The sequence below is a fragment of the Microtus pennsylvanicus genome, chromosome 16 (genome assembly GCF_037038515.1).
Source record: "Microtus pennsylvanicus isolate mMicPen1 chromosome 16, mMicPen1.hap1, whole genome shotgun sequence".
Taxonomy (NCBI): Eukaryota; Metazoa; Chordata; class Mammalia; order Rodentia; family Cricetidae; genus Microtus; species Microtus pennsylvanicus.
In genome coordinates, this window is record NC_134594.1 from 6,592,269 (window position 1) to 6,664,357 (window position 72,089).

The 72,089-nt window shown below is 43.2% G+C and overlaps 2 protein-coding genes and 1 long non-coding RNA gene across 3 annotated transcripts; 2 read left to right on the top strand and 1 right to left on the bottom strand.

Moving 5' to 3' along the window:
- Window positions 1-2,349: 2,349 nt before the first annotated feature.
- Window positions 2,350-36,460, bottom strand: LOC142836663 (uncharacterized). The gene is made up of 4 exons (XR_012908135.1): window positions 35,831-36,460; window positions 7,526-7,686; window positions 6,061-6,151; window positions 2,350-2,417 (listed from the first exon to the last, which is right to left on the bottom strand). It is a non-coding gene; the product is annotated as an uncharacterized LOC142836663 (long non-coding RNA).
- A 136-nt stretch (window positions 36,461-36,596) lies between these two features.
- Window positions 36,597-54,868, top strand: Eif5a2 (eukaryotic translation initiation factor 5A2). Its single transcript, XM_075950527.1, has 5 exons — window positions 36,597-36,770; window positions 37,343-37,543; window positions 38,048-38,152; window positions 47,906-48,037; window positions 48,704-54,868. Exons 1-5 carry the CDS (start codon window positions 36,603-36,605, stop codon window positions 48,761-48,763), a joined length of 666 nt encoding a protein of 221 aa, XP_075806642.1. The 5' UTR covers window positions 36,597-36,602; the 3' UTR covers window positions 48,764-54,868.
- Window positions 54,869-67,091: 12,223 nt separating this feature from the next.
- Window positions 67,092-69,131, top strand: Rpl22l1 (ribosomal protein L22 like 1). Its single transcript, XM_075950827.1, has 4 exons — window positions 67,092-67,160; window positions 68,225-68,317; window positions 68,463-68,584; window positions 68,908-69,131. The coding sequence occupies exons 1-4, from the start codon at window positions 67,152-67,154 to the stop codon at window positions 69,050-69,052; spliced, it is 369 nt and encodes a 122-aa protein (XP_075806942.1). The 5' UTR covers window positions 67,092-67,151; the 3' UTR covers window positions 69,053-69,131.
- The last annotated feature ends 2,958 nt before the right edge of the window (window positions 69,132-72,089 follow it).

Consider the following 72,089-nt stretch of genomic DNA (forward strand, 5'->3'; position numbering starts at 1 on the left):
CCTGGAAAGCCATGTGGTCATCTGAAACAGGGTGAAGCCCCTGCCTGGGGGATCAATAACTCGATCGATGTCTGTTCTTGCCCTTCCTCTACGAGAAGGTGGACTTGTTGGATCTGAGCTTTTAACCTATAGTTAATAAATGCTTCATAAGATAAGAAACCAGAACAGGGAGCTGACATTGACCATGAGGCTTGTTTGGGGGAAGAGAGAGGGTGCTGGGGTCACAAAGTCAGGCTGGAAATTGGAGCTCCAATGTTATTCTGAGGACCTGGGCTTGTTTCCTTGATCACAGTTGGGAAAGGCCTCCTGGACGGAGTGTGACCCTTACACATCAGTGACTGACTGAATGCCAGCGCTATTGGAGGATCTGAGGCTGGCACGGAACTGACACAGGGCCCTTGATAGGCAGGCTGTGGTAGGAAGACAGGGACAGGAAGCCTGGGGTGCTTCAGTTCTTTATGAGGGCCACCTAACTCATGCCTTCAAGGTCAGGAAGGGCCACACTGGAAGCATCTGAAGGGGGACTGACCTTTGAAAAGACAGAGTGGAAACAGGAGAAGGAAAGAGGACTCAAGATGGAGTGGGAGGCTGAAGACAAGGATTACAAGGTTTAAGGAAAAACATTCATAGGCCTGGACTTTATCCTGAGGACGATGAACCCCTAAGTTTGCAGGGCTTAGAAAGGAACACAGAACAGCTGATATTTCCCAGGCCGGACGGGCATGAGTGAAATACTGGACAGTAAGCCCTCAGCAAATGCGTCCTTTCTTCTCCAGTGAAATACTGGACAGTACTCCCTCAGCAAACACTTCCTTTCTTCTCCAGTGAGGGCGGGATCACAATGATTGAAGCTGTTAAGAAATCAACCACTCAAAATATAACCTTTCCCTCTTTAGCAAAGCCAGAGGACATATTGCTGGCAACTGCATGGAGTGGTCAACCAGATCTCCCCTTTTCAATGGCACCATAATGGAAGCAGACCAGAGACAGGGCTACAGCGGGAGAGTCTAGGAACACAAGTACTCTAGGACCAATCAACCAGTGCTAAGATCATATCACCCTACAGTGCTGAGATCATATCACCCCAATAGTGCTAAGATCATATCACCCTACAGTGCTGAGATCATATCACCCCTATAGTGCTGAGATCATATCATCACCCCTATAGTGCTGAGATCATATCACCCTACAGTTCTGAGTTCATATCAACCCTACACTGCTAAGATCATATCACCCTACAGTGCTGAGATCATATCATCACCCCTATAGTGCTGAGATCATATCACCCTACAGTGCTGAGATCATATCAACCCTACAGTGCTGAGATCATATCAATCCTACAGTGCTGAGATCATATCAACCCTACAGTGCTAAGATCATATCACCCCTATAGTGCTGAGATCATATCAACCCTACAGTGCTGAGATCATATCACCCCTATAGTGCTGAGATCATATCGCCCATACAGTGCTGAGATCATATCAACCCTACAGTGCTGAGATCATATCAACCCTACAGTGCTGAGATCATATCAACTCTACAGTGCTGAGATCATATCAACTCTACAGTGCTGAGATCATATCAACCCTACAGTGCTGAGATCATATCAACCCTACAGTGCTGAGATCATATCAGTCCTACAGTGCTGAGATCATATCAACCTACAGTGCTGAGATCATATCAACCTACAGTGCTGAGATCATATCACCCTACAGTGCTGAGATCATATCAACCCTACAGTGCTGAGATCATATCAACCCTACAGTGCTGAGATCATATCAACCCTACAGTGCTGAGATCATATCAACCTACAGTGCTGAGATCATATCAACCCTACAGTGCTGAGATCATATCAACCTACAGTGCTGAGATCATATCAACCCTACAGTGCTGAGATCATATCAACCCTATAGTGCTGAGATCATATCAACCTACAGTGCTGAGATCATATCAACCCTACAGTGCTGAGATCATATCAACTCTACAGTGCTGAGATCATATCAACCCTACAGTGCTGAGATCATATCAACCCTACAGTGCTGAGATCATATCGCCCATACAGCATGCTGCACTGCCACACAGCAGTGTCCAAACCAGCACAACCTTGCTGATTCTAAAGTCTATGAGTGAGCAGGCTGCATACAGCTGCCTGAAACGAATGAATGAGTTGGCTCTTTGCAGTCTGAATCAGATATTCTACAGCGCAAACAGGCACAGGCAGCAGGTGAGCATCAAAGTGGGAATCTGCACAATTCAGGAATTGTTGAAAGATTTTTAAGTGGCCTTAACTTAATATGGGATGTCATTCCAACCTGCCCCTTAGTCAACTCTGTTAAGCCTCTACCAGTACCTGAAGGAGGACCACCAACATCCTCTGGTGTCCCCAACCATGTCATCTTCCAGGCTGGAACCGTATTCTGAAAAACAATGATTTCACACTTGGTCTTAGCATCTCTTAGCTAGAAAAACCCTGGACCATTTACCAAATGAACAAGACATACAGGAAGACATGCATATTTGATTAACAAAAACTTGCTCTATACCATCAATGAGTGCTCTAAACACGGATGGCAAAATAAATAAGTGAGCGGCTGGATGAAAATGGGCTCTATTGACATCCCCCAAAAGCATTCAGTCAAGCCTAAATTATGACAGCCACTTAGAAACTCTCTCCCCAAATGTTAGTAAGTGAACAGACAGAAGGACAGTGTGAGGCTTAAAACTATGGTAATCGTGAGCTGAAGGTCTGCTTCTTCGAATGTTTTATGTTATTTTTTTTTTGCTAGATGTCTTCCATCCTTGGAATTCTTGTCTTTGCATGGTCATATCTCCCGCTAATAAGATATTTTCCCTTTGCAACGATTAAGTTACTTCTGACAGACAGCAATGACATTTTAAAGTATGCCCCCCCACCTCAGGTCCAAATCCTCAACTTGAGGTCACAGGAAAGAAGAACTGAGCCTTTCTGAGTTGTAGAGCTTTTAGCTAACTCTCTAGCAGCTTTTTAAAAATGGTCTTAATAAAGGAGATTGTCACTAAGACAAAAAGGCAACCTACTGACTGGGAGAAGATCTTCACCAACCCCGCAACAGACAAAGGTCTGATCTCCAAAATATATAAAGAACTCAAGAAACTAGACTTTAAAATGCTAATTAACCCAACTAAAAATGGGGCACTGAATTGAACAGAGAATTCTCAACAGAAGACGTTCAAATGGCCAAAAGACAATTAAGGTCATGCTCAATATCCTTAGTGATCAGGGAAATGCAAATCAAAACAATTTTGAGATACCATCTTACACCTGTCAGAATGGCTAAAATCAAAAACACCAATGATAGCCTTTGCTGGAGAGGTTGTGGAGTAAGGAGTACACTCATCCATTGCTGGTGGGAATGCAAACTTGTGCAACCACTTTGGAAAGCAGTGTGGCAGTTTCTCAGGAAATTCGGGATCAACCTACCCCAGGACCCAGCAATACCACTCTTGGGAATATACCCAAGAGATGACCTATCATATTACAAAAGCATTTGTTCAACTATGTTCATAGCAGCATTATTTGTAATAGCCAGAAACTGGAAAAAAAACCTAGATGCCCTTCAATGGAAGAATGGATGAAGAAAGTGTGGAATATATACATATTAGAGTACTACTCAGTGGTAAAAAAAAAAAAAAAAAAAAAAAACCAATGACATCTTGAATTTTGCATGCAAATGGATGGAAATAGAAAACATTATCCTGAGTGAGGTAACCCAGACCCAAAAATGAACATGGGATGTACTCACTCATAATTGGTTTCCAGCCATAAATAAAGGACATTGAGCCTATAATTTGTGGTCCTAGAGAAGCTAAATAAAAAAGTGAACCCAAAGAAAAACATATAGTTATCCTCCTGGATATTGGAAATAGACAAGATTGCCGGGCAAAAATTGGGAACTTGGGGGTGGGGTGGGATGGGGGTAAGGGGAGATGGGGAGAGAAAAGTCAGAAGGGGAGGATGGGGAGAACTTGGGGGAATGGAATGGTTGAGATAAAGAAGGGTGGATATGGGAGCAGGGAACTATATATCTTAATTAAGGGAGACATCTTAGGGTTGGCAAGAGACTTGACCCTAGAGGGGCTCCCAGGTGTCCAGGGAGATGTCCCCAGTTAGTTCCTTGGGCAGCTTTGGAGAGGGAATCTGAAATGGCCCTATCCTATAGCCATACTGATGAATATCCTGCATATCACCATAGAACCTCCATCTGGCGATGCATGGAGATAGAAACAGAGACCCACACTGGAGCACCGGACTGAGCTCCCAAGGTCCAAAGGAGGAGCAGAAGGAGGGAGAACATGAGCAAGGAAGTCAGGACCGCGAGGGGTGCACCCACCCACTGAGACAGTGGGGCTGGTCTATTGGGAGCTCACCAAGACCAGCTAAACTGGGACTGAAAAAGCATGGGATAAAACCGGACTCTCTGAACATGGCAGACAATGAGGGCTGACTGAGAAGCCAAGGACAATGGCACTGGGTTTTGATCCTACGGCATGTACTGGCTTTGTGGGAGCCTAGCCTGTTTGGATGTTCACCTTCCTAGACCTGGATAGAGGGGGGAGGACCTTGGACTTCCCACAGGGCAGGGAACCCTGATTGCTCTTCAGACTGGAGAGGGAGGGGAATAGGAGTGGGGGGAGGGGGAGGGAAATGGGAGGCTGGAAGGAGGCAGAAATTTTTTCAATAAAAATGAATAGATAAATAAATAGATAAAATGGTCTTGCTATAAGGCATCAAAATATTTAATCAACACTTGAAAACAGAATATTTTAAAAGCCCGACCCTTCTATTCTATGTGTGAGAACCAGCTACCCAGATACAAAGCCTGTAAGCATCTGATTCCTTCCTCTACTCCAGTACCCGTAATTAGTTACCAAATCCTCCCCTACATTTGCTGCTCTGATTTGTACTCTGGGCCGCCACCTCCCTGCAACCTCAGTGGCACCATAATTACTACACAACTTCTTCATTGCCTCCCTACAGAGCTATTGATCCAATATATGTGTGTGTGTGTGTGTGTGTGTGTGTGTGTGTGTGTGTGTGTGTGTGACTTTCTAAATTTCATCATCCTTTAGCTACTGACTCTAACCTCACCGAGGACAAGAACTGTGCTGTGCATGCCTTTTATGTCCTCGGGGCAGCAGTGGACAGACAGCCATGCCCAGAAACACACTGAGCAGGATGCAGCCGGCACAATTACAGCATCAGAGATGCTCAGTCCTCAGCATCAGCACCGCTAGACGGAGAGCTCTGAAGATGACCGCAGATAAACTGCCACTTTGAGATATGTGTGTCACCTCAGCCGTAGTGGGAGCGACCATCTCGGCTACAGAGATGCTGGAAAGAGAGGCTCGGGTAATGGTTTAGTAGCTGTGGATTTCACACTGTTCCTACCTGGTGGGTTAAACAACATCACATCTAAATTCTATAAGCTTTGCCCACAGAGAGCCATGACCACTGGCCAACATTCCAGGCTGAGTCCAACGACATAAAAACCGGACAAGAACAGACTCTCTTCATTTTTATTTCATGGACTTGAATACATTCAAAGAACTGACATATGAACTAGACTAAAATACAGACTTTGTTTTCACAGACGAAAAAAATAGGTCACACGAAAAATAACATCCAAAAATACAGGATACTTTAGCCAAGCCCTCCCAGCAGATGAACAGAATACTTTTATCAATGTCTTAACAACTCCAGTCTGGAAAAGGGCTTCAGTCTTTCTTCCCGTTCCCCAAAATGTCTTCTACATAGCTCTTAACATCTAGCATAAAGTTGAGTTTGTTTGAAGAAACTTAACATAGAAGGCCAGTCTATTCCTATAGTGCCTATAGTGTCTGCAAGTCTCAGGGAAAAACAAACTGCATCTCCCTTACAGGTGTTGTCAAGTTTGTTCCTGCCGTCTGTTTTTATTGAAGAAGAACAGCCTGACTGACTCACAGTTCATTCAGCGGACAATGAGAACTACAAGGGGCCACAGCCACATGAAGACAGGAAGGCGGTGACCTCCAGCTGTTTACCTTCCTCATAAACCTGTTTGATGGCCCATAGCTCCTCGGGTGTCCTTGAGGCAATAATCTCTGTCAATACTTTTTCACTGGTCCCAGCTCCCTGTTGGAAGATTTGTTTTTAATGGCAAAAACATGTCAATGAGATAAGAATGAAAAGCTATTTCCCTGGATGTTACCCAAATTACATAATTACAGAAATATCCTAAATACATGCATTTCTTTGTATACATGGTCTATTACTACAGAGTTAACAAATTCTACACTAATTTTCTTTCCAGCGGCAATCTAATTCTATCCAATTCTATTTTACTTTTCATTTAGCACAACGAAAACTAAAGTTTACTTTTCTATGTCCATCAAACATAAGGTTAGAGTTAAGATCTTCAATGCTGTCCTCCTTAAAGCCCAAATGTTAAAGTTTGGTCACCAGATAGCAAGCACTAGGGGCTGCTAACCAAACCCTTAAAAAGCTTTTAGGTCCCTGGGGGATGTCTTTAAAGGAGATGATGGGACAACGGCTGTCTCTTCTCTTCACTGGCTTCCTGCCTGAGTACAGGCCCAAAACCTTGGGGCCAGTTATTTGTGGGCATGAGTCAAAATCAACCCTTATTGCTTAAATAGATCATCTCGGGTAGCAGAACAGAAAGATGGCTGACAATGGGGTCTCTTGCAGGAACTCACTTTCAGTTTCTGAAAAATAGTTCTAACTGGTTTCCCTTTCTGTGCTTATAGACGTCATGCCTACCCTGCTACGTCAGAACATATAAGCAACAATGTGGCTAAATTTAGGTTTTCTGTTTAAGATAACATAGTTTCTATTTCTGCTACTTTGAAAAACCTAAGTTCATCTTACGGGAAAATCTGAGTTGTTCACAATGTTTGAGATGTATTCTGTTAAAAGGCCTTTTCTCAAGGTCCTAAGTTCGCATTTACTCCAAAACTGAAATTGCAGAAAGGCACAGACACTCAGCAAAGTCAGCCTCCTGTCTGGGTGATTCCTGTCCTTCCGCTGTGTGGGTGGGATCCCTGAGCTGCTTACTTTGTCTACCAATTCAGAACCCAATTAGGACAAGTCACTCCTGTCAGTGTCTGAGCAAGTGTTTCAACGCAGTCAACTTCCGCCTTTCTATATTCTCATCTGTAAACTTTCCAAAGCCTAAAGATAAAATGGAAGTATAGAACTCCAGCACGCTAAAATTTTAGACAGTATATTTGAGTTTAACTATCCAAGAAGATTAAATGACACGCGCCTTTACTTCTTATTGACTCCCACAGTTTTGTCTCCTGAGCATCCTTTGCTGAAATGAGTCAAATAAAACACAGACCCATAATATCCAGCAGACTTTTCCATAAAGCAGGGAATTTTAAGAACAGTTTTACCTATATTGGCAGTTTGTGAGTCATTTTCTTCTGTGTTCTGCAGAATGTCTGGCAGACTCTTTCATGAAGTAGGAACCCCTAAGGACCATCTTACCTTTAGGCAACTCAGTAGTCATTTCTCTGTGGATACTGCATGTCCAGTTCATACAGCATACCAACAAGCAGTCCAGGCAAAAGCAGTTTCTTGTCCAAGCGGGTAACAAACTCCATGAGGAGTTGCTTCAATGCCCATCTTGCTCTTGAAGTAGATTGGTGCTGCCAGGAGTAGATGTGTCTCAATGTCATGAAAAGTCCTAAGGTCTTGAAACATTTTTAATGCCATGTTCTGAAGGACTTTGAAAGATTTGAAGAATCCCAATCTAACTGAAATATATCTCTATATATCTAGAAAACCTAACTAACATGACTACAAGCATGACTATTATAGATGACTATTAACCTGTATTTCTTAATTATACATTACATTTTTATTTTTATTTTATTTATTTATTTATTTTTGGTTTTTCAAGACAGGGCTTCTCTGCAGCTTTGGAGCCTGTCCTGGAACTAGCTCTAGTAGACCAGGCTGGTCTCGAACTCACAGAGATCTGCCTGCCTCTGCCTCCAGAGTGCTGGGATTAAAGTTGAGTGCCACCACCGCCTAGCTACATTTCATTTTTAAATGAACGGCACAAACACAATACCTTAATCAAGAGCAGAAATACACATATAACAAAACTGATCTTAAATTTGTATCCAAAAAGCAAGATCCATACCAATGCCATGTTCTGAAGGTCTTTGAAAGACTTGAAGAATCCCTATCTAATTGAAATATATCTCTATGCATCTAGAAAACCTAACTAATATGACTACAAGCTTGACTATATTTGAGATGAGAATCTATTAACCAGTATTTCTTAATGATACATTGCATTTGTTTTTTTTGTTTTGTTTTGTTTTGGATTTTTCGAGACAGGGTTTCTCTGTGGCTTTGGAGCCTGTCGTGGAACTAGCTCTGTAGACCAGGCTGGTCTCGAACTCACAGAGATCCGCCTGCCTCTGCCTCCCGAGTGCTGGGATTAAAGGCATGCGCCACCACCGCCCGGCTATACATTGCATTTGTAAATGAGCTGCACAAACACAATACCTTAATCAAGAGCAGAAATATACATATACACATTCAACAAAATTTACCTTAAATTTGTATCAATAAAGCAAGATCCATACCAAACCAAATCTCTATAGCATATCTTCCTTTAAATGTAAGCAAACATTTATAGACAATACTTGGGAATATGGGCATACTTCCCTCCAAACCGCTTTTTGTTTTTGTTGGGCAAAGTATTTTTGGGGGTATTATCAGTGACGTTTTAGAGGGGCTTGGTCCATTAAACCACATCAGTCTTGAATTGATTCACAGACTTTTATCTTTTGTGGAAACAAAAGAAGAACTTCTTTCTTAAAGCAACATATCCTTAAACTCAAGTTTTGGCATTAAGATACCTTCATGCTGGCTTAGCGTAACAATTTATACAATGAAATGTCTCGTTACATAGCTCTTTAACAGTCAAAAGACTTAAAGAAAACACAATAATATACATAATCTAGACTCTTTGTGTATATTTTACCTTTACATGGCTTTTTTTACTTTACTATTTTTAACCAGTTTATACTTAATATTTATTTTATTATCTTTACCACTTTAATCTATGACTGTTCGTACTCTTTATCTAACAGTCTCTCTCTCTCTCTCTCTCTCTCTCTCTCTCTCTCTCTCTCTCTCGGTAAAATGGATAAGATCTCTCGAGTAAAGTGTGAGTGTGTGGTGGGGGAGGAGGGTGGAATTGGAGTGGGGAGGGGAGGAGGGAAGGAGAAGGAGAACTCAGGGTTTGGGAAGGTCCAGTTGGGGGAAGGACGGAGAGGGAGAGCAAGGAAAGGGATATCTTGGTTGAGGGAACTATTATGGGGTTAGCAAGAACTGGCACTAGGGAAATTCCCAGGAATCCACAAGGACGACCCCAGCTAAGAGTCTAAGCAATGGTGGAGAGGGAGCCTGAACTGGCCTTCCCCTGTAAGCAGATTGATGATTACCTTAATTGTCATCATAGAGCCTTCATCCAGTAAGTGATGGAAGCAGATGCAGAGATCCACAGCTAAGCACTCGGCTGAACTCCTGGAGTTCAGTCAAAGAGAGGGGGAAGTGACATTATGAGCAAAGGAGCTGATCTGAGCTAGTGGGAGCTCATTGAGTCTGGACTGACAGAGGGGGAATCTGCATAGGACTGAACCCGGCCCTCTGAATGTGGGTGACAGTTGTGCGGCTTGGGCAGTCTGTGAGGCCACTGGCAGTGGCACCAGTATTTATCCCTAGTGTGTGAACTGACTCTTTGGAGCCCATTCCCTATGGAAGGATATCTTGCTCAGCCTAGATACAGGGAGGAGGGCCTTGGTCCTGCCTCAAGAGATGTGATCAACTTTGCTGACTCCCCATAGGAGGACTCACCCTCTCTGAGGAGTGCATAGGGAGTGGGGTGGGGGAAGCGGGAGGAGAGGGAGAAGGAACTGGAATTGGTATGTAAAATAAAAAAGATTGTTTTAAAATAAAATAAGATAAAATAATAAAAAGGACTCATTTTATCCCAGTGTCTCCCACCCCCTTTTTCAGACCAGCAGTGTTTGGTTTTGCCCTAGGTCACCCAAGCAGTGCTGGGAATGAGTTCTGTCCTGTGCTGTGGCCCTCAGGTCCAATCAGTTTCTGCTTGGGTTCTCTCACACACTTTGTGTCACTGCTGCTCTAACATACCGTGCAGGCAGGAGAGATTGTAGGTCAAAGGTTGTGTGGCTGGGTTGGTGTTTCTATTACTTTTCTTGATAGCATGCTGAGTGCCTTCCTGTACCAAAGATGCTGGGACATAGGGCTGAAGGCTCGAAGTAGACGCCAGCTCCATATCTCCATTCTGGTTAGGTGTTGTCTTTAGCCAACACCTTTGGTATCAGTTTGTGGAGAGCAACCTACTGTTTGAGCCACTTCCTGAGTTGTTTGGGAATTCCCACAGATCCCTTTAGCCAACATGTCAATTAGATGTAACCCAATCCTGGTACTGGATGAAGTTAACATCTTATTTATATTTTTAAGGGATTTATTTGGTTCCTCGTTATGTACCTCTATCATATGCACAAGAGATGTTTTAAGGTCTTTTTTAGTATTCTTTTTAAAATTAATTTACTAATTTATTTAACTGGACTTGGGGTTTTCATTTCCCTGATGACTGACACATTTTCTTTTTGCATCATTATTCACCATTTGCTTATCCTCTTTAAGAAATGAATTTATTGAAAATTATATGTAAAATAAATGCAAAAGTTTAACAAATAATGTATTTATCTTTTACTATTTAAAAACAATTTGTTTGCTTTTGGTCTTTAGTGTATAGTTATAGAAGATGATAGGGTTCATCATGACATTTTCTCATACGTATGCATCTTGTAAAGTACATTAACCTGCATTTGTCCCCCATCCCATCCCTGCCCCATTCCTGTCTTCTCAAAGAGTCTCTCTTCTCCTTTAAAAAATGTACATTCCATGTAGAAATGTATGGTATTTGTGTTTTTCATTCTGTTTCTTTCTGACCATGATGATCTCTACTTCCACCCTTTTGCCTGCAAATAACATAATTTCATTTATCTTATGGTTGAATGTAATTCCACGGTGTATATATACAACTTTACTTACTCATCTACAGATAGGCATCTAAGCTGGTTCCTAAGTGGCCTGTGTAAATATTGCCATGGATAAATAAAGAAAACATGGATGTGCAGGTGTCTTTGTTGTACATTGTGGTGATTTGAACAATAATGGCCTCCATAGACTCATATGTTTGAATATTGGGTTCCCAGTTGGAGGCACTGCTTGGTTAACAAACTAACCAATCAAACAAACAAATAAAAACTTTATATACTATATAATTACTTAGACCATGTGTCTTAGGGTTTCTATTCTGTGAAGAGACACCATGAGCACAACAATTCTTGTAAAGGAAAACATTTAATTGAGGTGGCAGCTTAGAGTTCACAGGTTCGGTCCATTATCATTATTGCAGGGAGCATGGCAGCAGGCAGGTAGACGTGGTACTGGCTTCATCTTGATCAGAAGACAACAGGAAATGGACTCAGATGCTGGGAAGGATCTTGAGCATTGGAAACTTCAAAGCCCACCTCCACAGTGACACGCTCCCTCCACCAAGGCCACACCTCCTAATAGTGCCACTCCCTGGTGACCAAGCATAACAACGTGAGTCTATGGGAGCCATTCTCATTTAAACCACCTCAATTAGGAAGGAGTTGCACCTCCCCCCTTCTCTCTCTCTCTCTCTCTCTCTCTCTCTCTCTCTCTCTCTCTCTCTCTCTCCCGTTTTAGACAGTAATGAAATGATGATGTAAAAGGCTCAGCAAACATGTAACAGGATTGTTGACAGTAGCTACTGTTATTTCTTCTGTCAAGTGCAAAAACCAGTTACAGACTTAAAAGAATTCTGTGAGTTTGGTACTGAAAAGTGAAAGAAAATGTTTTAATTTTATTAAAGTTCACCCCCACAAGGTGCTAGAAAGATAGACGGTACACTGGTTAAGAATACTGTGTACTGGTCCACAGACCTCACGTTTGAGTATCAAACATGGCAGGTCACAGCTGTGTGGAACTCTGATACCCTCTTCTGGCCTCTGCAGGCACCCGGCACACATGTGGTACACAGACATACATGCAGCCAAATATTCATATACATAAAATAATTCTTTAACCTAATCCCCACATTTATTTACTGGAAAGCAAATTTATTATGCTATTGGTCACATCAATTATTTTAGTTATGACCACAATTTAAGGATCCAATCATTCAGAAGTACAAAAGGGATATCATGACGAATGTTAGAGACGTCTGGGTATCCTTTTAGGGGACTTTTACATTATATTTTAACTTATCTAGTGTTTAATCTGACTTATCTTAAGTAATTTATTGATAAAATTCAGATTTAAAACAATATATTGTTGAAAAAAATAAGATGATGTAATTCAATTTAATACGTGTATTACTCCATAAATATGGTAACTGTAGAGCTAAAGAATTATTATTTCTGAACAGTATAAGTGTCTTTTTTTCTTTGTTTTGGTTGTATTTTATATCTTTTTTAAATAACAAATATATACACAAAAAGAACACATTTTAAATCTTTAAAATGTGGAGGTCAACAATGTTGGTAGCCCCAACACTCTGGAGTCTGAAAGAGGTGCATCATGAGTTCCAGGCCAAGCTGAGTGACTTACAGAGGAAAGAGTGGAGGAGAGAAAAAGGAAGGGAAGAGATGGGAGGGAAGAGAGAGGATGGGAGGGGAACAGGAAGAGAGGGGAGAGGAGGAGAAAAGAGAGAGAAAGGAAAGTTGGAGAGAAGACAGGAAAGAGATTGCGTGCTTGTGTGCAATGTGGGCCTGCATGGTTTACTACACAGGACCCAGACCCTGTCCTACAGTGCAGCCTATGCCAGTTTCCTCACAGCTGGAAACAGCTGGAAGAACATGACATAGTTCAGTACAAAGCCAGATGCCATTTGAATAATAAGAACAGCCATAGCTCTATGGGGGGGGATTTTATCAAGCTTCAGACAGACCTAGGAATACCTAGACCCTAGGGTAAAGTTGGCCACCAGGATAAGTCTTAGTGGGAGCAACAAAGTAAAAACAGTCAGGAAGGTTGGCAGATAAACTGAGAACAACCCGGAAGTAGACTTAGGTCCAAGAGGCAATGGGATCAGGGGGATCTGAGAGCGGTGGCCAGTCCAGGCTGGGAGGTGGAAATAGGATCCCGAACAACACAATCCAATGGGGCTTAGGAAGGGACCACTGATTCAGACCAATGACGTGCTAGGTTTGAATATGAAGTAAGGGCAGAGAATACAGAAATAGACAGAGTATCATCAATGAAATAAGTTCGCATACTAGCTGGACCAAAGCTGAAGGGAAGATCAGGGAATGCACAGTACAAATTCCACCTCTACAGTGAGTGGATGTTTGTGTTCCCCATGAAGGATGGCACCAGGGATCCCAGGCAGGTTCAGCAGGCGGGAGCTCAGCTGTAGCTAGGAGACTTCACCTTGCATGGTCTTGCTTCAGAAAATGAACTCTTTCTACAAGGCCAAGCTGGAGCTAGCAGATGGTTCTCACAATGGTGAGAAAGCAGCGTGCAGGCAGGGGAATCTGCATTTTGAATCCCGAATCTTGGTCTGTTTCTGCCTCGTGATGATGCAGTGTGACCCTCTCTCAGTGGTGGCCAGTGTGGTCAACCAAGGCCCGGGATCATGAGAATAAATGACCACACTGGACAGCATTCTGCTTTGTAACCTACAGCATCTGGTAGGTGTGTCAAATGCATTTCCAATTCACAGTCTTCTGATTTACAGTGAGCTACAAGTTCATCTCTGCCTGAACTGAAAAGATCTGCAGATGCCAAGTAGAAGGGAGCAGTGGGAGGCACCATGCCCTCTCTCTTCCTCCCTCATGGCAGTAGGGAGCGAGTCTCCTTTCCCAGGTCCTGAGGGTCCAGGAATAGTTATTTTTACAGGAATAAACAACAACAAAGTGTTAAAGAAGCTGAAGGAAAGGCAGTTAGGGTGTTGAGAAGATTTGCATGGGAGGAAGAGCGCCAGTGGCCCAGGAACGAGCTACTGGAGAGCAATTTAATAGTTCCATGACCTGAGACTGTAAAGAGAAACCGCTCATTCAACAGCAGAACAACAAAAACATAGCAATAAATCAAGCAATTGATAACAAGAGCAGGCATTTCTCAGAAAGTTATGACCTCTGAAAATGAGAATCCTAAAAAGGAGCTAATTATCTTCACTTGAGCTAGTTAGGAAGTTAGGAAGGAAAAGGAGGCAGGGGAGATGACTGCAACTACTTTAAAAATAACAACTAAAAGCCTCCTTTGTGTTCAGTCCAGGACCCCAGGCCATGGGATGGTGTCCCCCATATAGAGAGCAATGCCTCCACCGTCAGTCACACCTCCCTGAAAGCACTGTCACTGGCATGCCAGAGACTCGGGTCCTAGGTTGCTGTAAATCACACAAGTTCCCAGTGATGACATCACACTTGCTTCTGTTTGCAGAAACACTGTGGAAGACAAGAGCAGGGTCCGTATGTCAGAGCCCCCAGAATGTCTATGTCACCTGGTGTGGAAGGTCAGTTCGCTGTTTTCCTTCCAGTTTGGATTTACATTTCACCTAGAGCATCCCTAGGTGCATTTCATGAACTGTCAAAAGAGATCAGAGACAGAGAGGACTGAGTACCTGTGAAGAGAAATGGCTTACTTAGAGGAATGGTTATCTTAAAGGAATACTACTGTTCAGACCATGAACAACTAGGTGACAGCTCCCGAAGGCTTTTAAGACAGGTCTTGACTGCAAGCTTTCCTCAGAACAGTTACAAGAAACTAGCAATCATACTGACCAGTTCTTCAGGATATAGTCAGTTGATGATGTAATCTCCAAAGCCTTTGCTCAACAAGCAAAGCCTACCTTATGAACAGCTCCTTCATATGGTAAATACCCAGTTAACCAAGCTTAATCACGGAAAACCAGCAACAGCTGCTGCAGGGTCTGGACAATGCCCATCAAGGGAAGGATTGCTATGAAACTGGCTGATCTCCTTCCGTGAAGAGCTTGACTTTAGATGGGATTCCCAGCAGCCTAGGCCCTAAGCCTGGCATCTCTAACTAGCTGTGTGTGCAAGTTAGGAAATTTCTCAAGGTCTTAGATTCATTGTGCATCAAATATTGATTGAGCTGGGCAGCAAAATACCATGAGGATAAAGTGGGAAAGAAAAGACACGGAGGTTAACAGTAACTAACGCAGGTTCAAGTATATCCCAGACATTCGGTGGCCTCATTTTCCTTTGCTGGTTACGGAAGTGTGAACTATCAGAGAAACTAGCTCCAGGAGCTGTGCTGAGAAGCAAGGAGTGCTCCCAGCTGCAGCCAACAACTTCATTAAAGCCCCAAAGACAGAACAGTAGTGGACACTGGGCAAAGCTTGTCCTGGCACCTTGGCTGTCCCCTCAGTTCAGGCACACTGCCTGGCCAGAGAATCTCCCAGTGAACAAGTTTCTGTTACAGAGGAAGCAGAGGAAATGAGTTACGTTATTGGCAGCCATAATAGTTTGACAAATGATAGCCCCTTCCTGGAAGGCTTGGTTTGCTTCTTTTCAAATAAGTATGAGGCGAATATTCTCAAACTTCAGGAGCAAGATGGCCTAATTGACCTCATGTCTACTGGGCAGGGTGCACCCACCAGATTCACCCATATTAAAGTCACAGATTTCTCTTGTGTGTGGATTTAAGGACACAGGAGGAAGGCAGCCATTTCCACAGCAAAAAAGAGATTCAAACCACATGAGAGCAAGAGACACCTTGGTCCTCTCCATTTCTACCTCATCCATAAGAATTTCTTTTTCTTACACAAGGTCTCACTCCGTAGGCCAGGCTCCTGCCTTCCTACAGGCAGGGATTACAGGTGTGCCATAATGCCTAGCTTAAATTTCTATTTTGTAAACCCAGCAGATGGTGGTATTTTGTTATGGCATACACAGGCTGAGTGAATGTTAGTTTAAAAACTCTCTGACATTGTCCAAACCACAGGATTTTCTTTTCTCCTGTGCTAGGTGCACACTGGAGCTCTGGAGGAAGTAAAACAAAAGACGCCTGCTTGCTGCACTCTCAGCAGAGCTGACTGTGCTGTTCATGGCTTTCTCAGTGCATTTCAGAGTTCTCATGTTGTAATGTGGGCCTGCTTGTTGGGGTCTCTGTCCTGCCCGCTTCCCACAGTCATCAGGTCCCAAAGAAACCACACAGATGTCTACATAAACTATAAACTGATTGGCCCATTAGCTCAGGCTTCTTATTAGCTCTTATAACTTATACTAACCCACTATTCTAGTATATGTTAGCCACATGGCTTGGTACCTTTTACAGAAGGGTAGGTAACATCTTCCTTCTTCGGTTTCTGGACAGGACTAGGGAGGAATAGGCTTCTTCCTTCCCAGAATTCTCCTGTTCTCTTTAACCCACCTCTACTTCCTCTCTGGTTGTCCCACCTATACTTGCTGCCTGGCTACTGGCCAATAAATGTTTATTTAAAACATAATTGACAGAATACAGAATTGTCCTGAACCAACTTGCTGCCCAATTATACCTGAAATCGTTCATCATGGATTTCCCCCCCCCCCCAGCAATTCTGCAACTAAGTATCTGTTATTTTGTCTTGTGAAATCACTGGATCTCACAAAGACTTTTCAGACAGTGAAACTAACAAATGTGTACCATACTCTGGGGTAGATCCATGTCATTGCAGTTGTCTAAAACGTCACAACACCAAGAGCAAACCTCGACACCATCCACAGTCTTTGGGTGATGAGAGTCTGTTTATAAATTGGTTTATTGCAGGAAGCACCTCACTCCAGTGGGGGACACTGGGAATGTGAGAGGCATCCTCTCTAGTTTGCTCTGAAACTAAAATTAAATGAATAAGGAATTAACTGAAGAATAAAATCTACTGGTTGGAGGGAAGGTTCAGTAGTTAGAAGAAATTGCTGGTGTAGAAGGTCCTTCTGTATTCGTGTTGCTTTCATTGGTTGAATAAAGAAACTGCCTTGGCCTTTTGATAGGGAAGAGCTTAGGTAGGTGTGGAAAAGAGAACTGAATTCTGGGAGGAAGAAAGCAGAGGGGAGAGCCACTATGGAGCTGCCAGGTCAGACATGCTGAATCTTTCCCGCTAAGCCACGACCTCATGGTGACATACAGATTATTAGAAATGGGTTGAATCAAGATATGAGAGCCAATAAGAGGCTAGAGATAATGGGCCAGGCAGTAATTTAATTAATACAATTTCTCTGTGATTATTTCGGGTATAAGCTGGTGGGCAGCAAAAACAAAAGCAGGCCCTCTCTCCTACAACAAATTACTACTTTTGTAAAGGCCTCAAGCTTGGTTCCTAGCACCAGTATGGCAGCTAACAATCACCTGCAACTCCAGCAAAAAAAAAAAAAAGAAAAAGAAAAACAAAAAAACCTTCTTTAAAAGTTTATTTTAAAAACTACCCCTTCCTCCCTCACAAAAGAGTTCACTTCCTTTAGATAGTTAGCTCTAAATGCTGGAAGCTGCTTCTTTAAATGGAACTGGAACCTGCCTTGCTGAAATCTCCTCCATTGTCAGGTGGGAATACATTCCAGAGAAAATCTGTGAGTGCTCAATTTTAGCCCATCATGGAGTATGTTTGGGATCTCCAGCTCGGGGGCCCCACTCCAGACCCTGCACCCAGCATGCCTAGCAGCAGCTCCCTGGGACTGCCCTCCCCATTCCCCACCCAGAAAGGCCTGCAACCTGTGGATCCACCTCTGGAGGGCATTTCAAGCCCCCTCCATGTAGTTCTCCCTCAGTGGTTTCCTCCTTCTCCTGAGACCACCTGGAAGTTGCAAATGCTTTGCTCATTAAACCTGAACTTTTAATTCAGCCTCATCTGATTTATTACATTGGCAGAGAGATTTAACATCAGGGTACAGACTCCTTTCAGAGTGACTTTCAAGGATTTGATTTTTCTTAAATTGTGTGTATGGGTAAGTGCAGGATATATGCATGTGGATAGAGGTGCCCGGAGGGACTGGAGATGTTGGTGCTAGCTTCCTCTGGACATGAAGGCTGTGAGCTGCCTGACAAGCACCCTGGGAACTGAGTTCAGGTCCTCTGTAAGAGCACCACAGGCTTTTAACCACTAAACCAACCCTTCAGTCCCTAGACTGACTTTCAACAATCCAAATACTTTGTTGCCTTTGAGTCCCCTTTTAAGACAACCACTGCATGAATTAATTGTATACTGTGTCCCAGATATCTTTCTAAATACTTCCATTACATTTATTGGAGGGGCAGCATGTCCTGTCACGTGTGTAGAGGTAGTGGGGGTGGGGGATAGAATCTATCTAGGACCTGGGGATAGAACTCAGATAATCCAGTGTGATGGCAAATGCCCTTAACACTGCGACATCTCACAGGCCCCATAGCAGACAGCTCTTTAAACGCACCTGTATGCATCTATTATGGGCACAGTTAGTGTCCAGCAAGACGGTTGAAACACAAGCTTTCTTGTGGATCAGGCTTTTTCTTTCCTCTCACTGTCCAGCCCAGCAAATGCTTGTCCCATTTCCTCAGTGGACAGCAAGTACAGAGAGCACAATTCTGGAGCCAGGGAAGGAAGTCTGAATGACAGGATCACAGCTCTGGGAATGTAGACCTGCTCTTCTGGCTGCAGGTCTCTCACCCTTAAATGAAATGCTTAAAGAAAAGCTCTTAAAGGAATGTGGACACATTCGTAAACGTTCAGTCATTATTGCAGTTTTCCTTTAAAGAAAGAGGGAGTTGCTGGCTGTGAATACAAATGATTCTGGCCACCACAGAGTAGCCAGAATTCCCACTGTAATAAATTATAGATGATTTGTTAATAAAATGTTATTTTTTCAAAAATAAATTGGATTAATACAAACAATCCATATTTTATAATTGCGTGGGGAAGTTTAGTATCTTTATTTGAGAAGTTAATTTTGAGTTCTACCTACCCAAAAAGATTTCCACTATTCAGAACCTCAACTCATGCTCTAATTCCTTCCTTCTCCACCTCTGCTGAGGCAGAGATAAATCAGAAAGACTGGGAAAGTCAGAACAGACCACAGGCATTTCACAAGGAAGACCTGCAAATGGCCAGCCAGAACGTGTGGAGACAGGTCTGGACGCTAGACTCCAGCGCTTTTGTGTTAGAGGCTAGAACAGAGGGGGCATCTCTCTTCTCTCTCCTCCTCCCCCCCCGTGTGTGTGTGTGTGTGTGTGTGTGTGTGTGTGTGTGTGTGTGTGTGTGTGTGTGATGTAGAAGTCAGAGAGAGGACAACCTTGCATGTGGGTTTCTTCCCTCAGATTCAGGGGTAAAGGTGCTTTAAGCCTCATGATCCAGTCAGTTCCCAGAACCCACGTGATGAACACAGAGAGCACCAAAGCTCAACAGTTTGTCCTCTGACCTCTACACACGACAGCCTGGGGGCTCAGGAGAAGCAGGATTCATGAAAAACATTAACAAGAATTCATGGGAATGGTTATTGTAACCCTAACACCGCAAAAAAAGAAGAAACTACTCCGAGGGAAATCGGGAACTGGTAGAAAAGAAAAACTTCAAGGAAGCTGCTCGACAATAGTGTGAACCTTACTGTCCTCCCGGACAGGGACCACGCTAACAGAAGCCTGGGAATAAGAACAGTCAAAAGGACCCAGTGAAACAGAGAAACTGCAAATCTTCAATTCCTCAAGTTACACAGGAGAAAATAATGCAAACCAGAGTGGAGAGCTGCAAAATCAAAGGCTTATGTTGAACACTGTACTCCGTCCACCCAAATGTTTCCTAAGCGTGGTCAGTCTACTTCAGCTGCTTGCCTGTTCAGCTCTGCTTGAAAGGTGCTAGCACCCCCTGGTGTCAACATCTCAGAACAACCCCAGTAGTCCTGAAGGCTTTTCTCAATTCTTAAGTTTCGAAGATACATAAAATGTGAAAGAATGCTACAATAAATACTATTTTTACATATTCCTCCTGACGTGTTTGTGTTTGCATATGCTAAAAGTTTGCAAGTAGATGACAGACCCTAAAATGGCTTGTGTATTAATTATGGAGTAAGCAATCACTTTCTAATTAGAGTTAAGACAAGCTAAGAAGAAGGAAATGCATGCCTGGTCATCTTAAATCTAAGATAGCTGGGAGTTCATACGCTCCAGGGAGGGACGAAAACACTACTACTGTTTTGCTAATGGACTTAGGATCAAACCACCCTCTAAATATGAACCCTTTTCGTCAGAGAAGCTGTCGTGGGTGTGGATGACGGATAACACAGAAACTCACAATTAGTCAGAACACAGAGAATAAGTGTCTGCGGACTGCTCAGCCACTAACGGACATCTATTAAAAACCGTTTATAATGGGCTGGAGAGATGGCTCAGAGGTTAAGAGCACTGGCTACTCTTCCAGAGGCCCTGAGTTCAATTCCCAGCAACCACATGGTGGCTCACAACCATCTGTACTGACATCTGGTGCACTCCTCTGGCATGCGGGCAGAGGCAGAATGTTGTATACATAATAAATAAATAAATCTTAAAAAAAACCATTTGTAAGTTGCAAACTCAGAATCTAGTAAAATGTTCTCCTTTGTGCTTGCTGGTGTGTCTCAGAGGTCTCTCTCTTAGTCTAGAAAGATCCTCATTACATCATGGAGTTCTGATGGCACGACCATTTTTAAGGTAAGTAACTTTGTAAAATGTCCCATTTTCTGGATTTGTCCAGTCACCACCCAGTAATTAACCGGAAAAGCTTTAGCAAGAACCCTCTATGCGTGATTTTTTAAATTCTTACTGGTGCACTAGGGAAAGTAATGCCAGCCTGTTCTACAGGGGTGCTGCTATTTGGTCATCTGCCTGAGGCGGTGACCTCAAAACTTGTAAACTACTGTCATAAGAAGTGTTCTACTTGAAGAGCTGAACGTTTTCTCTTATAAAACATTTTTACCAAGATTTTAACGTGTGTTGATGCTTCTTACTGAGTCAGTTGTGACACCGGGAATTGCAAGACAATAGTTTTCTGTTACTGGCATTCCTTTAAGATGTATGATTTAACAGAAGAGATCAAACAGAAAAGGCAGCTGTGGTACTGACTTTAGCAGAGTTTAGCAGGGTACTCTAAACATCCTGAGTGAAATCTGTTCTCTTGACAAAAAAAAAAAGTTTTATAACTTAGTATATAGTGTGTAATTGCACCAGCACTATAATCTTGAGACTATTTTATGTGTACTGTAAAGCAAAACAAATAAATACATTCTTCAAAATCACACATAAAATGAGGTAGAGAAAAACATTATGATACTATGTACTTAAAAACAGTGTAGACCACAGTGGCATCAGGAACAGGGAAGTTTATTAAACCTTGTGAGATGCGATTAACTATCAATATGTGTGTGTGAATGATTTTTTTCTCTCTAAAGCCATAGTATTAATATTTTATGTCCTTAATGATGAATGTTTAATTATGATGTGATCAGATTCATCTGTTTTGAGCCAGGTATGATGGCACATGCCTTTAATCCCAGCACTCAGGAGGCAAAGGCAGGTGAATCTCTCTATAAGTTCAAGGCAAGCCTGGTCTACAAAGCAAGTTCCAGGGCAGCCAGGGCAGCCAGGGCTGTTACAGAGAAACCTTGTCTCAAAAAAAAATAGTTGTTTTAATGACAATTACTTTTCCATACACTGCCCAAAAAGTTTTTGCGTGCCCCCAAAGACATTTTAAATATTTTAGACGCTTCATAGGTTTACTTTGTATAAGACTATGGTTGGTCTCAATCTGTGCATATGATGTGAGACAGGTCCCAAGGTTTTTTGTGAGCATTCAGTAATTACAAAACTGTTAGTTGAAAACTGGCCTCTGATTACTTTGGAGAGCTGGGGAAATTGCTCAGTGGATAGGAGCGTACACTGACTTTGCAGAAGATCTAATCAAATTCAGTTTCCTGCTCCCATGTCAGGCAGCTCTGAAGAGCTGGACAGCCTGCTGCTAAGGGGGTCTTTCTCCAAGGAGCAGGAACACCTGGGAGCAATCTCCACCCACAAGCTGGGCTCTGGCTGAGAGAAGGATTGGAGTGGCCAAAAGGCTGTGCCCAGACTTTGATTGGCAGGCTGTAAGCAAATGAGGTTGAAAATAATGATCAATCAGTGGCTCCATGGAGAGCCCACCAAAGCCAAGAGGGCTCTCATCAGGGCTATGCTCCATCTCCTCCCCCCACCCACCTTGCTAATGTGGCAGAGGCAGGGAAATGGAAGCAAGACCAGCAGAACACACCCCATGGGTTTGACTTTGTTCCCTGCTGGTTCTGATCATAGCCAGGATTTCAGTTGTGTTCAAAGTCCCTAACTACTGGCTAAAATCACAGTCAGGGCCTCTGTCATCTTGCTTTGTTAAATATATAAATAAGTTGTTCGATTTAATTTTTTTGATCTTCCTGTCTTTTATTTACACTTTTCGGATTAAACTTTTAGTGGTCATATAGCTACTACAATGTATACCTAATTTACATCTGCTTCTCAATCTATGGAGCTAGTCATCTCCATATTTCCATTAAACACACAAACTTTGATTTTAAGACATGCATATGGCACAGTGGGAGACACCAGCTTCATTCCTTTCAAAAACAAAGTAATTAGACAGTTATCTATAAGAGAAAATAATCACAAAAGGGCTCAAGAGTCCAATTAAGAAGTGCAGCAACAGAGGAGAACAAAAGGCAGGAAAAGGACAGTGAACAAACTGCTGGGACTCCCGTCATCATAGGACATCTGGTGAAGAACAGAGGAAAAGGAGGTATTGGTATCAGCCCACACCACCACACTCCCCAGTGACCTGTTCTACAGCAGAAAATGGCAATTTTCATCCCTGAGATGACCAAAGACCTTGTTACCAAGAGTGCCACAAAGAAGTAGGCACTGACACATACATTGCGGAGAAGCAACACTCACACCCCTGAAACTGACACTTTACCCAGCTCCGTGAGCATCCTACATGCACCCCTGCTGCAGACACAAGAGCTGCTACTGCTACAGGCAAGTCCTCTGTGGGCCATACAACTGTCCCAGCTCTGAGTGTGCACACTCTGTGAACACCCAGGTCTCACACACCAGAGTCACTGCCACAGCAGGGTAGCCTGCGCCTGTGCCTAGGGCCACTGTCTCTGTGCTCCAGACTCTCAGGCCGATGGCCACACTGAATGTTCCAGGAGATCAGACAAGCACCCACTTGAGCACTAGAGCTGGGCTGTGTGCACCTGTGCTTCAGGTACTGGTTCTACCATGTTCCTGTGAGCACATGCTCCTTGCATGGCATTACCAGTTCAGCAGTAAGCGAGCCTGTCTTCCAGACACTAGTACTACCTCCTCCCTCTGCAGCTCAGATATGCATGTCCGTGCTTGGCTCTGTGCCACCACATAAGAACCACTCATCAGACACTGGTACAATCACTGCCAGTAAGCTAGACCCAGCACCAAAAGAGACACCCCCAATCATGACTTCCCCTATTGGAGAAAGAAAAATCAGAAGAATTCCAATGACCTATCAAGGGCCTCCAAAGTCCCTGCTACCATGGACATCCTTGGAGATGTCTTGGGAACTCATGCAACCTTCATCAATCTCAAGGGACAGAGTTGAGTAGAGACTATGGTACTGGTCCTTCACGAGAACCAAAGCTGCCACGTCCCTTCTTGCCAACATCTTCACACTTCTTTCCATGTAGCTATTGGGTTTGAGGTGTCTGCTCAGAACTCTATGTAAAGAAGCGGGACCTTGGTTATAACGGGAATACAAACAAAATATCAAAAATGCAACATATCAGTTGTGTCTCGGTGATAAAATGCCTTTCCTAAAAGAAAGCTGGGAGGAAGGGGTTTGCCTCCCTTACAATTGCAGTCCATCATGAAGGGAGTCAGGCTAAGAATTCAAGGCAGGAACCTGGTGGCAGGAATTGAAGCAAGCCCATGGAAGAATTCTGATTACTGACTTTCTCAGTTTGCTTTCTTATACACCCAGGGATATATACCTGCCCAAGGATGACATTGCCCACAGTGTGTTAGGCCCTTCCATATCAGTCATTAAGAAAATGCCCCACACAGGCTTGCCAACACGCTGACCTGATGGAAGCATTTCCTCAATTGAGATTCCCTCATCTCAGATGACTCCAGTTTGTGCCAAATTGACAAAAAAAACTAACAACAGAATAGGCAAAATAAAACTATTACAAATGCTGATAAGAATGTAGAACCAGAGCTCGTTCATGACTGATATTTGAGACTGCACAGCCACTTTGGAAAACATCTGGACAGTTCCTTCTGAAAACAGGACCCAGAAATCCCAATCCCAGTTATATTTCTGAGAGAAATGAAAATGAAAACTCATAAACCAAGGTCCATACACAAACGCTTGTAGCTTTCTGAATAGTCTCTAAAAACTGAACAGCATCCTTCAGACAAAAGATAAACAAAACACATTCAGAACACAAAATACTATTCAATAAAAAGGAACAGAATTGATATTTATGTCTAGATGGATTAATCTTAAATGCATTTTGATAGACAAAAGAGCCAGACAGGCTGAGGAAACTAGTATGGTTTCTGACTCCATTCATTTGATATCCTGGAAAATATGAGACTACAAAGATGGAAAACAAGTCAGTGGCTGCTGGAGGACTGAGGATGGAAAAGCATCTGATTACTAAGTGACAAGAAAGGGAGCTTTAGGGTGATATGACTGAACTGTGTGGGTTATGCATTTGCAAAAGCCACCAAACTGTGTGACATGGAGGAAAACTTACTATGGGACAGTATTTAGAATTCAATCAGTATTTTGGAGAATTTGAAGATACAACACAGACTATAATGAAAGACTCCAACTGGATTATAGATACATAACTTCACTACAGCAGCCTCAGCAGAAATAGGGTGAACTAAGCAACTGCAGAAAACAGTGTTTTAATGGGAATCTAGAAGGCTAAGACAACAAAAGCAATCGCAAAAAAAAAAAAAATGTACCCTACTTGCTGTTTCTCAGAGGAGTACATGCTGGCAATTTCAAAACTATTTTACATATCTATTAGAGTTAAACAAGTGAATACAGTGTAGGCGACAGGAACACTGTATCTCACTGTCAGAGAAGCAAGCAATGAGAGTGCAGAATAAATCTTGTATTAGCCAGAAATATGAGTATGAACTCCTGTTTAATACATCGATGACCAAATGAAATAAATATGCCTAGATGCATGTGCAATGAAGAATTAGTTTAGGAGGACTATTACTCAAACCTTTCCTATTCAAAAAGACCCATTCCTGGCTGGCCCTTGGTTGGCTCCTGCAGTATTTTGTTGAGACGATGTGTGCAATCAAGATAACCTGTGCCTTTAATCCTAGCACTTGGGAGGCAAAGGCAGGCGGATCTCTGGGAGTTCGAGGCCAGCCTGGTCTACAGAGCTAGTTCCAGGACAGGCTCCAAAACCACAGAGAAACCCTGTCTTGAAAGAAACAAAAAAAAAAAAAGATAATCTGTGCAATCAGTGTGATTTGTGCAAAACGCTTTCCTTTCATAGATGTGGAACTTAAGAAAACACTTTCTCTGGGAGTGAACAAGACTGACTCCCAATCAGAACTCTGAATTTCTAGGCTCAGGCAAACTTCCGCAGTAGACAACACCGTTAATATTACTGGGTAGTCATGGTACATTGCTGGAACAATCAACTCTGCATTCTGTGGCCAACTACTGGGCCAAGTTTCCCACTAAACTCCTCCAGGTTTCATTTCAAGATGATTTTTCTCTTTGCTTATTTTGCTTTCTATTCATGAGAATGGTGATTTTGAATCTAGGTACTCTTGGGAATGCCCAACACACATGAAGTATACACTGTTTACTACATCTACCTTTAGCTCTTTTGCACTGCCCACTAGAAGTCTCTAGAAGCAAGCCTGGTAGCACCAGATCTTTGTTAAGATCATATCATTGTATTTGCAAGTGCAAACTATTTGACCATGGGGCTGGGAAGAGAACATACAAGACGAGTTGGTGTAGTGTATAAACTCAGAAATGAAGGGAAGAAGAGACAAAGGGAGAGACACAAAGGAAGGAAGGGAGGGAGGAGGGAGAAAAGGGGAAACAGAGAGACCAAGACCTTATCCTGTGGCCAAAGTGAACAAGATAAAGTATCATGCTGTTGGCATGCACACCAAAGGATAAAATAAATACCCTGGAGTACATACTGATCCAAATAAATAAAGGTAACTTGTTAGCAAATCTTTAAGAAGAATTTCAAAGGTCAGCAAGATAGCTCAGAAGGTAAAGGCACTTGCCAACAGACCTGAAGCATGAGTTGGATCCTAAGGACCCACATAGCGGAAGGGGAGAAAGGACTCCTTCAAGTTCTCCACTGACCTCCACATGTGTACCTGTGATACACTCTTTACACACCAAAATAAATAAATATAACAATTTTAAAGACTTCCAAGTAAAAAAATGAAGAAAAGACAATAGGAATAGAATACCACTCCTCAAAACCACAATAACAATTCAACAGATGAACAGTTACTAAGAAACAGGACTGGATATATACCTCAACATATTTACTACTAATCTCGGTGTTTCTTCAATATATCCACAAATTATTTGATGCTCATTCCAGTAAGAGGTGGATTTTAATTTCTCTTCCTCAATACCTATTAGACTTTGTGGTTTTGTTTCTAATAAACAAACCATGGAAAGGGAAAATGGCAGAGAATCATGAATGGTATTACATTAACCAAGGCTTCAAGGTTAATATCCCAAACAAATGCCACACTGATGCCATGGGATCCCTGAAATTACAAGAGCATATCACCGCTGTGGTGCTCTTGCTTCCTGACTGGAAACGGCAGTCTTAGGTGTTGCTTCTCAGGCATCGTACACCTGGATTTGTTTTGCTTTCCTTTTCACTTTGTTTGGTTAGTTTTGTTTTTTAACTTTCTCTTTATTTATCCTTTGTGTCTTTCACATCATGCATCTCGATCCCATTCATTTCCACATCCCTTCATATCCACTCTCTGTCCTTGCAACCTCTGTCCCCAAATAAAAAAGAATTTAAAAGAATAAATAAGGAAAAATTTCGCCATGGAAGCTGTAGTGTGACACAGTGAGTCACACAACTCTTTTATCCATATCACGTGCAAGTGTTCATTGCAAAGAGTCGTTGGTCTGGTTCACGGCCTCTGGTTTCTGCTACACCACTGACGCTCGGCCCTCACTGGGACTCCTCTTGGTTACTCTGCTGTTGCCCTGTGTTGTGGAGATCCTGCAGTTTTAGGTCTGCAGAACTGGCTCCTGTAGATCACAGATGGGGTGGATGTTGGGGTGAGCCAACACATAACCCTGGTTCTGAGTCTGGGAAGCTGCAGCGTTGGTCAGTCCACTAGTTAGTTAGTTCTCCCTTGTCCACACCACTGGGGTGAGCTCTCCTGCATTGCCCTGGCGAGTTCACCCCTTGCAGTAATGACCAAGGGGCATGGCCAGTTCTCCTGTTTTCATGTCCTCAGGGTCAACTTTCCCTACCTGTTGCCCTGGTGAGGTACAGGGGTCACTCTTCCCGAGTGCTGCAGCTGGCAAGAGGCAGGAATAGCTTTCCTGTTCTTACAACCTCCGGGCCAGCTCTCCCACCAACCTCAGGCATGCCCATGTTCTTGAGGCCCGGCTCACCTGCACCCCTGTAAACAGGGTCTGTCGTGCTTTGCTGTGCTACCCGGATGAGGTGCAGGGACGACTTTCTCCAGAGTTGCAGTTGGTAAAAAGGAGGGTGAGCTCCCTCCCCAGCTGGGAGTTGTAGGGGAGAAGGGGTAGGACATCTTTCTCTCCATCCCATCACCACACTGGAGACAAGTCATGGTGCTGGGCAGGACCATGCTTTCTCGTCACAAAGGGATCGCAGAAGTGCTGGGAGAGCTCCTTGTTGGTGGGGAGGTGTTGTTGGAGGGGAAGTGTTGTTGGAGTCCTCTCCTGGGCCGGGCATGAAAGCCTGGGCTGCATTAGGTTGAGAGCCTCCAGCCTCAGCTGTGTGGCATGGGGTGGAGCTGTTGTTGCTGTTGTTGTTGGTTGTAAGATAGGGTCTCTTGTAGGTCTGGATCTCTCTGCAAGCAGGCTAGGGCTGACTAATAAGCAAGCCCCAGAGATCTACTTGTCTGTCTTCCCACTACTTGATTACAGGTGTCTAATACACATGGATTTATTTATGTGGGTTCTGGAACTCAAACTGAATCATCTCTCCAGCAAAATTTTTTAAAGCTTTTTTATTAAAAATAATTTTTTCATTGAGCATATTCTGGTCACATTTTCCCTCCCTGGTCTCTTCTTAGATCCTCTCCACCTCCCCACCCATCCAACTCCACACTTTCTCTCTCTCCCTAGAAAACTAGCGGGCCAATAAAAACAAACAAGTCATAAGAAAACAAAGCAAACAAACATAGGATTAAGAAAAGAAAGCACATACACAGACATACACACATGTACAAACATAAAAAATTAAAGTCCAAAAAAGCCACATGAGACAAAACATCTCCAAAAATACCATGGAGTTTGCTTTGTGCTGGCCATTTACTGCTGGGCCTGGGGCCTCCCTCAGAATGGTTCCTACACTCAGCCAGGCTCCCTGCAGAAAACTAAGTTTCCTTTGGGAGTGGTTGACAGAAATAGCTTTGGGGTTGGAGATGGGCGCTTGTGTCCACTTCTTCTCCCAGCACTGGGACCTCATCTGCTTAGCCCCATGCATGCTACAACACTCTCTGAGTTCATATGTGCACCAGCCTTCTTGTGTCTGGAAGGCACTATTTCCCCACTACCAAGTGCAAAATGTCAAACTTTTCAACGGCATGCTTCTCTTACTTCTACCTTTTGTTTAGTATACCTCATTTGCATATACAACACCATGCTCTAGAGCAGTGCTTCTCAGCCTTCAAGATGCTGTGATCCTTTAACGCAGGTTTTCTGGTTGTGGTGATCCCAACCACAAAACTATTTTCTTGCTACCTCACAGATGCAGTTTTGCTACTGTTATGAGTCATACCATAAATGTCTAATATGCAGGATATCTGATACACAGGCTGAGAACCTCTGTTCTACAATATGGTGCAATGTGTTATAATTTTAGCTTTAATCAACCATGTCTTAAAGAAATCAAGGAAAAATAAAATCTTTCCTCTTTACCTATTACTTGTTCTTCCAGAAGTTTCTCATCTTCCCAGGACATTTCAATTTCCATCTGGTTCTGGCATTAGCAATTCATAACTTTTATCATTGTACTCACAAAAATAGCAACTAAAACTGATTTTATGTATAGTTTTAATTGGTTCATGTTTCTGGTTACAAATTCAATTAAATATGCTAAAAATTATAGATTGTACTGAAAAGTACAATACACTCAGCCAGACCTGGTGGCGCACGCCTTTAATCCCAGCACTCTGGAGGCAGAGGCAGGCAGATCTCTGTAAGTTTGAAGCCAGCCTGGTCTACATTCTAAGTGCCTCAGGATAGCTATAGCCAGGTAGTGAGACCCTGTCTCAAAACAAACAAACAAAAACTTTCGTTTGAGCGGGTGTGGTGGTGTACACCTTTGTCCCTGCACTGGGGAAGCAGAGGCAGGCAGACCTCTGTGAGTTCAAGGTCAGCCTGGTTTACAGAGTGAGTTCTAAGACAGTCAGGGCTACACCAAGAAATACTGTCTCAAAAAATCAAAACCAAAACAAACAATAAAAGTTTAATACACTCAGTTTTGGGGAGAATGCATCTGTATGTGTATGGGAAAGAACAACAGTGCAGGTGTGTGCGGGTGTGCCTGTGCATCTGTGCGTGTGTGTGTGTGTGTGTGTGTGTGTGTGTGTGTGTGTGTGTGTTTAGACTACAGGACAATTTTGAGTGTCATTCTTTATCATCCACCTTGTTTTGAAGCAGTCTCTCACTATGCTCACACTTACCAGGTCCCCTGCACTGATTACATGACCTCACATGGTTTCCCATGTGTGCATGTGAGTGCCATAAGTGATGTGGCCCTGAAGGGGCACTCACCAGAGCTGCTGCTTGGAATTTCAGCCTCCAGAACTGCTGAATTCCCTTTCCATTCAAAGTTACCACTGTCGTAATGAAAAGCTGATTACAGCCCCGATAAAGAATTAATCTGACCACCCGAAATTGAACCTGCTGTGACGAGGACCAAGTCTGTTGTTCAGATGTTTGAGTCTGCTTGGCTTCTTTCTGCAGGGTCTTCTCCTTTCCCTCAGCTGCTGCATGCATTTTATACTCCTCTGTTAAACTCCACTTTTTCTATAACTTTAGAAAAAAACAGTTTTGCTTGCAATCAAAGAGTCCCAACTTATCTACCTGAGTTGAAGTCATATATCTTATAAATGTAATTAAGAATTAGACATGCCCATCAAAATTCCAGACAAATTCTTCAAAGACCTTGAAAGAACGGTACTCAACTTCATTTGGAAAAGCCAAAGGATAGCCAAAAATTCCAGGATAGCCAAAGCATCCTGCATAATAAAAAAATTCTGGAGGCTTCACAATCCCTGACTTCAAACTCTGCTACAGAGCTATAGTACTGAAAACAGCCTGGTATTGACATAAGAACAGACAGGAGGACCAATGGAACCGAATAGAAGACCCCGATATCAATCCATACATCTTCAAACACCTGATCTTTGATAAAGAAGCAAAAAATATCAAATGGAAAAAAGAAAGCATAGTTAACAAGTGGTGCTGGCATAACCAGATAAACATGTAGAAGAATGAAAATAGACCCATATCTATCACCATGCACAAAACTTAAGTCCAAATGGATCAAAGACCTCAACATAAAGCCAGCCACACTGAACCTTATAGAAGAGAAAGTGGGAAGTACACTTGAACGCACTGGCACAGGGAACCACTTCCTAAACAGAATCCCAGCAGCACAGACACTGAGAGAAAAAATTAATAAATGGGACCTCCTAAAACTGAAAAGTTTCTGTAAAGCAAATGACACAGTCAACAAGACAAAACAACAGCCTGTGAAATGGGAAAAGATCTTCACTAACCCCACATCAGACCGAGGTCTGATCTTCAAAATATATACAAAGAACTCAAGAAATTGGACACCTAAAGATCACATAAGCCAATAAAAAAAAAAAATGGAGTACAGACCTAAACAGAGATATCTCAACAGAGGAATCTAAAATGGCTGAAAGACACTTAAGGAAATGGTCTACATCTTTAGTTATCAGAGAAATGCAAATCAAAACAACTCTGGAGATTCCATCTTACACCTCTAAGAATGGCCAAGATCAAAAACACTGTTGACAACTTATGTTGGAGAGGTTGTGAGGAAAGAGAACACTTCTGCATTGCTGGTGGGAATGCAAGCTGGTACAACCCTTTTGGATGTCATTGTGGCGATTTCTCAGAAAATTGGGAAACATTTTCTGAGACCTCAAACCTCAAGACCCATGTTTGAGAATATATCCAAAGGATGCTCAGTCGTGCCACAAGGACATGTGCTCAACTATGTTCACAGAAGCTTTGTTTGTCATAGCCAGAACCTGGAAACAACCTAAATGCCCCTCGACTGAAGAATGGATAAGGAAAATGTGGTACATTTACACAATGGAGTACTACACAGCAGAAAAAATAACAACACCTTGAATTTTGCAGGAAAATGGATGGAGCTACAAAACATTATTTTGAGTGAGGTAACCCAGACACAGAAAGACAATTATCACATGTACTCACTCATAGGTGGTTTTTAAAGATAAAGCAAAGAAAGCCACAATTTCAGAGAACTTAGACAACAATGCAGACACTAAGAGAGACTTACATAGATATAATCTTCATGGGTAGTAGAAAGTAGAACAAGACAAGATCTTCTAAGTAAATTGGGAGCATGAGAACCTTGGGGGAGGATTGAAAGGGGAGCGGAAAGACAGGGAGGGGATCAGAGAAAAATATAGAGCTCAATAAATGTCAATAAAATAAAAAAAAGGGAGCCAGAAGATATCCCCAGAACTGGAGTTAACAGACGTTATAAGCCTCCATGTGGGTGTTGGAAACTGACTGTGGGTCCCCAGAAAAACAGCAGAAGGCAGAGCTGGAGAAGTGACCCAGGCCCTTTGAAGCACAGAGGTCATGCATGGCTCCCAGATTAAACACTGAACTTTTTAGAATGCTGATTTTGATTTTGTTTTGATTCTGTCTATATCCTGGGTCTTTCCTCTTGGGGTAAGAACATAATTATTTTGATTTTACAGGAGCCCACAGATGAGAAACTTTGAACTTCTACAGAGACTTAAAGAGTTTTTAGAGAAACAGCAGACATTTTAGAGATATTTGGGACTTGAAAGGGACTTTGGATAAAAAGATTGAATTTTTAAAGCATTTGAAATTTTAGAGACTGTGGGACCCTTTAAAATTACTTATCCTTTATACTGTGGTATTAGCATGCCATCTTGGGACAAGTGAAAGGAAATGATCTAGTAGGATAGTGATGCATCTATGTGTCATGTTGACAAGGGGTTAACTATGCTTGCTAATTTTATGTCAACTTGACAGAAGCTAAAATCATTTTGAAAAAGGGAACTCTCAACTGAGATTGGCCTGTAGGCAAGCAACCCAGTGGTGCATTTTCTTGATTAATGATTGATGTGGGAGGGCCCAGATAAGTGTATATGGTGGCCCCTCCCCCCACAGGCTGGTGGTACTGAGTACCATAAGAAAATAGGTTGATCGAGCCATGACAAGGAAGACAGTAAACAGCACTCCTTCATGACCTCTGCATTAGTCCCTGCGTCCAGGCTCCTGCCCTGACTTCCCAGGATGTCGGTCTACAAGCTGTAGGCTGAAATAAACCCTGTCCTCTCCAAGCTGCTTTGGATCATACTGTTTCACAATAGAAGTACTACGACAACTGAGCCTACTTATTCAAAGATAATGCATCCACTCTCAGAGCTATAACAATAACGCCCTCACACCCATGCTAACGATTCACCAATGGAGATCTCAATTTCAGAGATTCTATCATCCACAGGATTTTCAACCCTCTTGCCCCCAAAGTGAACTCAATTCTCCTTGAAACGTGCTTCTTCTGAATTTTCCATCTCTGTGGATGGTATACTAATGCCATAAAACAATGGGTCTTCATTTAACTCTTTATACCCTGTGCCTCTCCATCTTGACCCTCAACATTCAATTATGACATTCCTTCCATTTTTCCCTTATAGCTCTCTTGATTCTGTCTCTTCACAGTCATAACTTTGTTCACTAAAATAAACTTTATTTGATTTATAATTAATTTCCTACTTCTAATAGTTTTCTCCCCATAAAGGTATCTTTCAAAGTTGTCTTTTTAAATTAAAAACAAAATTATAATTTTATCATCTGTATTATTTTAGTGCTGACTGCCCTTAGAACAAAGTAAAGATTCACCCATCTCTTCACAGTACATACTAAGCCATTTGCAGTGCAAGATAAAACCATGATTTCACCCTTTGGGCTCCTGAACTCCCATTGCATTTGGTTTAATGCATTTTCCAAACCCCTTCTGCATTAACTTTTTATTGTTGTAGCCAAGACAAAAGCAACCTAATGGAAGAAGGTTTTGTCTCATGGTTTGGCCCCATGTGCTTGGTCAGAACATCACGGCCAGGGAGTATGTGTCAAAAGCATCTTCTCTCCATTAAAGACAGGAAGCAGAGAGAAGACAAAAGATGTCAGGGACAAGATAACACCAAAGTCACACCTTTAGCGACCTCCTTCGTCCAGCCAGGTCCCCTCTTCTAAGTTTCCAGAAATCTCCCAAAATTGTGCTCCCAGCTGGGAAATCGGGCCCTCAGTCTATCAGTCTTTTGGGAGGAACTGAATATTCAAACTTTAACAGAGTCTTACTACTAGCTCCTACACAAACTTCAAATCTCAAATTATATTGTCACCTCCACAGAAGCTATGGCTATTCTTTTCGATCTGTGATGTTCCCAGACAAGCCACCAGTCACACACACTTCAAGTGCATCTGAATGTGGCCACTTGAAATTTAGATATTAAGTGAAAATCACACACCAGATTGTAAAGACTCAATAATAATAATAATGAAGAGGAAGAAGAAAAGAAGAGGAGGAGGAGGTGGTACAATCCCTTAGTAATAAGTTTATATTGGTTACATATGAAAGAATATTTGGACACATTTATTAGGTTAAACTAAACATATTAATGCTATGTTAATTCCAGCTTTTTAAAAACCTTTCAACAACCTATCTGTAGGAAACTCAAAATTACTGCAGACTGCCTTATATTCTACCTGGCCAACACCTAGGCTAAACAAGGAGGAACTCCTTTTGCCATGTCCTACAGTTGCTTGTGGTAGTTATTTTTGAGAATTACTACTGGCAGACTACAAGCATCTTATGAACAAGGGGATGCCTCTACCTGGAAATTCCAGAAGGGTGCTAAAATAAGTATTCAATAAGCATGTAAATAATAAATTAATTAAATACTCAATCCTCACTATTTGGGGATTCCACAGTTGTAGATTTGCATATACACACAAAAGAAAACTCACTAGTAACCTCCTAAACAATACATGTGCTTTCTAGGCCATCTGTGAACGCACAGAGATTTAACCTGTCCACATTTTCCTAGCCGAGGTCAAATACAGCAGTATTCTCTTTTATGGTTTCAACTATCAAACTGTACATAAGTCTTCTTTATGCTCTATTTACTACTTATTTTGGAACTTTGTTTCTGTTTTGCATTGTATGACTTCTACTTAAAATGCCCCCCAAAGATCGTGTCGAAAAGTTCTCTAGTGTTCCTATGCTCAAGATTGGGTTGCGCCAAATAGAGGCAGCAGGAGTGTGGATAAAATACCAGGTTTGAATTATAGTGCTCTTAGCCACACACGCAATATTAACCATACATATGAAATCAGATGTCTTCGATAGAAATAAGTGTGACAGAATCTCTCCTTATCAGTGAAAATGTGACTCCAAGAACCGACAAGGAACCAAATGCTCTTAAAGTCTCCTAGAGACAAGGGCTCAGAAGGTGCTACTTCCAAAGAGACTTTGGAAGGCACTGTTTGGGTTAAATTAAACAGTCATTTGATTCTTCATACAAATCTTATGTGGATATGTGAATATGGTGGTAGACAAAGCAATAATTTCAGCTTTAATTCTCTGACTGACTTACAAGCTACATGATTCGGGGCAAACTGCATCATTTTCCCTGCCTTTGTCCATTATTCAAAACGCAGATAATAGGGTAACTGCTAATGGCTGCCAAGGTCTCGGTGGGGGTGGGAGACAGAGCTGAAGACACAAGGCACAGGAAATTTCGGAATGAGGAAAATATTCTCATTATTATGATGGTGATTATATAATTGACTTTCTTTTTCAAAACCCATGGAATTAAAAGTACACTTTATTTTACAAAAATTCTAACTTCAATCTTAGTTTTAAAAAACATTAGTAGTCAAGATTAAGCAACGGAGATGAAACAATACACTCCTATATAACTCTTACTTAAATATTAGCGGCAACAATAATAATAGGGAAAGGTTAGGCAGCCTAAGAAAACGCAGAGGGAACTCAACAGCCTTGGGTTCTGATTTGGTTCTTTCACATATTAACAGGGGGCAGAGTTTACTTTATGGAATTCAAGTGCTTATTCCGTCCAGAAGCACAAGTGAAATACGTTCTGCATATATGTATACAAAAATATAAGACTGGATTTACTTACAAGACAGCAATGCCAAGTCACTGAACGAATGCACTGGGTTCCAGAGTGAGAGGTGATCTGCCTAGATTCTCTTCAAGGTAAGAGAAATGCAGCTACGACGAAACTGAGAGAGAAGCGCCCCTCTGAAGAATGTCTTTAATCCTTAACAACAAACAACAGAAAAAAAAAATCTAGGGCACATCAGTGCCAGGAAGATCATGAGGCAGAACAGACAAGCTCTGGGCTCATGGTTGGTACACATCCTGAGGAATTTTCCACCCCTGGGAACACTGTTGACTCCGGCCACCAGCACCTCACCACAGGGTGTGTGCAGTCCTCTGCCAGCCTACAATGCGGAGTCATGAAATAACACACCACAGCTGGCATTCTTCGAGCTCCAAGCATGGACTCCAACCCCAAGGAGGGTTGGTAAGAGGCTGAATCAAAGTTCCTTCCAGCGCCACTTGGGACACTTGGAAAATCCGTAGGACTTGAGAGTTGTGAAGACCATTGTGTGACAGCATCCAGGCACCTGCGTGCCAGGGCTAATGGCTATCCCCAAGGTCAACTGGGCCCCTAACCGAAGATGAGGATGCAGCTGCGCCTGTCGCACAGCGAAGCTTCAAGCAGTCGACTGCAGCCACCTCTGCACGCCGGAAGTGCACTAATCCGCAGCACGTGGGGTTGCCAGGGCGCGCTTCACGTGACTGGGCGGGGACTCGGGAAGCCTCGAGCCAATGGGCGATCCGGGGGCGGGGCTGAGTCCGCGCCCGGGCCTATCCCGGAAGTGGGGATGGTGGTTGACGGTGGGCCGGGCTGTGGCGGGGTGGGCTGGGGCGGGGAGCCGGGTGTGCGAAGCGTGGCGGCCCCGCCCCGTCTCCTGGACCAGCCGTGGCAGCCAGCGCCGCCGCTGCCGCAGGGACCGGCGGACGCAGCGAAGGCGTACGGTGCGGGCCCGAAGGTGAAGATCTGGGGTTGGGCCGGCTTGGTGGGGGCTTCAGCCAACGATGGTGGGGTCCGGGCGAGGGGAGGAGCCGAGAAGCATGGAAAACTGACTGCGGGCGAGCGCGGGACCGCCGGGCACAGGCCCTTCGCCCCTGGGCCGAGTCCGGGATGCCAGGGCGGCGCCGCTGCGGGTGCTAGGCGCGCCGAGGGCTAGGTGCTGCCAACCCGGTGCTCCTGTCCCAGCCTTCCCTGGACTTGCGGCCTGGCTGACGCCGGGTCAGCGGGGATGGGCTGGAAGGTTGTGGGCACTTCTTGCGGTGGGGTGGTGAGGATTGGACCTACTGGCCCAGGGCTGGCATCGCCTTCACTCCCCGGCGAGCTTCTCTGCAGCTTCCTTCCCCACCTCCCACCAAGGGATGAAAAAGTTTTTAGAGGCCTGAATGGCAAAGTATCCACCACTTAAGAGTGGGTGTCCCATAAATGCAAAATTAACGGGACACTGATGCTCGGCTTGTTACCTGTTCCCAGAATGAGACTTGGCCCTACCTGTATGCCCGTTATTAAAAAGCAAACAAACTTTTTGCATAGTTCCCTCAGAAAAACCACACATCTCCCCAGCCTACCATGGCAGACGAAATTGACTTCACTACTGGAGATGCAGGGGCTTCCAGCACTTACCCTATGCAGTGCTCAGCCCTGCGCAAAAACGGCTTCGTGGTGCTCAAAGGACGACCATGCAAAATCGTGGAGATGTCAACTTCCAAGACTGGGAAGCATGGTCATGCCAAGGTAAGCCCTTCCAGGTCGTTCTTTGGCTTCAGCGAGATGATTCGTGTTCCATTCTACATCATGAGGCTTATGTATTTAAAAGAACTGTTTATTCGTCCCTTGGTCTCTGAATGATCGGCTATTTCTCTGAATGCTCTCCTTAACTGGGTCCTTAGAATGTTTTATTAGCTGGCAACTAAAACTTTCCTGAATCTGGTGATCTAAAACATCTCATTTACAGTTAAAACCAACCTGTTCTTAAAACTCTAAAAGACCTGATCTTCATTCTCTGTGGGCTCTTGTAATTGAAGTGCTAAGATCTGTAGGGTATTGAGTTTTGATGCCATGAAACTGTCCGGTGTTTGCTGAATCTCAATTATGACCACTGCTACATTTTTTTAAAGAAAATAAGATGACCTTGGAATGAGGTAAAAAGAACCCATTCTGATCAGTGTTGGGATTGTGCCCCCATGTAAGAAGCTACGTACTGACAGATCAAACGTGTTTCCCGTCCCCCTATGTTAGGTACACCTTGTTGGAATTGATATTTTCACTGGAAAAAAATATGAAGATATTTGTCCTTCCACTCACAACATGGATGTTCCAAATATTAAGAGAAATGATTATCAAGTAAGTAGTGATTTCCTTACTAATTTTGGTTCAGATGTCTTAGTAGGAGTTTGACAAGATTTGAGAGTAACTTTATAGGGTCTCTTTTCCTCACCGTTAGTAGACTCCACTTACTTTACAGACTAGAGAAATAGTGTTCTGTTTGGTTCTTTTTAATATTTGTGCTTTTTTTAAAATTTTGAAATAGGGCATCATATATCCTAGGCTGGCCTTGAACTCACTTTCATCCAAGCATGACCTTCAGTTTCTGATCTCCTTGGCTCTACCTTTGAGGGCTGGGATTACAGGTTACACCTGGTTATGCTGGGCTAGGGCTCACACCCAGGGCCTTGTGCATGCTCTAGGCCAGCATGCTGTACCGCTAACCTCTACTGCACTCTGACCCCACTGGGGACCAGTGAGATGGCTTAGTCGGGCAGAGCACTCGCTGTCAAGCCTGGCCCCCGAGCTCAGTTCCAGAAGGACACAACAGATTCCTGTGTCCTCTGACCGCCACACACGAGCTGCGAAACACATGTTCCACGCACACACTTTTACTAAATAAACAAATGTAGTATTTAAAATGCAGTATTCAGACCAGGGGTATCAGAAAGTCTAATATTTGGTAAAATTACTATTCTCTCTGCTGTAAATGATCTCAGGTTTAGATAACTCCTTCCTAAGATTTCCAACACTGGAATTCATATTCCCACTAACCAAGTTTTTACATAATTCAAAATCTGGTATCCTTAAGTAGGAAAGTAACTTGAAACCCATAAATATAAAGTGCCTGGCCACTGAGAACAAAGGAGAAAATAAAAAACTATGTAACTGACTTATGTATACCCACTAACTGTGACCTTTTATTGACATATATTTTTATAATATATTTTAATAAATATATACATGTGCATGCACACACACACATATGTATATGATCTTCAAGCTTTAGTTCCAATTACACCTGGAGATAGGTCATGTTTAATGATGGCATTTTGTGGTTTGGTGTGTTAATGTTATCCGACCTTCTGGAATGTAGAATCTCTGATTGATCATAGCTATAGAAGTTTTTGTACCAAATACAGCGTAAAACAAACTTTCCGTCTTAAGTGTAAGCTTTATCTTTAACCTTAAGCTGGTCTCTCTGCACTGCATCATGCATCCATTCAGTGACTTCTTTCAATGCTATCCATATGTATACTTATTTTTCTATTCTTAATTTGGTTTAATATTTTCACTATGCCGCTTATGAGTGTTTTATATATTGAATCTGAACAATTTAAAATATTTTGATAGTTATGTCAAACACCAAAGCAAACAGTGTTTTGAGTCAGGCAGATCTAGGTTTGAATCTAGGCCTAGCACTTTCTAGCTAGATGTGTGTGTTTCTCTAACTCTCCCTTTCAGTCTACGAACCAAAGCTGACTGAGAAAGTGTATGCCCATGAGCAGCTGTGAGCACCAAGTATTTTTGTTCTGCGTCACATTTTCTATATCAAATTCTACCTAATCATTTCATTGTTCTTGATCACTGAACTTAGATGTGCTACGTAGTAGGCACTCAGTAAACACTCACTAAATGAATATGTATTTATTTAGTGGTGTATAAGATTGACATGTCAAATTAAGGCTAAGTATAGAATTAATTTTGCCAAGATGGATTTTTCTCATCCTGTCTTGTGAGTGCTCTGAGCGCTCAGTATCCTCCGTGTTCAGTGGTTTCCCTGTGCTCCTGCCTGTCGATGCTCTGAGAGCTCAGTATCCTCCGTGTTCAGTGGTTTCCCTGTGCTCCTGCCTGTCGATGCTCTGAGCGCTCAGTATCCTCCGTGTTCAGTGGTTTCCCCGTGCTCCTGCCTGTCGATGCTCTGAGAGCTCAGTATCCTCCGTGTTCAGTGGTTTCCCCCTGCTCCTGCCTGTCGATGCTCTGAGCGCTCAGTATCCTCCGTGTTCAGTGGTTTCCCTGTGCTCCTGCCTGTCGATGCTCTGAGCGCTCAGTATCCTCTGTGTTCAGTGGTTTCCCTGTGCTCCTGCCTGTCGATGCTCTGAGCGCTCAGTATCCTCTGTGTTCAGTGGTTTCCCTGTGCTCCTGCCTGTCGATGCTCTGAGCGCTCAGTATCCTCCGTGTTCAGTGGTTTCCCCGTGCTCCTGCCTGTCGATGCTCTAAGCGCTCAGTATCCTCCATGTTCAGTGGTTTCCCTGTGCTCCTCCTGTCGATGCTCTGAGAGCTCAGTATCCTCCGTGTTCAGTGGTTTCCCCGTGCTCCTGCCTGTCGATGCTCTGAGCGCTCAGTATCCTCCGTGTTCAGTGGTTTCCCCGTGCTCCTGCCTGTCGATGCTCTGAGCGCTCAGTATCCTCTGTGTTCAGTGGTTTCCCCGTGCTCCTGCCTGTCGATGCTTCATCAAGCCAACACTAGCAATTCGCATGATTGCTGTGGTCAAATTAACCAATCATTGAAGTTTAAAACTGAACATAAAAGGGCTAATTTGGTATGGATTTTATTTGGGTGTTCAGTAAGGTCCAAGCATACCCTTCACCTCATGTGCAGAAATTAAGCAAACAGTTCCCACTAACAATGCCAAGCCATATAGTAGCCTAGCACAAAAGGGAAAATTAGTGACTGTGGCCCTGTCTCCATTAAAAAATTTTCGTTTGTTTATCATAAAGTTTTTATGTTCTCATTTTTCATTTTCTTTGAAGTGTTCTGTGGTTGAGGTGTTGGGCTGCCTTCTCAAGCTTGTACCCAAGAGGCACTGTTTACTTTCCCGTAGTCCCAGCCTCAGTGTGCTGTCAGCATGACAGAGTGGACAGCGGAGGACGGCGCCAATCAGGTGGCTCTAGGTCTCTGCCTTGGCACTCATTACTGCGCGGCCTTGGTTGGCAAGTTACTCAATCTCTCTTGTCTCTTTTTCCTCATAAAATTGGGATGTGAATAACAAACTTCTTAAGAGACTGCTTCAAGGCTTAGCGATCACTTAGGACCTTGCCTGGCAACTTCCCTATTATAAAATTGGCATGGAATGTTTATTTCTAGGCATTCAGTTAGGAACTCAGTTCTGTGAGCTTTCTAGTATGTTTACTATGCTCTGGGGTCTTCACTCCTCTACCCAAGTGCCTTGGTGAAATCCCTGCCTCTCTTATTATCTGGCTACATTTAGTTCCTTTGTATCTGCTGAATTCAGTATTTTGAGTGCCAGTAGGCTGCCAGAATTATGACTTTTAAATTCAATTTGCATTTATATAACCTAGTGTTTGTGTGTACCATGCCTCCACACTTGTGGAGGTCAGAGGACAATTTTCAGGAGTTGGTTCTCTCCATTGATCATGTGAGTCCTACGGATGTAAGGACTTGTAGTCCTGGGCCGTCTCACAGCCTCCATATTGAAATTAAAATATTAGTAATAAAGAAAATAGTGATGCTATGATTTCCCTGTGCTTTAAAATCTTTTTTTAAATTTTAATCAGTTCTATGAATGCCTTGTATTCTTCATGGAAGCATTCTTTCTTAGAGAATGAGAATGAGAGCCCAGTATTTTAGGGAGAAGGGACAGATATAGTGCTACAGGATTGTTAAAGACAATAGTGAAAAGAGCCACATTAGGTTGCTAAGTCAGTGAGTTCTCATACAGGAAAAATAGCAGCATGTATTATATTGTAACTGGTAAAACAGTACCCACAAAGTATCTCCCAGTGGGTACTATAAACAAGTCTTCAAGATCAGTTCCACAGGCAAGCTGTTCATAGAGGTGTGGGTTCATGAACCATTGACCTCTTAGGGCAGCATCTCATCGTCTCGTTACTTTGCCTGTAAGTGAGCATATTATTCAGAAGTGAGACCATCTGAGGTGCCGCAGCAGAGAGGAGGTGTACTATTAGCAGAAGCACTACAGGCAGGAAAAGCAAGTCCATGGTTTTTTGCACTGGTTCTACTGCAAGAAGTGCAGCTTGCTGTTTCTGCAGTGTTATTAGGTACTAGCTGTTCCCACTGGGGAAAGATGTCAGTACAGGGACCCTGCTTCAGTCCTACCTGTGGGGCTCTGGTAGCCTCGGGGAGAGAAAGCCTGTGTCATTAAGCCTGTTGAGCAAGTGCTAAGGCAGCAATAACAAGAAGTTGAATGTCTTTCACTAGGAGAACATTTAGAGAGTCTATGCATGGACCCTAGACCTCATTGACAGTTCTCCTAGCTTGCTCTTCCCGTGTCCTTGACTCCTAACACAACTCTTGACTCTTTTCCCATAGTCAGTAGAAATCATTACAGTCTAAGTCTCCCCACCCTACCATTTGTCACAGCCTTTCTGCTGGCTCCTCATACTGTTCGTGGTCACTAGAAATCATTCTAATCATGTTTTTACAGTCAGCTAGTCACCTAGCCATCGGTATAGGTTCCTGGGGGAGAGGTGGTCAGAGGAGAGAGAGTGCTTTCTGAATCTGAGCCACTTCTCAAGCTCTTGGTACCTTGGGACCCTCTCACGTCATCGTGTCCATGCTCCTCACTCGATGGCGGCCTGTCCCTGTGCACACCCACGGGATGCCTTGCTGGGTCAGAGCACACCCCAGTTGATGATCATCTTACTTATTTATCATCTTACCATAATAATGTTTAAGAATTCACTCTCCCCAGGACCAGCAGCTTCTGGGAGTAACTGAAGAGTGCAATGGAGAGAAGCTGAAGTCTCACCTTGCACGGTGACAGCTGCTTGGTGTGAAATAGAATGTGAAGCCAAACCCAGCAACTGGGACTAAGAACGCACTCCTAGTGACGATCTTCCTCTGCCGTCTGTTGTATATTAGTAATACAAACACAGGCAAACACAAAACCACCCTTCCCATAATCCCCCTTTCTATGCTCTTTCTCATTCTGAGCGCATCATTGGCCGGACCCGTAGTCACCCTTCCGATTAGCTCATCCTTTCTCAGCCCACTGTGCTCCCTCTCTGCCTGTGCACCGTTTACTTTAGTTTATTATCTCTCACGTGTGTGACTGCTCACGTGTGTGCACTCCTGCGTGGTAGCAGTGGCTCTCTTCTTCCACCGTGTGCATTCCGGGAGTCGGACTCGCATCTCCAGGCTTCTGCAGCAACGCTCTCCTGCCGAGCTGTCTCACTGGCCGTGTTGACTTGTCTAAGTGTCGTAGCCCACACATACATCACCTGGGTTTGGTACTCATCAGTACATGACAGTCCTGCTCTATCTGCACCCTGCTCTTTTGAAAAATGTTTTATTTATTCTTTGGTAATTTCATACATGAATGCAATGCAGTTAGATAATATGTAGATATCCTCCTCTACTAACACCGGGGCCTGCCCCTCCCACAACTCTTCCCAACTTCACGTCTTCTCTCTCTTTACAATATAGCCCAGTCGGTTCAATAAGTGCTATCATAAGCACATGGTATAGGGCATCATCCATAGGAGTGAGGGAAACCAACTAGGGGCTGCTGTGCTGAACTCACAGATCTATGTGCCTCTGCTTTTAGGGTGCTAGGATCAAGGGGTTAGGGCACCACCACACCCAGCACAATCTTGCTTTTTCTGTAATGTTATTAGATATATATGAAGCATTAATCTAATCATCTTAATCAGTAAAAACCAGGAGTCAGATATTGGGGTAAAACCCTGGAAGATCAAAGAACCCGGAGCAGCTGCCAGTTGCTTCCTACCTGTCTCATTCCTAAACCCAAAAAGGCTGAGATCCTCTCTACACCCCACTGTATCACTTTCTGTCTCCGCCTCCTGAGAGCTGGGATTAAAGGTGTATACCACCACTTTCTGGCTTCTGTGGTTAACTAGTGGGTAGTGCCACCCTCTGATCTCCAGGCAAGCTTTATTTGTCAGAACACAAACAAAAGACCACACAACACATATATATCATCATTCCATTAATTTAAAGGAAACAATGTAATGATCCAGTATTCCACTCTTTCTTTGAAAACCACACTACTTCTGTGGAAATTCTTAATCACTTGTTTTGCTTTTCTCTTGAGGACTAAGGCACACAGCTCCAGAGTACATTCTCATGCATGTGTGTATAAGTTCACAAGGAAGCCAGTATAAATACATAAATACTTCACCCTGCCTTTCAGTATCAGGGATTTTAATATTTTAAAAGCATTTCTGTGTGTATGTATATGTATGTACATGAGCATACATATGTATGCATATGTATACACAGAGCCACAGACACACACACATACCGTGATGGAATGTCGGGGTCGGGAAAACTTGAGGGATTTGGTTCTACATAGTACTCAAATTACCAGGCTTGCCAACAGTTTCTCCACTGAGCCATCTCACTCACTCCCGTTTTAGTTTTGAAATGTCCTCATCTGGATGCACTGAAGATAACCAGTAAACGGACTGGTTTAAACCTGTGAACTCAGGCAACAACATATTTGAGTTTCTGTGTGATATCTTCTCTTCCACATTAATTTACAAGTTGTTTTGTTACCTGTCAAAGCAAGCTTAGTCATGCTAATTCCTGGATCCCTTTGGACTGTGCCGAACTCATGGCCTTGATGGTTCCTCATACTCTAATGAGCATGTGTCCACCTCCCTCTCTGACATGAAGTCACCTGTTTTCCCAAGTAGCCCTTGATCATTTTAGTAAGACCTTTCGGTAAAGAGAAGATGCCACATTCCAGTACCAGTAAATCCCACATGCTAGTCAGGAGTCGGGACACCAACTGCATGTATTGCATGTGTGCTCATCCTAAACCTTTGGGGAAAGATGGAATCTTGCACAAAAATATACTTAAGATTTAGCAGTAACACCATTGGCTGTTTCCTTCTTTTTTGAGAGAAAGCTATATTTAGGCTATAAAGATCTTGCAGAAGCCACCCTAGTAACCAGGTGGTCAGGGCTCGCGGCACCATTAGTGTGCTAGGTACATTTGCCTCCTGGTGTGATTGGTACTCCAAGGACACATCATTTAGACAGTTTCTTTCAAAAATACATTACATGAACTACAGGGTAACAAGGCAGACCCAGACTGGGTGACAGTCTATTAATGAAGTCAGTGTCAATGTCTTGAAAGACAGGATATTACAGCTGCTCCACATTTCAAGAAACAAAACCCACACCACAGCAGAAAACTGCAGGGTGTTACTCAGGCACAGTAAGTCGCTATCAGAGTATTGGGCAACTGGCACGTTTGAAGATGGGTCATCGATTAGTTTGAAAAACTTACATAATAGTGTGTCCTTGTTTGGGGGGCAAACACATTGAAGAATTTATATCTGAAAAGGCATGATCTGTGAAACTTAGGTCTCAAATGATTCAGCAAAGGAAGAATATATAGCAATGTATTGTGTACACTGTAGTCTGTGCACACATATATAAAGGGATATACGTAGATAATTAAGTGCTAACAAGGGATGATCCCACTTAAGAGATGTGTACTTTTTAATTAATTTTCTCAGTGTTCCCATTTATTTGGCTTCATTACATGCTTATTATATTACACTTATACATTTTTGTCTTGAAATACTTCATGTATTTCACCTCAGTTCATTTAATGAATTCTGAATCTTAAAAAATTGGCATTTGTAAATAATTACCAGGATCTCAGTGTTATTATCTGCTTCCTGTTCTCAGTCACTGAAGTGTGGCATTCCACCTCAGGAACTGCTAAAGGCAGCAAGTTCCACCTTACACAAGCACCTGCTCTCAGACATTTACACACTGTGTGTGAACCTCACACCCTCAGATATTTACACAATGTGCGTGTACCTGGCACCCTCAGACATTGATATACTGTGCGTGTACCTGTCGCTCCTTGTTCTTCACTGTTCCCAGCTAGTTCTGAGACATTTCAGTGACAAAAGTTCATTGTTGCAGACTATTTGTACACTGTGAAGAAGTGTTGCTGTGATTGGTGTAATAAAAAGCTGAACGGCCGATAGCTAGGCAGGAGAGTAGAGATGGGACTTCCAGGGAGAGAGAGAACTCTGGGAAGAAGAGAGGCAGCAGACACCAGAAAGACATGAAACAGAGAAGAGGTAGTCCAGTCACATGGTAGAAGGTAGATTGATAGAAGCAGGTTTGTTTGAGTTATAAGAGCTAGTTGAGGAAAAGCCTAAGCTGGGGCCAAGGTCATATTAATACTAAGTGTCTATGTGGTTGTTTACGGTCTGGTGGTCCTGACAAGAAAGTATTGTTGCAGTTTCTAGTATTCACAGTGTAGAATCAAGGCTTGAGCCTCCTGTGCACTGCAGACCTGTTAAGTGGTGCTCATGCAGCATTTGGATACTCCTTCTATTTATTATGTCAGGGCTCAAGTTCCACTGTGTGTGTGTGTGTGTGTGTGTGTGTGTGTGTGTGTGTGTGTGTGTGTGTGTGTGTCCTTAGCAGTTAGGACAGATGCTGCTGCTCTGAAGGACCTGAGTTCAGTTCCCACTCTCACAACTGCCTGCAGCTCCGTCTCCTAGGAATCCTAGCAGCTCTGGCCTCTTTAAGCTCCTGCACAGATACAGACACAGATGCAAACATGCACAACTACACACTATTAAAAGATAAATCTTTTTCAAAGCATTATATCAAAGCATATTTTTTTACAGGTTAGGTCATGGCTAGGTTTGTTCCATTAATGCCGTAAGATAGGATAATATTAGGAGTCTGTTGCCATCCCTCCCTGAGAGTCTACAGAGTCAGTGGAGAAAGACACTTCTCCTTCAGTCATGCAGTGCCTGTAAGCAGTAGAGGCTCCTGTGAACAACCCTCACCCACACTTCCGTAAGCAACCCTGGTGAAACTTACCAGCTCACCAAGAAATAAGAAGACATGAAAATAGAAGAGGGGCTAGTTGAGATCAGCTGCAGTGGGGGGGTCAAGAGATGGTAACTTGCCGGGCGGTGGTGGCGCACGCCTTTAATCCCAGCACTCGGGAGGCAGAGGCAGGCGGATCTCTGTGAGTTCGAGACCAGCCTGGTCTACAGAGCTAGTTCCAGGACAGGCTCCAAAGCCACAGAGAAACCCTGTCTCGAAAAAACCAAAAAAAAAAAAAAAAAAAGAGATGGTAACTTGTGGGAAAATAAGATCAAAATATAATATATATAGATATAAAGATAGATAGCCAGATAGAATATATTGTATGATACATATACATATATATGTCTTTGTATATAGACATATATATGTATGTAAATGTTTTTTAAAAATCTGTTAACCGTGGTCTGAAGACCAAAAATTTCCACGTTAAGTTTGGTTATAATCAAATTGTAAAATGCATCATTTTAATAGTGAAAAACTAAACATAACCTTGATGTCCACTAACAGGAAATTTTTGCTTACAGTATGTTCATGTACATGTGTGATGGTTAGAGGAAAATTATTCTATATTTTATGATTTGGAAAGTTTCTAAAGCATATTATTTAAAAAACTTACATTTTCTTTCAGAACAGCTCTGTCCATATTGTGGCTGTGCAGAGAGCAGTGGGCTAGTACGTGGGGAGTGAATCACACACTCTTTGGGTTTGTTATAATGCCTGCATTTTTCCTTTTTTTTTTCTTTTCTTTATTTTCTTTCTTTTTGAAACAGGGTCTCACTATGTAGTTCTGGCTGGTCTGGAGCTTGCAATGGAGACCAGGCTAGCCTCTGCCTCCCAAGTGCTAGGTAGGACTGAGGGCATGAGTCATGTTAGCGTTTTTAAACGCCGCAAGTCTGATGATGTATTGCTGTGTTCTCATCCAACCCAATGACTATTCGAGTTTAGCTGTGCAAACATTGCAACAAAGAGGATGCCATCTAATCGATATGCACCTATAATTTCTTCTAATAGCTCATATGCATTCAGGATGGTTACCTTTCCCTGCTAACGGAAACTGGTGAAGTCCGTGAGGATCTTAAGCTGCCAGAAGGTGAATTGGGCAAAGAAATAGAAGGAAAATACAATGCAGGTGAAGATGTGCAGGTAAGACTGATGCAGACTCTCAAAACCATTCTCTAAAAACTGGCCCTAACAGGTTAGCGTAAGACTGTATGTGGAGACTTCAGCCTCCTCTGCTTTGCAGGGGGTCATTATCTGTGCATCTTGCTGTATGTTTTCTTCACCTTTAATAAAAGTATTTTCATCGGTTTACACACGTACAACAATAATATATAAAATCAATTTCAACCCTGTGAACTATAACTTTAAAATACTGCTGAAATGTTGAAATGATCACCATATGGTAATTTCTGTGGCACCCTTAAAGATCTGTTTACTACCGAAGGAAGCATCAAGTGTGGGAGGTGGGTTGTTTGTCTTATTTCTTCTGGCTTGACATGGAACTCCATACTTACTTTAGATCTGCCTATGAAGGGAGCACAGAGGGGAAAGGTGGACTTTGTTATAACTCAGAAGTGTAACATGGAGTAACTGTTGATGGAGTGTTTCCGTTTTCCCGGGAAGTTGTCCGGAGCTACCGTCTGAGAAATTATAATCCTGAAAACTGTGCAGAAGGCAGCCTAGCTGCTTTGGACTACCCATTTACAAAGTCAACATAAATGTTGACACGTATGCAGGATTTAGTGAACACAGTGCACTCTCTTTGCATTACCTCCTGAGTAACTCTTTGCTTGCCCTTTCCCCTTCTAGGTATCTGTCATGTGTGCCATGAGTGAAGAATATGCTGTGGCCATAAAGCCCTGCAAATAGACAGGATCTTCCACACAAGCGGGGCCGTTAGGTCTGGATCTAGTTGTCCCAAAGCTATAGCCTTCATAAGCAACCTCATGTTTTATTTTTGTTATGTTTCTATCATTTTGAAATTGTGCTGGCTTAGTTTTGCAGGCAGTTAGTAACTTTAAAAGAATATATCAAGGTGTATAATTTTATAAAGTGTCTTTCCTATAACATTCCTCTGGTTTCTAGTGTGTGACCATAAGAAACAGATACAGTAGCTTCAGTACATGTCACTCGTCTGACAAATCACTCCTGGAGTTAAGTGGTTGCCAAACCAGGGTTTTAAATCAACAATGTAGCATCTAGTGGAATGGAAATTTTATGCATTTAAGTTGAATTGTTCTTTGCTGATTTCAGACTTCATATCTAGAATTTACAGATTATAAAATGGAATTGTCAAAGCTCCAGCCCTGTGTGGCTGACATACTTCCTGAAACTAAACTCATCAAAAAATGGTGTTCTCTTGGTGGCCAGGTGTCCCATGTAGCGCCTGCATCATGGCCTCCTTTCCAGACTGGTGACAGACCTATGCCGTAGTTTAGTCTGTTGTGGTAATAGGAACTAGAACTGCCAAGAGAATCTGAGCAAGTCAAACAGTGCTGAAGAAGACCTGGGACAGCGGCCAAGAAGGGGGCGAGACTGTGGGTTTTATTTAAGACCTCTGTGATCAGCATATGAAATAGAGTGAACTCTAGTTGTATTTTTGCTTTTGGCTATGTCCCCAGCCTGTGCCCTAGAAGGACTGGCCTTACAGGGACTCTGCACGACCTCCAGCCGTTATTTGTGAGTGTTCATAATGTTGGTAAGCCAGCTCTTCCCACGATTTTTAAAGTAGATTTATTTTTGACATTAGTCTAAAATTAGGAATTAAGTTGTTTTTGAATTCTTGACTTGTAAATGTATGTACACTTTTCTAAAGTGGAATAGAGGTAAACCATGGAAGAATTATTTTAAGTGTCTCTGTGTGTGTGTATATATATATATATATATATATGTATGTGTGTATATATATATATGTATGTGTGTATATATATATATATATTGTTCTCTTATGATTTCTGTTACAGATATAAAATCTAACTAGGAAAAGATTCTGTGAACTGGATTCTATTAATATGTTGTATGCGTGCCCTTCCATTTTTGTTTAGACTTTTGGATTGTGTGCAGATTATGTCCGGAATCATAGACATAGTTCTGTGTTTTTGAAGAATTCTGACACAATCACAGTCATCGCATTGAAGTACAGCCTGGAACAGACTCCTGTAACGCCCTGGCTCTCGGGTCCCTTTCACCTTGCCTAGCCCCCAGAGTGCTGTGCTCCCGTCTAGAGCAGAGAGGTGAGACGGTGCAGCTGACCCAGTCAGCAGTTTAAATTGCCGTGGAAATGCAAGAGCCCACGATTTTAGTTGCTTAATTTGTATGCAATTTTAAATTGTGTCTTGACCTCCACAAACCAATCCAGAGAAGAAAGATACTATAAGAGAAGTGCCGGGAAGAGACTTGCAAAGCACAAGAAATATTGAAGCTGTAGCCAGTGGACTTTAGTGTGACCTTTTAGCGTTTGTCCATGCAAAGCACAATTAGCAATTCGACTGGATTCTTCTACAAGTATCTCCTTTAGATTTCTGGTGTTCTCATGTGTACCTTAGTTGAACTGATTGATGTGTTATCCACAGGAATTCTAAAAACTATCTGTGCTGTTTCCTGGTCATCATCTAGCCAATTAATAACCACATTGGTGTTTTGATTTCATATTACTTCAGGACTAGCATGCCCTTGTTCTTTGTAACTTGTCAAACCTCACAGGAATCTCTGTTTTCCTTTGCAGTGGAAGGGTGAAGAGCAATATATCTTTAACTCTCTCTCTCTTTCTCTCTCTCTCTCTCTCTCTCTCTCTCTCTCTCTCTCGCATTTTGTGAGTTTTGCTTTATTTTCTCAATGCCCACGTGAAATACAGCAAACATTTAACAGAGCCGTGTGTAACTTATCCCTGTTAGAAATTCAATTCATTATCTCTGGATATAGACCAGTATTTCTCATGTTAAAGACCATACCATTTGGAGTTATGTTGGTTTTTTAATTTTTAAAGGCACATCACATCAGGTTCTGCCACCAGCACCCACCTTCTGTATTACAATAGTGTGGCCTAATCATCTATTGAGGATTGTTAATTCTCACATCCTTCAGAAACTTCTTTTTTCCTATAAATTTCCTTTTTGTCCATCACTATAAATTTCATTTTGCATGTTGGAGACCTCAAGACTTAACATAAATTCCTAATTGTGTTGTAACTGAGGGCATTCTTTATTAAGTTCATTTGTAGCAAACTTTGGCTGCTACAAAAATGACTTAAGAGATCCTGACAGCAAGCAGGGGTTAAACCGCAGTTTTCCAATCCTAGCCTCTGAATGTGGCAGTTTGAATTTTTTAAAGCATCACACAGATTATGCAGGCCAGCGTCCTTTAAATTGTTGTTCTCGAGGTCTAGGCTCCACAGGTGTGGGTTGTTTGCGAGAACAGAAGGCAGATAACTCTCACTCGTGAGAGCACAGCCCATCGACTCCAGCTCTTGAAGAGTGCTGGGCGGCTGCTGAAGGACGTGACACAGAAACTTTATCCCACTGGACTCGGACAGAGCAGTGGAGAGCAGCTCACTACACAAGGCTCTGGAGAGTACTCCATGGCTGTTTCAGGGCATCGCTGAGAAGTTCTGTTCCTCAAAAACTGATGATGAAACAGACTACAGAGCTGTAATAAAGGAAAAGTTTTCTATTGTATGGGATAAGAACTCTTTGCTTGGAGAATCTGCAACTTCATATCAGGGAATTACTCAGAAAGACCAAAAGCTGTCGGAGAGTATGTTTGATAAGAATATCAACACTTTCAAGATGTGACAAACAGTCATCCTTTATGGAGATGCTGGAGTTGGGAAGACGACATCGTTGAGAAGGCAATGTTAGAATGGGCAGATGGGAATCTCTTCAAGAAGTTTGCCTATGTTTTTTATCTCAGTGGGAGAGAAATTAGTCAAGCAAAGGAGAAAAGCTTTACAAGTTAATATCCAAGAACTGAAGTCCCCATTAGACAGATCCTGTCCGAGTGCAGAAATCTCCTTTTCGTGATGGATGGTTTTGATGAGCTGGACTTCTCATTTGAAGAGCCAGCATTTGCACTATGTAATGACTGGACCCAGGAGCACCCAGTGCCCTTTCTTCTTAGCAGTTTGCTGAGGAAAGTGATGCTTCCTGAGTCATTCTTGTTAGTAACAGCAAGATCCACAGCATGGAAGAGCCTGGTGCCCTTGTTACATAAAGCTCACTGTGTAAAAAGCTGCCAGGACTGTCTGAGAACGCAAGGGTGGACTGCAATAAGACATGGGCTATGGATGTGATCTATTCAATAAGGAAGAATCCGCGACTTTTCCACAGGTGCCATGTCTGCTGGGTGGTCTATACTTGTCTGAAGCAGCAAGTGGAGAAAGGTGGAGATATTGCAGTGACCTGCCAAACCACCACAGCTCTGTTCACATGCTATCTGCAGCTCATTTTCATGGCCAGATGGGCGCTCTGCTACTCTGCCCAATGAGACCCTCCTGAGGAGCTGTGCCAGGCAGCTGCTGACGGGGTTTGGACTATGAAGCATACACTCTACAAGACAAATCTCAGAAATGACATCTCAGTCTTCACGGATGCTCAGTATTTCATTTTAAATACTATATGAAGTGTACATACTCCAATATGTAAGTATAGATTTTAAAGATACAGAACTGTTTATTTTCACATAACTCAGTAGTGTTTCTCTTAGAGCAAAGTATTTCGTTTAGTAAAGCTTTACAAATTATATTGAAGGGAGGCAGGTAACATATATTTCTAACATAAAACAGAAGTTCCTTCTTTTTGACAGCAGAGAAATGCTAACAGTTAGTTCCTAGTATGTGCTGTACTTTTTGTTTCTCAGGCACCACATAGAGAATGGAGACTCATTCATGTCTGTACCCTTTTCTTTCTCTGTACTGTGTAGACAGTACTAGCAGGTTGAATGTTGTTGTTCTAGAAGAGAGGCTTTATTTCTACTGTGAAGATTTTGTTACACTGGTGCACTCATTTGCCCTCTGACCTGTCAGACCTTTGGGCTCTAACTTGGCCTTGGAATCCTTGATGCCCTGGGGCGCTGCCAGTCACTTGAAGTGGTTACCAACCAAGCTCTTGACTCTGTTCCCCTTCATAGTACAGATTTCTATGCCAGTGCTTTATAGCAGAGACCAAAATTCTTGAGGCCAGAAGATACGGCGATACACATCGATATTTAAAAAATTTGGGGACACATGCTTTCCATTACCTCATCAGGTGACTGTGTGTACACACACAGCTTTGTTCTTTTCTCAAAGTCCTTCCATCTACTGAAGTACTGTAGTCTGTAGTGCCTCAAAAGTTGATTTTTTAAGAAGTTTTCCAGAATTTGATTTTATACCTTTAAAGTTTCTCATGAAAATTGTTTCTATTGAGCTGGAATTTGAACGCTTTGTTCTCAGGGCTGTTAGTGCTAAGAGATGCAGTGTCAATATTTTAAAACTAGCTGCCTACAAAGAGACTGCAAGTTTCCCCAAGTCCTACGACTGTAGGGCATAGAAACACAAGTTCTTGGTGTAACATATTTAAGCTATATGGTACATATTTAAGAAAGATGGGGGCATTAGTAGCAGCTGTGCTGGGATCTTCCCAGTGGTCTTGCCTTGAAACCTTGTTCTTGGGGATGTTTCTGTTAGCATCTTTTTGGCACGAACCCCAGAGAGGGTTTTGGAGTCAGACATTGATGCAGTGGTTCTCAGACCCATTTAAGAACAGACAGGAAATCCCTAACTCTTTTGGGTATCTTAAAATGTTTACATACTGAATTCACATTTGCTATGAGAAAATATGGATCTCTAGTATAAAAGCAAAACTATCAAAGCATATTTCCATAAGCAGTATATTGTACTGATATGAACCTTCAAATCTTCTAATGTTTAGGTATAATAAATATTTCATAGTTCTCAAGCCTTTTTCTGTTAGCATTCTGAGGAGTGATAGGCAACAAGATTTTTTTAAATCTATGGTAGAAAAATCTTAAAATTGAATCTGTTAAATCTATGAGATGTGTTCTCTGAATTGAAGAAACAGCATCATTATTTGATTGTAGAGGGAACATTGGGAGTTAGCTATGGAGCATAGATGTTCTGTAGAAACACATTTTGGAGTCACTTTGTAATTTAATTTGTCCATTAACTAAATACCTGAACCCCAACATAACTACCTAGTGAGGTCAAGTGCCCAAAGAGAGTTGTAAACATTGGCTAATTCGTCTCCTTCATGTGGCGGGCACAACTTCGGGCAGTGCACATGGGACCATCACCTGCTAGAAATGGACTTATTGCCAAGCTTTCTGTCACTACTGTTCATATCTTAAAACAGGTCTGAACCTATTTATAGCAAAAAGGGAGATTCTTTTGCTATATGAAGTTCTTGGAAGCCATTTCTTAATGTTGGTGGGATTTGGTTCGTCTTAGTTTGAAACTGTACTTTTACAAACACTGGATACTAACCTATTCAGTAGTGACTGAAGAGCCTGCTAGAAATCATGGCTGTGCTCATAGGTGATTCTTTATCATGGTTAGTCTAATACAGGTAAGCACTCTTTGTTACTATGAAGTATACATCAAATTACTCATGCTAAACCATGATTTAAAAATGACTAGTTATATATTATCATGTACTTTACCCTCTTCCCCAGAAGAAAATAATATTGTCAGATTCATTGGCACTTTGTTAGTAATGTACTTTTTTGGTCTGAAATATAGGCGATTTCTTGAATTTACTTGCAAGTGTTTTGGTTAAAACTTTAAAATTACAAGATCTGGATATTATAATTATGTGTTTTCCATTTTAAAAATGAGTAAACTTTGAATGTTAAATATCCAGCTATACTAAAATATGCTTTAAAATGCAGAATCTTATTAATGATAACATTTTGTTACCATAAAATTTCTGTTAACTTCATGTTATATCAAATGAAAATAAACTTAAGCGTGCACAATTCTTATATGTGTACATTCAAATATTTTATACTATAAAATTGTGCTCACTGTGTAGAGAACTTCTGAAAGAAAGCCCTCCATTTTATCTCATGTACTAGGTCCTTTCTTAATCTCTAACCTTGAACTCCAGGCTAGATATGAACTTGTCTTCCTTTTAAGTTCTGAAATTCTTTGCTAGCCAGGCATGGTAATGCACCAGAAGTTGCTGCAGGAGGATAATTGTGAGTTCAAAGCCAACCTGGGCTATGTAGCGAGACCCTGACTTACATCTGTAGATTTGATAGCGCGGTTGCAATCATGAATGCACAGCTGTGGCCACTGCACTGAGCCCATACCGACCTGGCCCAGCTGTCAGTCAGGGACAAGTGCTCCCAGGGCACTTGCCTGCTGAACTAACCATAGTTCCCAGCAGAGGACAAATAATTCTCTCTACTCTTGTACCCATTGCTGAGCCCACAGGTTCCACCTCCAAGCTCTAACTCCATAGGCACTGTGATGGCCTGGTTAAACTCAGTAAAAACACACAAATAAGAGGAGGGGCTGTAGGGCCATAGAACAAGCGTGAGAATGGTCAGTATGTGTTACATTTATGTATCAACTCATCAGATAATTTTATTACAAATATGTGTAAACCTAAAATGATGGTTTTGTTTGGTTTGGCTTTTGCTTTCTGTATGGGTTTTATTTTGTTTTATTTGATATGGTATCTCCTGGTGTATCCCAAATTAACTTGAATTTTGGGTCGTTCCACTTCCAGCCTCTGAGTGCTGGGCTCACACTAGCCCCACACGTGACCATTCATGTCTTAAGCATGTAAGATAGTTACTTGTATAGTTCAATGGAAAATAGAAAATATCCTGCCATCATCCTTCCCATCCTCTACATCCTCCACAGATATTGTGTGTCAGAGAGGTTAATGGTCCATTCGCCCCTGGTGTCCCTTCCCTGCCAGCTGGGATTGCTAAGTGGGGTGATGAGTCCTTGAAGTGAACTCTTCATCCTTCCAGTTCTCACTCTGTGTGGACCATGTGACCAGGCTGACTGTAAGTAGCTCAGTGCTCTCTCTCGTTCATGTGCTTTCTCTAAGACTACGAGCCATGCTGGGTTACCATATCGGTTATCACTTTATATATATGATCACTATTACTAATAACTTTAACCTTCCAGATGTACAAACCAGAATTAGACAGTAACCGAAATAATCCTGGCAGTTAGACTTCCGCCCTCTGTCCCCACACTTTATTGTTGTTACTTTCAGATACCAAGATCCCCGTTTTCCAGAAGTACATGTCAGAGGAGGATAATGGAGAGGGTTGCCTATAGCTTACATACCACAGAGGGGGATAATGGAGAGGGTTGACTATAGCTTACATACCACAGCCTTCATGTCTCTCTGCTCCCTGTCGGACATCAAATGGGGAACCCCTTGTAGAATCTCTCTGCTCCCTGTTGGACATCAAATGGGGAACCCCTTGTAGAATCTCTCTGCTCCCTGTTGGACATCAAATGGGGAACCCCTTGTAGAATCTCTCTGCTCCCTGTTGGACATCAAATGGGGAACCCCTTGTAGAATCTCTCTGCTCCCTGTTGGACATCAAATGGGGAACCCCTTGTAGAATCTCTCTGCTCCCTGTTGGACATCCAATGGGGAACCCCTTGTAGAATCTCTCTGCTCCCTGTTGGACATCCAATGGGGAACCCCTTGTAGAATCTCTCTGCTCCCTGTTGGACATCAAATGGGGAACCCCTTGTAGAATCTCTCTGCTCCCTGTTGGACATCCAATGGGGAACCCCTTGTAGAATCTCTCTGCTCCCTGTTGGACATCAAATGGGGAACCCCTTGTAGAATCTCTCTGCTCCCTGTTGGACATCAAATGGGGAACCCCTTGTAGAATCTCTCTGCTCCCTGTTGGACATCCAATGGGGAACCCCTTGTAGAATCTCTCTGCTCCCTGTTGGACATCCAATGGGGAACCCCTTGTAGAATCTCTCTGCTCCCTGTTGGACATCCAATGGGGAACCCCTTGTAGAATCACCACGTGTTCAGATCCTGCAGCCGTGCTTCCTGGGAAATTAAACATCTATTTCCACCACACATTCAGCAGATATTTCTAACTATAATGAACAGGTGTGTGCTGTCTCAGAAGGCTAACTAGCAAGGTGTTATCTGCCTCTTGGGAGTTCTTTCAAAGTGTAATCAAAATAATATTCTGGCCACACCCAGAGATGATTCCCAATACTCAAGTGACTTGTGTCCTGAGTTAAGGAGAGCCCAGAAGGCTTGGTAAGCTCGGGTACTGTTAGATCCCAACACATTCTCAGAGAAAGGATGGGCATATGTTTAAGTAATATTCATAGAGATCAGTCTTTTTGTTTTCAATTATGTGCATACTTTAAATTATGGGCGCTACATTTTCACTAATATATAGGCACACACCCATCACTAGCATCCTGAATTAGAGAAATACCTTTCCTTCAAAAGCATATGGGACCTCCACACACAAAAATACTAATATTGAGATATTAAGAAGACAAAATGAGAGGGCTGGAGAGATGGCTCAGCGGTTAAGAGTATTGCCTGCTCTTCCAAAGGTCCTGAGTTCAATTCCCGGCAATCACCACATGGTGGCTTACAACCATCTGTAATGAGGTCTGGTGCCCTCTTCTGGCCTGTAGACATACACACAGACAGAATATTGTATACATAATAAATAAATAAATAAATATTTTTAAAAAGACAAAATGACAAGGTTCTATGGAGATTTTAAAATTAAGTGTACTAGGAGGGCTATCTCTGTAACCCCAGTGCTACTGAGTCTAAGGCAAGAGGATGGGGGATGCAAGGCCAGCCTAGGCTACATAGATTCTTGTCTCTCACATGCAGCTGGCATTAAGAAACCAATTCCAAGTAAAATTCAAAGCAAAAATGGAAAAACAAAAGGAGTTCCTACCTGGAAAATTTGAAACCTAATATACAATAAAAAGTCTGTAAAGAGTTTCTCAAGGATAATAAAGCATTATATTTCAGAATCTCTAATAAAGTAGCACCAGAAAAATTCATAGCATTAATGTCTGTATTGGTAAAAATGGAAGTGTGAACATGAGTGAGTTTAGTCCTGAGCCAAACAGCAATCAGCAAACCAGAAGGAAATGACAGAGACCAAAGCAGGAATAAGGGAGAGAGAGAGGTCCAAGTAAACTTCTAGTTTAAGAAGACAAGGGGCCATGCTGGTCTACATAGCAAGTTCCAGGCCAGCCATGACTACATGAAACAAACAACAGAGAAAGACAGCGGAGGGACGATGTGACAACTCAGCAGAGAAAGGCCCTTGCCACCAAGCCTAATGACCTCAGCTGGACCCCAAGACCCACACAGTGAAGGGGTCGACCCATAAGTTGTCCTCTGTGTATCTTGGCATGTATGTACAATTTCATAGATCACAGTACAGAAACATGAAGCGAGTAAATGTGGTTTTACAAATCGGTGTCTAGCAAATAGATGGGGTTTTAAGAATAAGTAGATTACAGAGGCACAGAGATCATCTGTTCTGTGTGTTACAGCACAATCCTTGGTACTGTCAGTGGGGCCGAGACCATTCAAAAGGACCCTCCAGAAGAAGGTGCACCTTCTGCTCTAAGAAACGTCATCTGATGCACAAGCCCAGGACACACAGCAGCAGAAAGAGGATGCATTAATACAGATGGGTCGTAATGAAGGCTCTGTTCGGAGCGCTCCTGCCTACATTCATAGCAGTTTTTCATGGAGCAAATACATATACGCACACGTCCAGGTGTTTATTAGATTGCTTATACATATTTATAAGCACTTTATCTTTCCAGCACAGACAGTAGTGTGGCCTTCAGGTTTTCTACTGACCAACAAGAAAGACCATGTTTTTGCAGATGTACACTGGTTTACATATTTTTTTACCATGAAAAGTAATGAGTGTTGTAAGTATTCTCTTCCCCATTGTTGAGAACTGCTGCTTTACCATAAATATCAAGCATGCACAACATACATGTCTGGGAACTCTCAGTTCACATATCTAACCACAGAACACTACGGTTGCAATTTAAGTACCAAATGTTTCAATTTCACAGAAAAGTTTCCTTTATTTTCCTTCAAATTCATCATCTCTGCTCTGGTGTCTGTGCTTCCATGTAAACTGTAATTGGTCTGTTGAGAAAGCAGGCGATGAGCACAGAAAGCTGTTGCTTGAGATCACGGTAGTCGGTAGTTCTGGCAAACTGGCTTTACTGGACTGGACTTTCAATCCATGAACACTGAATTTATTTTTTATTTTATTGATTCTTTGTGGATTTCACATCATGCATCCGATCCCACTTATATCCCTGTCCTCTTGAATCCACCCTCTGCCCTTGCAACCTTCTCCCAAAAATAAAACCAAATTTAAAAGAATTAAAAAAATAAATCTTTATTTAAATCTATTTATTATGTACGCAGTCTTCTATCTGCATGTATCCCTGTGGGCCAGAGAGGGCACCAGATCTCATTACAGATGGTTCTGAGCCACCATGTGGTTGCTGGGAATTGAACTCAGGGCCCCTGGAAGAACAGCCAATGCTCTTAACCTCAGAGCCATCTCTCCAGTCCAAGAAAAAAAAAACTTTAAAAAATCCTGTGGAAGCTGTAGCGTGGCCCATAAGACACACAGTTTACCCTTGAATCTGTTCATCTTTACTGTTCATTACCACCATTGGTCTGGCTCTAGGCCTCTGGATTCTGTACCACCACAATAATGGGCTCTCACTGGGGCTTGTGTCATGGAGATCCTGCTCTTTGGGATCTGAGATTCATCTCCTTCACATGCCCTGACAGGTTATAGATGAGGTGGATGTTGGGGTGGCCAGCTCATACCCCTGATTCTGGACCTGAGCGGTCAGCATGCTAGCTTTCCCCTCATCATTACCTGGGTGAGCACTCCAGCACTGCCTCTGCTCACCCAGCACAGCCTGCAGCAAGGGGCGGGGCCAGTTCTGCTCTCTGGCCTCAGATCTGGGTCCCCTCACTCATAGAGCCTGGCCTGCTCTACTGTTTGGCCCAGGTAAGGTGCAAGGCCCGCCCTCTCTCCCAGTTGTTGTGAGGGCATACGAGGGGAGCAGGGTCAGCTCTAGTGTGCTGCCCAGAAGGGACGCAGGACTGCTCTCCTCTGTGCCATAGTTGGTCTAGGGCAGGGCTAGTTCCCTCACTCTTGTGAGCCTGGGGCCAACTCTCTCACCTGCCTCAGACAGCCATGTGCCCGGGCATCTTCCCCTCACCCATGCCACTGCATGTTCTCAGGCCCTCAGAGTCGGCTCACCCGTGTCCTAACCTCAGGGGCAACTCTAGTGTGCTTCTCAGGTGATGCATGCCTATGGCGAGGTGTGGGACCATCTTTCCCAAATGTGGGGGCGAGCGAGCTTTCCTCTGAGGGAAAGGGTCAGCTTGCCTGCACAGGACCAGGCGTCTCAGAGACAGTGAAGGACAGGGTCTGCTCAGCACAGCATGGTTTCAGGGACTCCTGTGATAACGCGGGCCATGAACATCATCTCAGACTCCAGCTCCCGCAGGGCCACGGACCCAGACATTGCCCTTGGAGTAGCTTAAACCAGGCACCACCACAGCCCAGGGCAGCACAGGCTCCTCGTACCCACATGGCCCTGGCAGCAGAATGGCCCCCGGGCCACGTGGTCCCAGGTGGCTAGTCAGACCCCAGCATCCACAAAGCTCTTGGTGGCAACTGGAGTCATGGACACCATATAAGACCCTGACCTCTGCCAGGCCATGAACTCAGACATGGCCCTGGGCAACAGCCCATACCTAGATGGCTCCAGGTGGTAGCACTGGCCACCCAGATAAGCTTGGCTCTGGCCAAAGCACAGTCCTCAGACACTGACCTGTTATCCACACGGCCCTCAGTGGCAGGACAGCAGGATCCTCAGGCATCACTCAGATTCTAGCTGCTGTTGGGCTCTCTGCAACAGCCCTGGCCCGGGTGATACCATAGCCCTGGTGGCAGTGCGGACTACTCAGATGAGCATGTTCTGGTAGCAGCATAGTCCTCAAACTCCCTCAAGGCCAGTTGCAGCCAGTGTCCAGGTATCTATGTGGCCATGGGCATCAGTCCAGACCTTGGCTATGATAGGACCACAGACCCAGTCACAGAACTAGGCAGCAGCCCAGGCAGAGATGTCACCATGGTTCCAAGTGGCAGCAAAAGCCATCTGAACCAGCAGGGCCCCCACAGCAGCATGGCCCTCGGACACCAACATGACTCCATGTGGCAGCCTAGACCTTCATATGGGCATGGTCTCAGGAGCCACAGACATCAACACAGACCTTGAATGTGGCAGAGCCCTGGTCCGGATGAAACGATGCTACAAGCCACAGCATTATACAGAGATTGCTCAGACATCTTTTCATGAGAGACTTATCAGAACCGAGGGATCTGGTAAAGGCTAAACCAAAGGCAAGGCCTTTTGGCATTATTGCATTGGGAATAAAGTGGCTGTCCTTTGCTGTAGAATTTTCGCTATAGCTGACTTCCCTTCTGTTGAATATGTGGGAATGAATTCCCACAGTTCAGATCTGTTTCGTGAGAGCAGTTTCCCACTGCCAGGCCTTGTTCCTCTCTCCTAGGTGACTGCAGAGCTCTGCCTTCCTGCAATTATCTTTATCAGCAGACATTTGGTCAATGTTTAGGTTTCAGGCATAGGGCATTATTACCTGCTCATCCATGTGGGGTCTGGAGGCAACATAGGCCAGGGACATCAACACAGATACTGACTGTGGCAGTCCCAAGAACCCAGACCTAGTCCCTGATAACAGGCCAGGATGTCACCAGAGCCCCAGGTGGCTTTGCAGGCCACCCATATATGGATGGCCCCCATGGCAGTGCATGGCAGACACCAACATGGCCCCAAATGGTCCCTACATGGCCCTCAGTGATGAGAGGAGCCACAGACATCAGTGCAGGCCCCCTCAGTAGCTCCAGGGCCCTGGATCAAGACCTAGTCCTTGGTCATAGCCCAGGCCCAGCAATCTTCCTGGACTTGGGTAGCTAGTTGGCATTTCGCATCAGCTCATTCCTTCCTGCCCTCACCTCTCTGGATCTGCCCCTTCCCAATCCACAAACCATTCGGCCTCTCTCTTCCACCTCCTCACCCTGTACCCTCGCCACAATGGTGCCCAACCACCCAGCACCAGGGCTCTTGGTTGGTCACAGATGGTACTTGGTTGAATACTGTGCGACCCAGCCATAAGGGATGGCATGAAGCTGTTTCTTTTCCTTTCTTCTGTGCCCAGGTCGAGAGACCTTGGTACATGGTACAAAAGTCTGGGGCACCATCTGTGTCCACCGCTGATTCGGGCCTGGATGGGGCCAGTGGCTCCTGGTTGATTGTGGCACCCACAGATTCAAAATTGAGGGGGGAAGGCTATGTCCACCAAAAATTCAACAAGCATTAAATTTTTAATCAACTTCCTTTATCCAATTTCTCTCAATTAAATTTTACAGCTCCTTCATACAAATCCTGTGCATCTTCTGACACCTCTCCTTGGGTGTTTACATATCTTGTGCTGTTAAAGGTGACGCCGTCCCCAGAGAAGCTAGGTAATGAGGAGGACTGAGAGGGATGCATGGATTGCCCTGGGAAAGGGATATTAGATGAGATCTCCTGAGTAAACTAGGGGCAAAGGGGGCTGGCAGAGGGGAGGGGATGGGGGATGAGAACATGAGGGACTGGGATGGTCGAATTGGAGAAGGATGGAGGGGATCTTGATAGAGGGAGCCATTCTGGGGTTAGGGAGAAACCTGGCACTAGGGAAACTCCCAGGAATCCACAAGGATGACTCCAGCTGAGACTCGTAGCAATAGTGGGGAGGGTGCCTGAACTCATCATAGAGCCTTCATCCAGTAACCGAAGCAACCAAATACAGAGAACCATAGCCGAGCACCAAGCTGAGCTCCAGGAATCCAGTCAAAGAGAGGCAGGAAGGATTATATGAGCAAGGGAGGTCAAGATTATGGTGGGGAAATCCACAGAAACAGCCAAACTTGTGGGAATTCACGAACTCTAGACCAACAGCTGTGGAGCCTGGATGGGACTGAACTAGGCCCTCTGCATGTGGGAGACAGTTGTGTAGCTTGGTATTTGAGGGGCTCCTGGTACTGGAACCAGGATCTATCCCTGGTGCATGAGCTGGCTTTTTGGAGCCCATTCCCCATGATGGGATGTCTTACTCAGCCTCCATGCAAGGGAGAGGGGCTTGGTCCTGCCTCAACCTAATGTGCCAGGCTTTGTTGAGGCCCGGGGGGGGGGGTTGTGCAGGAGGAGGTGTGGGAAGGAGAACTGTGGCTGGAATGTAAACTGAATAAAAATAAATCAAAAGATGATGACACCTTCCAATTCCACTTTCTAATCTATTTCTGTTACAGAGATACGCAATTGGCTTTGTGCATGAATTTTGTACCCAGCATTCTTAACTCGCATAGCAACTCTGATCATTTTTGCATAGATTTTGTTAAACATTTTACAACAATTATTTAAATCACACATCATGATATAATACCCCATTTGCTGTATGACACATTGCTAAGTACTAATAATTTATCTGTGAGTATGGGGTGTGTGCGTACGCACAGCAAGTGTTTGCGTAGCAAGTGCTCTTAACTGCTGATCCCTCTTTGCCAATTCCTAATTTGTTTGTCTGGAAGTCTGTGTCAAATTTCCTGCCATTGCCTATTAGCTAGACGTAGTTGGTTTACTTAGGAATGATCTGAGTTAACAGAAGTAAGGAACTAGCAGACAACAGAAGCAAACAGCACAATTTCTAGGGACAAGCAAGGCACAGCCCACTAGACTCTCACAGTCACGTCGAATGCACTTCTGAACTGCACTTCACAGGACTGCCCTGCACACCACAACACTTTTCTACCTAAAGGTTTCTGCGACGTGAGGCATGGCCTACTCATGGGAGCTCACACTTCTTGCCAGACCACACACTGGCAGCCTGAAGCACACAAGCTAACTCCTTAAACACGGCATTTATCCTTGGAGCCTCTTTTCTGGAAAAAAAGGAAACCGACGAACAAAAGCTTGAACACAGAGCTGGCATAACTGTCATTATTTCTTCCTCAAATGCCAGGGAAGGCATTTGGCTGTTTTTCTTGTTGGGAGGTTTTATTTACAAAATGAATTCATTCAAGAGACGGAGGAGTATTCTGATATTCTCTTTGTTTGTTTTTCCCTTTTATTCTTCTCTGAAATGTTATATCCTGACTGCAGTTTCCCCTCCCTCCTCTCTTCCTATCTGCCCCACACACACACCTCATCTCTCTCCTAGATCCACTTCTCCTCCGGTTTCCTTCAGAAGAAGAGCAGGCGTCCCAGGGATATCAACCGAACACGGCATAACAAGTTACAACAAGACTAGGCACCTTCCCTCATACCAAGGCTGGACAAGTTAACCCAGGAAGAGGAAAAGGGTCTCCAAAGCAGGCGAAAGTATTAGACAACCTCTGCCCCCACTTTCAGGTCCCACAAGGACACCAAGCCACTCATATTGTTCATTCTGATGTAAGCTTTGGTAGGTTGTATTTTTTTGGAAGTTTTTCATCTACTTTGCCATTTTTCCCAAAAGATAACTGGCACTATCTTTTAACTGTTTTGATTCACATTTGAGTTTTTTGTTTGTTTTCTTTTTGTTTTTATTTTTTGGCACAGTGTTTCTCTGTATAGCCCTGGTGTCCTGGAACTCACTCTGTAGACAAGGCTGCCTTAGAACTCAGAGATCTGCCTGCCTCTGCCTCCTAACTGCTGGGATCAAAGGCGTGGCTCCGTGCAACGTCTGTGGTAAAATAAGCATCATAATTACATAATTTACAGCTTAATGAGTTTTCATAAACTAAAAATATTAATAATATTAATATATCCTCAAGATGTATAAATAGAACATTAATGAGAACATTAATAATTAATAATAACATTAATGGCACTCTAACTCACAAATCAGACATGACTATCACTGCTATATCCAACTGGTAATCTTTAGAATTACATACAAATTAGTAATTGTTTTTGCTCAACATTTCTTTTAACATACTAGCCTTCTTTCTACCATAATTTTTCATTGTTCTGAAGTCTATCTTTCAGAATTCCTTCCTGAAGCTATATGGCCAGAAAACAAGGAATTCTGTTATCTAAAAATGTCTGAAATGCACCTTCAAGTTTTATTCTTTATAGCTGTCACATTGCTGCCTTTATTATTGCTGGTGTGATATCAGGCCCTTTAGTGGATATTTTGGATTTTTCCTCTTTGGAGTCTTTGGAAATAATTTTGTTTTTGTGTCCTAAAGCTCACTAAAATGTATATGGAGGACTGTCTCTTTTAAATTGTTCTACTTGGGATTTGTTTGGCTTCCAGAATCTGAGAATGCAGCCATTTGTCTGTGTTTGTTTGTTTGTTTGTTTGTTTGTTTCTATTATCTCTGGTATATCCCACTGGATCTCCCAGCTAGTCCCATTTAGAGATAGCAGGAACTCTGGCATCCTTGTCTTGAATCTATTTTTGTTGTTGTTGTTTCTATAATTCCTTCCTTGTTTGTTTGCTTCTGTCCTCCTTTTTTCCAATTTCATTTTATTACTGGTATTTGTGTGTCTGTGTGCCTGTCTGTGCATGTGTGTTATGTCTAATGCTACATGTGTGCCTGCCACCTCATGCATGTGGAAGTCAGAGGACAGATTTGGGGAGTCTGCTCTCTCCTTTCACCATAGGCTCTGGAATTGAACTCTGCTCAGCAGGCTTGCTAACAAATACTTTTACCTGCTAGACCTTCTAGTCAGCCTTCACATTCCTCCTTTTCCTTCTTTTCCTCTCTATTTTTTTGTTGTTGTTTGTTTTCTTCAAAGTTTCAATAAGTTGTCAGCTGATTTCAAACTCATAGAGCCAAGCGATCCTGCTCCAACCTCCTGAGGGACTGCTGTCCCGCACTAGGCTCAGCTCTTTAACGTTCTCTTGCAGTTTAGTTGCTGACTTTGATTTTCCTCTACAGCTGTGTCTAGCCTCCTGTTTAGCATAACTTTTTAAAGTTCTTTATAATTCAGCTTTTGTATTTTTAAGTACAAGAAGTTTTTTGTGGTTTACATTTTAAATACTGAGAAAATTTAACTCTCTGGTCCCCTCATGTTTTGATATATGCTTAGCTCTTCATCATACAGCAAATGCTTATTTTATGTTCTGAATATTTTCAATATAGGCAGGCTCTGTGATCTGATTTGATAAGTATGGGTGGTTAATCTTTATTCATAGTGGTTTGTTTTCCTATGTATCTAGTGATTTAAAAACTTGCCAGCTCATAATTCTGGAAGCTTAGCTCAGGGAATTCTACTTGACTAGATCAAAGATGTGTTTCTCCAGAGAGCATCTGTGCTTCTTCCTGGCAGCGGTCCAAGCTAGCATTAACTGCACTTTCAGATTTACAATTCTATCTTGGCAGAGCTAATTCAAACTCCAGATATGTATGAGCATAGCTTGCCTTTTGGCCCTCAAAATATTCTTTTACTTTACTATCAGAATAGCCATAAATTACAAGTCATTTATAACAACATATTTTAGTCATTTTAGATGGCCACATAATACAAGTTTTACAATAAACTTAATCTACAATATCCTATGTTCTTTTTTTTTAACTGACTCAGTTATTCAGAATCCAATATCGAGTAAGTCCAACGAGTTAAATTTATAATTTGTTGGAAATACATCTGTCTACCAGGTGTGGTGGTGCACATCTTTGATCCCATCATTTATGAAGCAGAGGCTGGAAGGTACCTGTGAGTTCAAAACCAATCTAGTCTTCATGGCTTCCGTGATAGCCAGGGCTCCATAGTGAGACATCCTCGACCGTAAACACATAAACATAGAACTTTTTCTCGGGAGGATTATAATCGCAATATAATAGAGAGGATCCTAAACCAGCGTGAGACTCGGCCTTGCCCGGAGTTGAGAAAGACGACTCCTGCACCCTTGAACATACTTCACTCTGGCTTGTAAATTTGGGAAGCCCGTGGCCAAGAGCAGAGGAACCAGTTTAACGACCGCTGCCCGCTAGATGGCGCAGGAGGGAGCCCAACGCCACGCCTCCGTTTCCTAGGTGACTGAAAAAGCACGCCAGCCCACATCCGGTTCCGAGTTGCAGACGGCTTGCGCGCTCTGCGTATGACGTCACACGTCCCTATAAAAGCGTGCGCGCACCGGCGGCTCGTTCCTTCCCACGGCCGCGGGACAATATGGCGCCGGTGAGTGTACGCGCGTGCGGTCCTTTTAACATAAACTAGGTAGCTTCTGCGTCCAGCGAACAGGAGGAAGCACCTCAGTAGGAAGACCGTGGACCGTAGCGTCGCCCCGGGATCTCTACCGATGAGGTAGAACGCGGGGCTTCGGAAGCTTTCGTGGGTGCCATGCGGCCTGGCGGAGCTGGGCGGGCCGCCGGTAGTTTACCCAGGCGATGGCTCGCGAGGTCGGTCTCAGGGCCTCCTGATTTCTCCCTGGCTCCTGGTGACCTGTCGCCGCGGTTACGTGGCCCGTCCGCCGGTGCATATGTTAAAGTCGGGACCTTAGCGATACGAGAAGCGTGGTTTAAACCTTTTTGGGAAGCAATTTTAACAAGATGTTTTGGGTTGTTGAGTGCCTTAAACCCACCGGGATTACCTGTTCGTTCCACGGCCGTGAGTAAATCGAGGCCCATCACGATTGGTTCAAGTGCTAGTTCCGGGTTTGTGATAAGTGGAGGGTGGGGAATGTCCTCGGGGCGCACACTTAAAAACCTGTGGGGTGTTCCTGACCCTCCCCTGGGGAGGCATGCTGGGATTTGGAGGCCAGACCAAACACAACTCCCAGGCCAGGGGACTGGGATGGATGCCAGGGCCTGGGGTGACGCTCCCAATTTAACATTACAGGGAACAGTTGGCAAAGCTACCTCAGGAGGAAGACTTACTAATTTGAGTCGTTTGGGTGGATCTGTTTGAACGAATTGGAGCAAAGCATAGGGAAACGCATTTCTCTGTGTATGCAGGCTTAAATTTAGACAGAAGCAGGTAGTATTTTGAATTGAAGTTGTTAATTACAGTACGAAACAGTTCTTTGAAAAAAAGCAAATAATCTCCCTATGTGTTCTAACATTGCTTTCCATTGGTGAGGCGTGTAATGGCAAAATGGAAAGTTTTTATTGGTTAATAAGTGTTCCCTTTCCATGCAGTACAGCCTCCTTTAGGTATTCAGTGGTATTTCTTTGTATTTTTCTTGGAAATGTGCTGTGTAAGCTGAGTGCCTTGCATTGACGCCATCATAATTGTGCTTGTAGCAGAAAGACAAGAAGCCTAAGAAGTCGACCTGGAGGTTCCATTTGGACCTCACTCATCCGGTGGAAGATGGAATTTTTGATTCTGGAAACTTCGTAAGTGTCTCTCTTTCTGTGACTTTATGCTTGGCGTTTAAATGTCGTGCCTGGTATTAACCTGAACTGTGCTCCTAGGGTGCCTTCCCTAGTGACCGTCTAGGGTTCCCTTCCCTAGTTGTGCACTTTTTCTCTTTGTGAACAGGAACAGTTTCTCCGGGAGAAGGTTAAAGTCAATGGGAAAACTGGAAATCTTGGAAATGTTGTTCACATTGAACGCTTGAAGAATAAAATCACAGTTGTTTCTGAGAAACAGTTCTCTAAAAGGTTAGTTCTTGTGTTTTAAATTATATATTTTAATGGAATGTATAAAATGTAACATTTTAATCCGTTAAGGTGTTTGTACATTAGAGACAGGGTGAGGAGGCTGTTATTGCTGTTCTCCCTGCTGGTTTCAAAGAAAAATGGTATAGTGTAGGTAGAGGGACAGCGGATTTCATGGGATGTAAACAGTACATGGGGTTGAGCAACTGCTCTTGTCCTTATCTCTTAGAAATAAAGGACTAGTGGATTTGGGGAGACATATGTGGCAGTGTGCACCTCCATAGTAGGAATTATATATCTAAATGAAGTCATGGTTTGTCTCCAAGGTATCTGAAATATCTTACAAAAAAATACCTTAAGAAGAATAATCTCCGTGACTGGCTTCGTGTGGTTGCATCTGACAAGGAGACCTACGAACTTCGCTATTTCCAGATTAGTCAGGATGAAGATGGCTCAGAGTCTGAAGATTAGATGGCCTTTGTATGCTTTAAAGAAAAACTAAAATTGGACTTTTTCGGCAAATAAAAACCATTGCACTCTTAAAAACAAATGGGTTTGTAAGTGTACTGGTTGTCTAGAAAATGTGTGATTGAGTAACCCGATCCTTGTCTGGAGAATGCTCTTAATCTGAGTGGATTCTGTGCTGGTTGCCTAAGACGTCTAGCTGGGTGCCACAATTGAGTCTTGACCACCTAACTTCTGATTGTCCTTCTAGGAAGTAGACTTGATGGGCCCTCAATCCTGGTAAAATGGAAGATGGGGCAGAAGAAAGTGTCTTACACAACCTGCCTGGTCTTTCAGTATTCTGGTGCTTCTGTGGGGCTTTGGCATAAGGAGCATTACCAAATGTCTTCCATTCTGCTTTGTAGATTGGAATGGTTGGCAAGTGCTTGCCTGTTTCCCTGAACTTACCCTAGTGTGGCAAGACTTGGGACTTCTCTTGGCTTTGGGTCCTATTTCTGCTTTCCACAAGAGGGTAGTAAATAGCATGCTTCTCTCTGTTGGCACTGGGCAAATAGAAACTTCCTAGCTTTCACTTGCAAAATAATTCAGTGCTAGAAAGGAACTTTGTAGATTTAGTCAGGTAAGACCGTAAAAACTTGCATCTGCCTTAAACAGGAAGGCAATATGGGGCAAGAGGTAGTCCAGACGAGTGGAATAATGCTTGGAATTGTTCCAGGGTGTTGGGATCTGATGGGGTCAAGGTGAGTGCATGCAGAGGCCCAGTGTAGTGTTTTGTAGAAATGATAGTCAACAGATTTCCAGAAAGCAAGTATAACGAAACAGTGATGTACTATACAATAATTTACCTTGCATCTTTTGGAGGGTAGGCAGGGTCTGAATTCTGCTTCATAGCCCATATATGGTAGAAGATAGTAGGTTTCATAAGGAAACCTAATCAGGAGTCTCTACCCACTTCAGTGTTGCCCTGGGAAGTGTTTCAGTTCAGGTTGAAATGAGTGTGGGGTGCTTTAGTTATGAGCAGGAAGTAAGATAATGACTGGAGATAAGAACACTTTGGGGATTGTAGGTAAAGATAGCGAACATTCACAGAATGGCATGGTGGGTCAGTCCTGTATGTAACCAGTGCTTCCAGAAGTGGAAGCAGGAGGATCAAACCTTCAGGGTCATCTTTTTGGCTTCAGAGTGAGGCAAGACTGGGCTACATCAGACCCTATCTCAAACAACAAGAAATTGTAGAATGCAGACAGGATACCATTTCCTCCATGCCTTCCCTACAAGGAACTTGGAAATAATCTGGTAGTTACTATTTAAAAGCTTCCAAATTAATTTTATATTTAATAGGCACTAGGGCCCAGGTTATAAACTATGTTACAATAAGATAAGGACTAAGGAATTGCAGGTTTTTGTCTACTTAATTTTGTAGCTGCATGCTTGATAGTGTTTGAGACACTGCCTTAACCAGAAATTTCTACCTTCGTTAAGCTTATAGTCCAGTGTAGGAAGACAGAAAAGTAGTGGAGTGTGTTTCATGGCAGTATGCTTTGAAGAAGTAGACAGTGGGGGGAAGGGGTTGCTGTGGGAACAGGAAAGGCTTCCTGGGAAAGCCCTTGCAGTAGTGTCCTAATGGAGATGGCTGCATCCAATCAAGTAGCCATCTGGGGAAGAAGAGAACAGCCAAAGCCCTGATTCAGAATGCCCTTGCCTCCATCGAAACCTTTCTGACGTCAATAGAAAGCCTGCCTGGTGTGTAGAAAACTTGAGAAGTCACAGGAGCACCCGGGGTAGAGTGCTATACTAAAAGGTAACAATTCTATTTCACAGTTGGTAAGACTCAAAACTGAGGCAGCTTGGCTGTGTGTGAGGTTCAGCTAAGCCTTGCTTGGTCCTGTGTGGTCAGGCGTCATTACTGTGACAAAATACTAAAACATCTTGGAGGAAAGGTCCTAGCTCAGTGGCAGAGGCTTCAGGTCACTGGGGTCCATCGCTCAGGGCTGGTGACAGTGGTATGTGATGGAGCAAAGGCTGAGAGGAAAGCAACAGAGAAAGGTGCCCGTCAGACACCCCAGTGAGTTGACCCTACCTTCCACAATTCCTCCACCTCCCACAGTCAATTCAGAATCTGCCAGTGGATTAATCCACTGATGAAAGCAAAGCTCTCATGATCCAGCCGTTTCCTCCACTCAGGACATTGCGGTCAAGCCTTCTCTGAGCAATGTTTTTGGTGGGGACAGAGCCTTCAGTATATGACCCTTGGGGGGGGGGGGGAGAGCAAACTGGTAGTCACTTTGGGTATCAGTATGGCGATTTCTCAGAAAATTAGGAAAAAAACCTACCTCAAGACCCACTTTTGGGTATATACCCAAAGAATGTTCAATCATACCACAAGGACATGTGTTCAATTATGTTCATAGCAGCATTATTTGTAATAGCCAGTACTTGGAAACAACCTAAATGCCCCTTGACCAAAGAATGGATAAAGAAAATGTGGTAGCCGGGCGATGGTGGCGCACGCCTTTAATCCCAGTACTTGGGAGGCAGAGGCAGGCGGATCTCTGTGAGTTCGAGACCAGCCTGGTCTATAAGAGCTAGTTCCAGGACAGGCTCCAAAGCCACAGAGAAACCCTGTCTCGAAAAACCAAAAAAAAAAAAAAAGAAAATGTGGTACATTTACACAATGGAGTACTACACAGCGGGGTTGGGGGGTGGTAATAATGACATCTTGAATCTTACAGGCAAATAGATGGATCTAGAAACATATTGAGTGAGGTAACCCAGACTCAGAAAGACAAATATAATATGTACTTACTCATAAGTGGCTTTTAGACATAAAGAAAAACCAGCCTACAATTTACAACCCTTGAGAATGAAGACACAAAGAGGACCCTAAGAGAGACATACAAGGATCTAATCTACATAGGAAGTAGGAAAAGATAAGATCTCCTGAGTAAGCTGGGAGCGTGGGGACCATGGGAAACAATAGAAGAATATAGCTCAATAAGAGCAAAATCATAGTGCCTAAAAATTGAGTCCTTCAAACAACTAT

Coding starts and splice junctions, on each gene's coding strand:
- Eif5a2 (XM_075950527.1), top strand. CDS start 36,603: ATGGTGGTTGACGGTGGGCCGGGCTGTGGCGGGGTGGGCTGGGGCGGG. Junction 37,544..38,047: donor GGAAGCATGGTCATGCCAAG/GTAAGCCCTTCC, acceptor CCCCTATGTTAG/GTACACCTTGTTGGAATTGA. Junction 48,038..48,703: donor ATGCAGGTGAAGATGTGCAG/GTAAGACTGATG, acceptor TTCCCCTTCTAG/GTATCTGTCATGTGTGCCAT.
- Rpl22l1 (XM_075950827.1), top strand. Junction 68,318..68,462: donor TTTTTGATTCTGGAAACTTC/GTAAGTGTCTCT, acceptor CTTTGTGAACAG/GAACAGTTTCTCCGGGAGAA. Junction 68,585..68,907: donor GAGAAACAGTTCTCTAAAAG/GTTAGTTCTTGT, acceptor TTTGTCTCCAAG/GTATCTGAAATATCTTACAA.